Source organism: Beta vulgaris, chromosome 8 (genome assembly GCF_026745355.1).
Source record: "Beta vulgaris subsp. vulgaris cultivar EL10 chromosome 8, EL10.2, whole genome shotgun sequence".
NCBI lineage: Eukaryota > Viridiplantae > Streptophyta > Magnoliopsida > Caryophyllales > Amaranthaceae > Beta > Beta vulgaris.
The window spans coordinates 39,142,234-39,209,004 of NC_079209.1; the positions used below are offsets into that span (position 1 = coordinate 39,142,234).

Sequence of the window (66,771 nt, forward strand, 5' to 3'; positions counted from 1 at the left end):
CTCCTTTGGTAATTGAGACATTAATTGCAAGGTTGTTTTCATCTTTTCAAAAATCACCATCAACGTTTTCACCATAAAAGAGGAAAAAAAATTAAGAAACAAAAGTGCAAAATACTCTTTTCTTATTAAATGCATAGATATAATACCTTATGTTATTGATTTCGCTTTGCAATTTATTGTGTTCATCTTTATGTACGAAAATTGTGCAAAAAAATAAAGAATTTGATGATATAGGTTAGAGAGATGTTCGAGGAATTGAGGAGAAGAAAAAGTCTTTGAAAATTTATTTGGGAAATAAAAGTATAAATTTAAGAAATAGATTTTATGTTTTTCAGTGTTTATTGAAAATTTAAAAATCTATACAAATATATTAAAAGGCGTGCGAAAACAAGAAATTGTGCTACGTGACACTCTCCCTAGGGAGTTTTAGTTCATGTAATTCATATACAATAAAAAAATTAAGAAATTGCATAGTATAAGGTTTGATCCCGAGACCTCAAGTACATATACTATAGTTTTAACCACTAGGCTAAGTTGTATTATCATAAAGTATTATTTTAATAAATGAATTTTTTTCTTACACGTAGCATAACCCGAGCCTAATAACTAGTGTTTATTGATTTTGCGATTTATTTAATGAACGTGCATTTTATGTTATTTTGGGTTGTATTTTGACTAGAGCTGGCCACGGGCCGTGCTGGGCCTGAACGCGGGCCAGGCCCGCGGGCTGGAGTGTGATACGGGCCGGGCCAGGCCCGCAGCCCACCAATCTTGTGCTGTGCCGTGCCGGGCTGAAAATGTGGGAAGCTTGTCCATGGCACGGCACGCCCCACGTGCCTGGCGGGCCGGGCTCGTGCTCACCGCGGGCCAGGTCCTAAAATCACAGCTTTTCAAAAAAAAAAAAATCTCGTGCTCGCAGGCCTTGTGCGTCATTATTAATGGCCAATTTAATGTGTCATATTGCTGCTGCCTACTGCTATGTTGTCTACTTCACTACTTGTCTAGCATTGTTAGATTTGTTGTTGCATGTTGATTTAAAGTTGATGAATATTTTCAGCTTTTTATGAAGTGACTAAGTTTTAGGCTCGTCGATTTAATGGAAAAGTAGATATTCAAATTATGGTTGATAATAGAGCTCTCTACTAGTACCACTTTGACACTTTATTTCTCTCTCTCTTTCTTTTTTTAGACCTCTACTTTTTAGTTTTTCAATCAGAAGAATGAATGATGAGATGAGAGTGATGAGTTATTTGGAAAAAATAATGAAGTTTTGGTGTATTTATAGGGAATGGAAAAAAATTAGCCGTTGCAAAATTAGCTGTTGTGAAATGAACGTTGCAAAATCTGCAAAATCTTAACTCTTGTGAAAATTAGCCGTTGCAAAATGCAGTATTGTGCATTTGTGCATCTGTGCATTTGTGTAGTTATTATGTGTTGCATAGTGTACCTAGTGTCTTGTCATTGTCACAATGTCAAGTCACATCACAATTTGCATCAAATGAAAAGCAAAAGGAGGCAACATGTTTCAACGACACTCTTAGCAACTTCAGCGAAATTGATTTTTCGTGGGCCTAGCCCACGGGCTCAGCCCACGTGCCCAGCCACGCGCCAGCCCACGGGCCTGAACGGGCCAATTTCACGGGCTCGTGCCGGGCCTAGGCTGAATTCGAAATTCCTCAAACGTGCACGGCCCACGGCCCATGTTATAGACAGCGGGCCGGGCCGGACCGGGCCCATAGCGGACTCGGGCCGGGCTCGGACAGCCCGGCCCGTGGCCACCTCTAATTTTGACCCATATTTACCATCCTCATGGTAGAAACAACTAGGTCAACCACCTACCAACGGTTAAAGTTGCGGGTTAGGAAGTGAGAAAAGTTTACATTGGTTAGTTTGGGGGGGGGGGGACTCGATTTGAGTGACCAGTCTATCGTCTCTAGTCTTTAGTAGTCCTGGTTTGACATCATTATTCATAAGCAATTTAGCATACACTGCATACTTATACCAATCAGCGGCCATGGCTGCTCCTGTTCAAGCGGAAGAAGAATATCTCGACGTTCTTACCAAAACTGGCCAGAAAACCGGCCTTCGCAAACTCAGGTCTATTACTGTCCTCCCTTTCTTTTCTTCCTTACTTTTTACCACTTTTTTCTTTTTGCTGTCTGTAATCAATTAGTATGACGGTAATAAACTGATTTTACAAATTGAAAATCTGATCTTTTTTCTCCAAATTCAACTGAAATCCACTTGATTTATCAGGTCGCATTTAGGCGAGCAACTTCTTTTATGTTTCATTAATTTTATAATAATCATGAATTTGTAATAATGCTGCATTTTGTATGATCACTTTGCTTGTGTGCCTTTTTGACTTTCATATAGACTGTTTGATGAATGTTTTATAATGACACAAATTTGTAAAATTTGAGAAGTTCTTTTTGGTGCAAAGTAAAATTTGACAAGTTAATTATAGTTTATTTTTGGATTACTAATGAGTTGTTTAGAGAATGGCTTACTGAAGATGACTGTTGCTTGTACTGAATGATCCGTCTTCCTTAAGTATTTCTCTAAACAACCATCTGGCTTCACAACATAGTTATCGTTCATCATTCCGTAAGGTTTTGTACTTTGAGGCAGTGGTTTAGTGCTAAATATTTGAAAAAAGATTGATCCTTTTTGATGTAGAAATGTTGGTGTTTATATTGCTTCGGTATTCAGTTTCATAGTTATGTGTAGGGAGCATGTTCATAGAGATGGGGATTACCATCGAGCTGTTCACGTGTGGATTTATTCTGAAAGCACACATGAGCTGCTACTTCAGAAACGTGCCGACTGTAAAGATTCATGGCCAGGCCAGTGGGATATCTCCAGTGCAGGTCATATATCTGCTGGTGACTCTTCCCTTATAACAGCCAGGTAAGAAATGGCAACTAAATCTGTTGTGACTTCCATCACTGTGATTTAAATCTCATTTTGGGTCTACAAGGAACTTTATTTCATATTTTAAATTTTGTTTTGGGTATTATTATCTCCTCCCTTTTTTTTTATTTGCCTGGCGATTGTGGCCCCATGCTGTAAAACTTGATTGAAGGCTACAGTACTCCAATCAAACTTGGAAAATTATCAAAAAGTGTTTTGTTATCATTAGCATGTAGCAGTAGTTGTCAAGATTTTACAATGTTCTGGGAGATGAAGTGAAGCTTCCATAGTTGAGACAATGTTCAATTTGATCATAGAGCCAAAAGAGGTTGCGAATGAAGCAAACACATAAATCCTTTGCCAATCTTACTGCATGTCTTCATTGCAATTCTTTGGAGCACTTTTAGAGCTTTGAAACATGAGACCCCTAAGTTTCCGAATTGAATTGATTTGGTGTAGGACTAAATGCTAATTAACATCTTTTTATGTATGATGTGAGTTGGTGTGACGATTTATACAACTCTTCAATTCGTAGTTAACAGTTGATGCCCTAAATAATAACGACCTTGCCTTATTAAGCTTATTCAAAATACAAACTAATACTAGTACTGGTTACCAATATTTGAATAAAAATTAGGAATTTCTAAATTTCTAGATTTAATTTGAAGGTAGAGGCCTCCTTTATACATTTCAAATGCTCTTGTACAGGTGATATTTGAAGGCGATTGGGGATCAAAAATGTATTTTCTTTCAGCTTGTTTTCTATTGTGTGCGGTTAATGAAAATCCTAGAATATGGTGCATTCAGACTTCAGAGCGTGGTCTTCTCTTCATTCCTTTTTTTTTATTAAACTTTGGTAGTGTATATGTTCATTTGTATGATCTTAAAGATATGGGAGTGTTTGTAAAGAGGATTCTCATGACATGTTCCAGTCATATGATCTATGAGACTAGGGTGTACATATGGGAGTTATATGAGGTTTAGATCGAGTATTTGTAGCTAAAGTGATTTTGCCATTGCCTATAGGATTTAATCAATATGTTACACTCCTTTCACAACATTGAAAACTAGTTCCTTTTTGCTAAAATCCATCAGTCTAGAATGAATCCTCGATTTTGCTTCAAAAGATTCTAAAGGGGAGAAATTATCAACAATTTAGCATCTCCTTTGATGCAAAAAGGAAACATAAAGTAAATTTAAACACCCAAACCAGATATAAGTGTCTCAAATATAGTAAAGGAGTGGCAATTATCAGAGGATGCGAAATACTTTTATACATAGAGCTACCTCGTTGATGAAACTAAATTTGGCTTAGAAGTAAAGGTTGAGTTACTAAAAATAAGAATATTTTCTCATACGATCAAGTCATCAAATCAAACTATAAACGAGTTCTAGTAATTTAAATTGGAGAAATGCAAATATTAGTTGAGAGCAAAATGCTTCAAACATACTGTGAAAACCTATCTAAATCCCCTAAAAAGACATCTATAAACCTACATATTTCCGTCAAATACATTCAAATCTAATGAAATCATATACCTGATCAAGACTCTTATCTAAATTCAATCGAAGTACTTTAATATTGGAACATACAATAATAGAGCGCTTTTTTGATAACTTTGAGTTTACTAAAAGGTTTAGGATATCCATCATTCAGGGTAAAGGCAGGTTTCTATCTCTCTCATATAGTTGTCTTACTTATATTACTTGAGACCCTTTAATGTTTGTTTATTTCCTTTTCTTTTAATTTATTCCTTAGAACCAATTGAAAAGTTTCTAAAAGGTCATATGGGTAGAAAAGTATACTCACACTTCGTGGGTTGAGTAACTTACCTATAGTCTTGCTTGTTTTGAATAGACGATAATTTTAGGAAAAATTGTCAAGAATAAGTCAACCTTTGCGTTGACCGCTTTTAACAAGTCAACCTTCATTTATTCCAGTAGCAAGTAAAGCTTGTACATGAATTAGCTTTTAACAAGTTTTTTTACTTATGACCTGAACAACCCCTACAATTTTGTTCAGTTTTAACAGATGTGTATTCTAGAACTCATTAAATTGTTCTCTAGAACATATTTGCACTGCTTGAATTTTGTAAAAGTTCCGTGAGAAACTTAAAACTGAACAAAATTGTAGGGGTTGTTCAGGTCATAAGTAAAAAAACTCGTTAAAAGCTAATTCATGTACAAGCTTTACTTGCTACTGGAATAAATGAAGGCTGACTTGTCAAAAGCGGTCAACGCAAAGGTTGACTTATTCTTGACAATTTTTCCATAATTTTATCAAATATATATCATCTAGTTCTTTTTCTAAATTCATATTGGTGAGGATGATAAGTTGGAGACAGTTTTGAGGGAATTTATTTTGGTTTGCTTGGGTAGGAGTACAAGAGATCATCGGGTGAATTTCGGCCTTCTGATTGACTTGAAGGGAGAGTAAAAGAGTGCAAGTATATAATTTTTGCCAGGAAAACAGTGTTAATAAATAGCAATATGCTTTATCTTTAGTAGCAAACACAGACTTCATATGAATATGTGGTGGGTTTTGTTTGTTTGGTTTCTCTATTCTAGTATAAGATTTGTATTTTTATTATAACGGGGGGAGGGGGCATGTGGTATTGTAATTAGACTTTGAACGAGTCTCAAGCAAGTAATACTCTTTTTCTTCCTCATCGCCTCTGGACTGTGCTCACCCTCCGATCTTGGGATTTTTGTTCCGAAATGGCTTACTCTTGCTTGGAACATAAATTTAGGCTAGGTAAGAAATCTCCAGATATCGAGATGTACAATTCTTACCCTGATCAATTGTGCTAGAAGATAGAGGCTCATCAGCAAAAATCCTCTTGGGTAGTGGAAATTTTACAATGCTGAGATTATATTTCCCCCCATAGAAGCCAAAGTTTGGACCATCGCATTCTCAATTGTGGCATCGCTGACAAATAATTCATTTATAATTAGAAGCATTGTTCTGTGCAAAGAAAGGAATAGAGAAGCTCTGAGACTGATTTTCCAAGAATTTTTATGTGTCTTAATAACTATTAGTGAATTGCCGTTTTGTTTGATATGGCCTAGAATTCCTCCTTCTCAGTTTTGATGTGCCATAGGGGAGACACTCATAAGCATTATCTGGAAGAAACAATCATGGATACCATTTCACCAGAACCCAAACTCTCTTAGTCTTCCCCACTGCCCAAATGCTCCTTCCTTTTCTTCGCTTGATTACCTAAGAAAGAAAAAGGTTTTGTTGATTATATGTAAGGATAAAGCAAGAAATAATTAAAATAACAGGATATCCCTTGGCATAAATTTGCCTTGAATACACATATTGATTAAGAAAGCAAAATAAGTTTCCAGTGGTAGAACTTTTGTCGAACACTGTGGACAAACTTGTTAGGTGCTTATTTGTAGAAGATGGTTGTGTGGAATCTCCAATGTTAGTAAATTGCATAATGAAGATCTAGGTAGGATACATCTTTGAGTTGGTGCAAATTATTGATTTAACAAACAGGAATCCCATCATTTAAATATTTATAATGGAGAATACGGTGTCCATCTCATCGTAATTCATGTATTTAACATTTACTCTAAATTCTTGCAGAAGGGAACTTCAAGAAGAGCTAGGTGTCAACCTTCCAGAGGATGCGTTTGAATTGTTATTCGTTTTTCTCCAAGAGTGGTTCGTTTGATGGTTTTACTCTGATAGTTGTCTTGACCTTCTGATAATATTTTTGCCCGTGCTTTCTTTTGCGTCATTGATCTATACTTATTTACATTGGATAGAGTTTAATTACTTGAAGTATGATCTTGTCATTTTGATGGCAGTTTGCAGTGTCTATAATGTGAATTCATGTGGTTAAAAGTTTGTAATTCCTTATTTGCCTCCATTGAAGCTCTCTGGATTTGAGATATGCTTGTTGAAGTTCAAATGAAAGAGTATCTCTGGTTGAAGTTCAAATTGGATGAGTATTTATTAACTAATTGAAGCAGAAATATTGATCTTGTTTGCCAATCTGATTAAAGAAGTATACATCATGTTCCTAAAGATCGTTTTGTCACTAAGATTAAGGTTGATCTTTTGGGATGATTCACAAAACGATGGTGGAGGTATTTTTATTATCAGTAACTTGCAGAGACCATTTGAAGGTCTAAGGCTACTAGTAAAGGCCTTTCTTTTTTCCTCCGGAAGCTGCAAGGAAGATTCCTATAAATGAGGTACTCTCCTGAAGGATAGAGATTTTACTGCTTGAAGCTAAGCAATCTTTAGGAACATGATGAAGAAAACACCATCTTGTCCTACTTTTCCGTTTCTGGGCTCTCTCTTTGTAGCATTTCGGTTTCTCTCTGATGGGGGTTTGCTGATTCAAACGGGCAAGGGTAAGGATGATTTGAAATTTGAGATGAAAGATGAAAGGATAGGGGATAAACACACCCAATAGATGGATACATGCTCTTCCATGATATGAAATAATTCATATTGCCTGCAAAAATGGGTCTGTGACTTTCGTCGCCATTGTGACCGCATCTGAGATTTTACACTCTGTCTAGGAGGATACTTTTTGGATTATAACCCCTCTATCTTGCTGTCAATTAGATGATTTTATTACCCTAAAGGAAGGAAAAAGTGTGCAACCAGATTAATTAACACACCTAGACAACACAATTGGCAGATTAATTCTGCTTCTATCTATATCAGTTTTTACATACTCCTTCCTTCTAGGAAAGGTGAAGAATGCAGATCTTCATTTAAAGCTATGACAAAAGCAAATAGTGTCTATCAGCCTTTTTACATCTAACAACAATGCGAAATAAATTTCCCCTGAAGTTGGATTCAATGGACTAACTATGACCAGTGAATGATGCCGAATATAATAAAGTACCTCGGCAAAGAACATCAAATACTTTTCTAGAATATTTCAAACTTATCCTAATTGCAACCTAGCATTCAGAAGCTATTTGGGTGTGCACCCTGTATTCTTGAGCTGGAGTATATCTTTACCCAAAGAGCAGTGAGAAGGAGCAAGAAAAGAACAGATGTTTGACTGTTTCTGCAGCTCCATTACAAACAGCAGCAGGTGGTATCACATGTTATTCCCCCAGTTCTCAGTCGATCGGAGTAGGCATCCTATGATGAAGAGCCAGCCAAAGAATGAAAATGCTCCTATAATAGCCAAATTGTGACATACTATCCTTCTATAATTTATCTTGGTGTGAGTTCCAGACAGAGATGGATACACTTTCTGGATAGAATATCCTGAGACATGATGGATAATGTTCTGAATCAGGTCTTTACTTTATGCTATAATAAGCATTGACTCATTTCACCCATAGTGCAACTTTTCTTGTAAGCCAAAGCCCATAAGAACTTTGTAAGTGCATCATTATCTCATTATGGCAACTTTTTTGCTCTAGGTATGGCCTGAGTCCATATACTTCTTTTGTTTCAACCGAACACTAAGAGAATGACTGAACAGTTGGATCTTATGAATCATATGTTGTTTATTCAATTTTATTTTCATTTCTGTTGGTCTGGACTCTGGTCTCTATCATTTGTCTAACGACTTGATCGTTTTAATGCAGCGTCATAAATGATGGAAAATATATCAATAATGAGTTTAATGATGTGTATGTGGTGACCACTCTAGCACCTATTCCTCTGGAGGCATTTTCTCTTCAGGTGAAAATTCACATTAGGGTTTCATAATTTCAACTTTTCATCAATTGTCTGAGCTATTTAAATCCAAATCTTGTTAGTTCAATTGCAGGTTTATTTTCCCTTCCTCCGAAATTGGCCATTTCTGTGAATGGTCAAAGTTGGTGAACTTTGCTCAATATTTAGTCTGAAAACTGTGCTTATCTAAAATGTGCAACAATATTTGTCGAATTTGTCTTTTAAAGTAATTTTAGGACATCTGTTTTTTCTTTCTCTATTAATTAGTAACTATTCGAAAATGCAAAATACAAATGGTTAAATGGGACTATATACCTTGCTTTAGACAGTCCATTACTCACTAGAGAATTATCTTATGAGAAGTGTGATTGCTTAATGAGACAGGCTTCTTCTGATGTATGTAGCTCTTAAAAATACTACAACTAAAACTGCTATCTTCTATAATAGAAGTTCTATTAATTTATCTTAGATGTATCACTTCAGAACATTTTAAGACTGATATGACTAGAACACTTCATAGCTGACGAAATTAGTCCTTCTGATACTTCTGTTCAAATTTGCTACATAATGGCTTATATCTATAAATGATAATATGATATTGCATTACATCTTTTTTTAGGAATCAGAAGTATCAGCTGTTAAATATATTCCATTTGAGGAATACAAGAGTTTGCTGGGAAATGATGATCCTGATTATGTCCCTTGTGATGTAAATGGGCAATATGGCCAGCTCTTTAACTTAATTGATGAAAGGTATTTTCACTTTCCGCCAACCGTCTGTAAATTCTTTTTTTTTTTTTTTTTTGTAAATTCTGGTTGTCTTTGCTTTGTAATTCTACTATCGGAAGTTGCTGTAATATGAAAATAAAGTACATCACATGTGATTCTTTTTACCCCCAATCACTATCATATTTTCTCATCCACTAACCAGGGGCCGATACAAGGTTTTAATCCTGGGGGCCCCGAAATGAATTGACCCAATAGTATACAAGAATTTAAAAAAAATCTAAAAATGCATAAAAATTACCTATAAATATTGATTTTATTTAAATCACAATCTAACTGTTCTCAGATAAACATCATACTCTTTTTAAAGTTTATTAAATTGTATCATTATCTTACATTTAATTCACAAATTTTGAAATAACATTTAACTTAAAGTTTATAATTTACACAAACATCATTAATTTGGAATTCCTATTACATTATTGTGTTTGCGGACAAAGTAAGTATTCGACTTGCGTAAAAAAAAATCAATTAAACAATAAATGTATTAAAAATGCAATTAACTATTTAGGCAAAGCAATAAAAAATTGAATCAAAGTAACAAAATAAATAGCAAAAAACCAAAAATTGCTTTTGGTAAAAACAAAAAAGAAAACTTCGAATATAAAAAAGTAAAGAAACTGACCTGATAAAGCAGCAATGAGTACTGACTAACTGACTGGCAACTGGCGTGGCAGTCAGGCAGTGTGTGAAGTATGTTGCGGGCCTGCCTGCTGCCGTTTGCACATTTGATGTCGCTTTCAATATTTTTTTTCTTCTTTCTCTTTCTCTAGTAAGACACCAGTAAGTCAGTAACTTTCTCTATTTTTAGGTTTTGGGATTTGGAAATGCAAGAGTTTTAGTATGCTATACGCTGCACTCCCTAGTCCATGGAGTTTCGGCCTTTTCTTTTAACAATTTTCTTTTCTAAAATCGAATTTTTTTTAAAAAAAATATTGTGGGGGCCCGTGCTACTCAGAACCCCACGTCGGTCCCCCCGCCACTAACCCCTTGTCACTGCTAAAAAAATCAGACTTGGCTGTTTCTCTATTATGCGGATTTTAGTATCTCTGCCTCTCCGATACAGATATCTAATGGGAGTAAATTAAGACCTTTCTTTTTAGTTGTTTTTAGTTCATTTTTGAGTTCTTCATTAGCTTTTTTCTAGCTGCGTATATTCGTGTGTTTGGGGTTTAGTTCTTGGCTGGCTATATTGGCTATACGGTTATATTGATGTGAGGGTGGAATATTGGGGGAGTTTTGCATGGATGAAGGTGCATAGTGGCAGTACTTGACACACTGCGCGTGTTGTGAGCTCAACATGTGACACTGTGTAGTAAAATACCTTGAGCTTGGCATACAAGGCAACAACTAGTCTTATCTGTAATTCTTTTAGGATAAGTCATATATTATTATTCTAGTAGGATTTCGACACGGTTTTACGAATCCTAAAGGATTGTCTCTTACATGTGGAAAAAGGAAGTCCTTTAATAGGAGCCTAGTTTAGTAAGGACATTATATCATACGCTATCTAGGATTCTTCTTAAATAATTTAAGATTTCAGAATGCTGTTTAAAGGGTCTTATGATGTTATTTTCATAAAAGGGTGATTAAGAATTTGAGTTAAAGTCTTCTGATAAGACTTGAGTGTGTGAATCCAATGACGTGTACTATACTTGCATTTTAAGTTAGTGTTTATTAATCCATTGGATTAACGTGCTCATCTGGTTGACTTAACTTAAGCCTGCTTTGTTGATCCGTTTGATTAAATAAGGTCCCAAAATTCAGTGGTTCTGATTGACTATCCTGAATCATTCAGACTAGATGGGTAGCTATCGAAAAAATAATAATATCCTGAATCATTCATTATCTCGACTCACGAGCTTAAATATCAGATAATCGTTGCACTGCATGGTTAGCTTGGTGTGTGGCCTCATGTAGATTTCGCCAAAAGAAAGGTAAAACGGAGAAGGAAATAAAAAATGATCATTATGCTTGTATCTGATTTCACCACAAAGCAATGAAAAATAGTGAAGGAAATCAACAACAATCATTATGCTTCTATTTTACTATCTTCTGTTCATGTACTTCATTTTTCTGGCTATGTTTCTGTGCAGTTTTGTTAATTTAACTGTACTCAGATGTGTAAACAACAGAATATTCTTATGGTGTTGAATTGTTTATGTAATTGCCAATATAACTTTTATTTTACATCGAAGGTACAAAGTGAACATGGAGGAGCGGAGTTTAGCTCTTCAAAGGCAACTCAACCGCTATGCCTCGATTCCCCTCAGTGCAGAGGTTGTATTTTCCCTTCTCAATCTAATAGCATATTCAGCCATGAAATATTTTGTGATATTTTTGCTTAGTTTCCCTTTGATATCTTATGAAGTAAGAAATTTTCATTGAAATAGAAGCAACAGTGTGAAGTGACTGCCAGAAATTTTCTAACTAAGAATGGATCCCAATGAATGCTCCAAACTATAAGATAATGCTCTGAATGAAATATACCATTTGTTTCTGGCGTTTGAAGTATAATCAGTAACTAAACACAGGGCTGGGAAATTTTTTATATAAGTATTCCTTTGCGGAGTAATTACTACCCGAACGCCTGCTTTCTAAGCCTCTAAGGCCCTGTTCAGGCTGTAACTGGTACCATCCACAGTCAATGGCTTGTTATAAAATGGAAATGAAGGTGCCTTTTTGCCTGTCTAACAAAACATCCCACCCAAATGCATGAGGATGAGACCTGTCATATGACCTCCTTCTCCTGTCTTTTTGACAGAAGAAGGTAAAGGCTGCCTGCCTGCCATACTCAATTAGGAGTTCTCTTATTTTGAAAAGGAAAAAGAAGTGGTATCTCCTCTTTGAACTTCATTGAATGAAGCTACCTTTAATCATTTAAATCATTTTTCTGAACCCTACTAATTTAAGCTTAAAAGTCTTGTAAGTCCTCTATGTCCTTACCTACAGACAATGAAGCAACTGTGAAGATGGAGAGGATGAAAATATATTTTTGTATTTGTTGAGGAGTAGGGAGAAAAGAGAGGTCATTTAATAAGTGGAACACCAAGCACGAATAAACTGCAACTTTGAAGTTCCAATTATCAAGCAAAAGTTGCAATAAAAATTTGAAAGCAAAAACCCATTGAAAGCACTAAAGCAAACTAAATTTCCATTACAGATTCCAAACATACCCTTGAGTCTTGACAGCAAAAATCTCTCATACTTAATCTCTGAGAACAATTAAGCATTTTGGAATGAGAAGCACTGAATCATACAATTTAATGTTCTGCCTTGCAAGTTTCTTTCACTTTGGAAGGTTATAAGTTTCTAACTTATGAACTCAAAAACTACAGCTGATTAGCAGAGAGAGCTTATCCTTTGCCATTGCTATCAAATATTGATCTCAATTTATTTGATTTTAGTCCATTGGTTCCTGTCATCTTTTGTCCTTGCTGACACGTTGAAATCAATACTTGTTAGTCATACATGAAGACTTGAAGGTTGAATCACCTAATATGACTAATATCTATTTTGAGAACTTATTAAGATATTCAAAACTAATTAACCTGTTACTTAAGTTAGAAAAGTTGTGTCTAAACCCATAGAAAGTTACAAGATTTGATCTGATTTGATTTATGTAAAACATCCAAAACTGCATTTGTGAATTGGGTTCTAGGTTTAAACTTTTCTAGTTTACTTTTTGCAATATTAAACTTCACATGTAGGACTTTTTGGGCTTGATTAACATATAAGACATAATCTTATGGGGATCACATACTCAAGCCATGAATTATTTAGCAATGAATTCAAGTCGTAAAATTCAATAAGTTTGACAAATACATGCACTGAAATGTTACTCACTCATATTGCTAAATTTCAAGCTAAGATATTTATACATGATCATATCAAGCATAACAACAACAACAACAAAGCCTTAGTCCCAAATTGATTTGGGGTCAGTTAACATGAATCGTTATAGGAAATCGTTTATGTGACCAAAGAATCAATAAAGAGCGGGGAGTTAAAAAAAACTAAACAAGGAAGAGGGTGAAAGTGGAATTAATAAAAGTAAAACAAGGAGAAAAAGTTTAAATAAAAATAATATAAGCGGTAAGAAATATAAGAAAAGTTAAAAAAGAAAAATATAAGGTTAAATAAATAAATGAAATACATTTGAAGATATCATATTGAATTTCCTTAAAAAAAAAAGAAAAGGAAATATTATATACAAGAGAGCCAAGAAAGGACGGAGAGAGAAAATGCAACTTTAAAGGTAAAACAAATGAAAATTTTATAGAAGACGAAAGACCTTAAGAAAGGGAATATGTAAAGAATGTTCAATCCAAAAGGTTTACAAAACGCAAGAAGAGGGGTTAAAAGGAAAAATATATAAAGTCAACATAAGTCATCAACATATATTCTCTCCCTCCATTTTGGCTATCCAATGCCATATTTACCTCAATCCCAAGTAGACATATATCATTCTTAATCATCTTCATCCAAATCTCCGACATCTGTCATATATACTTCACACCAAAACTTTTTGGTCGACATCCTTCACACCCTTAATCCTTCCTATGTCTTACGTCTTTCTGCCTCTCATTCGAGCAAGTCCATAGGTGTCCTTTTCCCTTATTTTGTATCCAATCTTGCATAAAGGTCTTGATTCACCTTAGCTCTAGCCTCTCTTATGGCCTTCTATGCTTCCCTTTTAGCCTCCTTATATCAAGCATAAACCAAATAAAAATTTTTGAAGGTGAAAATTGAAGTGTATACTTCAGTGTTTAGTCTTTTATTCCTCTTTTCACTATTTCGTTGGAGCTTTTAAGACGATGACCATATGAATGAGCAATACCAATGTCCAAAGCTTATTGCAAGGAATTAAGTAAAACCCTATAGAGAAGAAAAGAGAGTCGTTGTAAGAGGCTAGCCCATGGAATTAAATCTCTCCCGTTATGTTATGTTACCGAACAACCATTCTGTAACGGATTTTGGATTTGCCATTAAGCAAAATCCCGTTAGAGAACACCATAATAAAAATCACATACTTCTCGCCGCGTTGTCCGTTCCGTAACGCTAACTCCTCGCGTCGAAATGTTTTTTTCCCGGTTACATCCATTCTTTTCAAACATTGGCCAAAATTATTTAATGAATTAATTATATAGCTAATGAAACATCATATTGTGATAGATTTGATTATATTATGTTGTAATAATGCTTTGTAAACTAAATCAATGCAAATAAGGTTAGAACATATTAATGTGAATTTTTTTTGAAATTTCACGCCTCGTTGGCCGCGATTTGTTCTATTCATCAGTTACAAGCCGCTTCCGCGACAACACAAACGTTACCGTTATCGCGACCGCAACCACGATTTTTTTTTCCTTGGGCTACCCCCAAATAAAGGTTGAAAGTGGTATACGGCATTGGGGATAAGGCTAGGGGTTAAATTTGGTGGCTCAAATGGAGATCAACAACTAAATATTGTGTGATAGTAGAGTAATATTATGATTGAAGGGGATTTTTTTTATAAACTTGCCATTAGATTAGTGATAATAAGGTGGGTTTGAATTTGACAGAGATGTTTATGTTGATATAGATGTGTGGATTTGACTTAAAGATATTTAGAGCAAGGTAAGTTATTGTGGTAAGATAGGAACATTTGGCTATGTTGGTTTAAGCATGTGCAATGATTACCAGAAGTTGCAAGGGTGTGAAGATATGACCTCGATGCTATAAGAAGCTGAGGAGGCTATATATGATCTCGATGGAAGGAGTGAAAACTGATTAATGATATAAACATATCGGGTTTGCAGGAGCATATTGTAGCACATTAATGTTCTCACTAGGGATGCAATGTCATTGGACTAGGTGGTGGTGACTTGTAAGGTACACGGGTACTAAATGATATACTTGTAACAACATAGAGAGTTTTCTATGCTATTGCCTATTGTGCTATATGTGATTTTCTTGTGCATAAGTTTGAGAAGAATATGCTAAAGCTGACCAACATTTTTGAATTTATTTGTGATGCAGCTTGGTGGGCTTAGTGCTGCTGATAAAGAAGCTCTTGAATTGGTTCTTAAAGCTGCAATGATAATCGATGATATATTTCACCAGCAGGTTCAATTTATTTGACACATGCAAATACAAATATTCCTCAAATTCTGTCGGTTATTATCGTCTTTATTACGTCAATCTTGTTATTGTTGATTAAGTGGAATTGGAATGCACTACTCTTAAAACTTGGAAAAATGGACCAGAACAATCCCAACTATTGTCTATCCACTTTTTATTATCCCAACTATTAGGTGCCACAACCAAAAATACCCCAATTACCTGCTATGACCTATCGAGCCAGTAAACAGTAGCACGTGGTACATGTGTCACATTCTTTTCTGTCTCCTCTGCTTTTCAACCCAAAATACAATCTTTCACTCTCATTTTAACTTCCTCAGCTTTCCATTCATGGAAACAAACTCTGAGAGGCACAAGAATAGAGGCAACAATCAAACAACAACAATCAGCAGCAAATGAACAAAAGCAGCAGCAGCAGAAGAAAGAACGAAGGAGTAGCAGTACCAAATCGTGGCCTTGAGCCACGGTAAGGCAGCGCCCAGTGCGGAGGAAAGAGAATTGGAGCATGAAAACCAGCTCGCCGGAGTGCAGGCTTACAGCGGGAAAGGTCGGTGTTTTGACAACCAAAAATGCTAGCATTAGCAAGTGGTCAAAAGCACCGGTTTGCGGCGGCAGTTCAGACGAAACAGAGGAGAAATAGGGGAAATATAGTGCAAAATAGAAGCAGCAACGTAGCAAGAAGAGCATACGCGGTGGCTATGGTGAATTCCGGCAAGCATAAATGAGTGGAAGTGGCAACCCTCAAGGTGTCAGCCCCCTTGGGGTTGCTCAAACAGAGGAGCGAGAGAAATTAAGTGAAAGGGAATTGGGTTTTTGCTCCTTTATTGAAGAATGTAAAAATAGCAAGGGAGATTAATTGAGTTTTGATGATTAACCGAATTGGAGCAATTATGTGCCATTTACAGTGAAACCATGAAGATGAAAAAGGATTAAGATTTTGGTTTTGAGGAAGAAGACACGGGGAGGAGGAGAGAGAAAGAGCAAATTCTTTTAGCACAAAATATTTAATTTAAATAGAACTTGATACTTGAAATTCCAAAATTAACCGGAGATATAGGTAATAAGTCATATTGGGGTATTTTTAGTTGTGGTACGCAATCGTTGGGATTTTTAAAAACAACCCATAGCTGGGATTATTAAAAGCGGATGGGCAATAGCTGGGATTATTGTGATCCATTTTTTCTAAAAGATTTGTTTTGTTTTATTCTTCTCTAACTTGAGCATTCTCTATTGGCGAGTCTCATTTGGACGACAAATAATACACAAAGGAAAATTAATTTTACTAATTGCTCATAATACTTGTGCTATTCTAAGTGTGGAGTGTGATTCTCTATAATTGGAAGTCTTAACCCACACATCTGCAAGAATGTTTACCACATTCTAAAACATATTGGGGCAGTTGCTATATGTTTCTTGACTCAGTTGGATTCCTTGGACTCGGAGCTCTTAACCATGAACAGTTTGTCTCCCATTTTTTCTGTGGAAAATACTGGTTCAATCTCTGTTTTGATGAACTCCATGTCTAAGGTTCTAGCATGAAAATTCAGAAGGGCCTGATTTCTGTTTACTATTAGTTCTAATCATCTGCTAAGTAGCACAAGTCAACTGTGGGCTATCAGCCTATTATTTTTCTTATAGTGCAAATGTTTTGTATATTCTACCATATTTGCTGAGAGGCTTGTCCTTTGAACTTATTTATACAGGTTTGTGTCAGCAATCCAGCTTTGAGAGATTGGTTGAAGGAGCATGCTGTTACCTCTCCCTTGAACAAGTTGAAATGGAAGTATTTTTCTATTAACAAAAGTCCATGGTAAACATCTGTACTCATGGAATCCTCTAGAAGAAACTAATCTCTTTCTATGGTTTAACGTGCGTTATATAATCAGTTTAGTAAATCAGTATCATATTGGTAAAGCTTAGAAATTGGGAATTTCCCACATAACTCAATTAAATCCATTGATTTTATATCAATCAACTGAGAGAAACGTACCAATTAAGTCCTATATTAGAGCTTAAAACTAACTTGTAGAATGAGAAAATCATATATTATAATCTGAAGTAATAATAGAAAAACTCCCTCCGTCCCTTAATAGATTTTCCATTTCTAGTTTGGGCACTATTCATAGGTAAAGAAAATCCTCAAAAAGAATTTTCAATATATAAGATAAAACCTAGTCATGTGGGTTCTTTTTTGATTCGTCTTAATAGAAGTTGCTTACTCTCCTAGTAGCGAAGGAAAAGGGCAGGGCTCTTTTTTCGTAGTAATAGTGGGCGGGTCTCATGAGATCTATGCCGGCCGCAAAAATCAAACGAAGGTCGAAGGACTTTCGATTGATTAAGCGGCATAGTGGCGCCCTCGACTGGCGGCATTCCCCGACCTGGCAGCACATGGGTGGGCCGTGCCTGAATTCAGACCAGACCAGACTTTTCTTTGTTTGAGCTATTCCCAACTACAAACATTTGGAAAATCAAACTTTTATAATTTTTACCAGTATGCAATTAAAGAATATTAACGATACAAAACATGCATTGGCAAATGTGTCTTGGAGAAATGGGAAATCTATTAAGGGTCGGAGGGAGTAAATATTTTAAAAAGTATATATATATATATAAAAGTATACTTTTATAGGCATATTATAACTGCCAAAGGAAGATTGAGATAAAGAAATGTCTCCTAGGCCCACTATCCATCATTCTATGGTATGTTGGGTGTGGGACATAAATTCTGTTGTTCTCTCACTCTTGAAAAATTAATTTCATCTTCAATTAATTGAAAGACAAAGACCAATTACTAGTTATTGTAGAATAAGAATGAGAAGAGGGTTAGCATGGCATCTTACTTCGTCATTGAGAGGGAATAACGCAAGATCCATGCCCATGTTTCATAAGAATGTTCTTGATTTAGGACAATAAAAATATAATACGCACACATCCAAGGCTTGCTTCTCCTTCTCATGAATTTTTCGCTTGCTAACTTATGCTAGTTGAACGTGACTTTGTTCATGATGCAGTGGTATGTTCATTATGTTACCTGCCACAGGTTACACACTTTTATCTATATGACAATCCAATCATCTGAGGAGATATGTTAATGCTGTATGTCAATTATTGTTTGCTTACAGGTCTTCCCTAGATGAAAACCGGCCATTTTTGACTACTGCTGATTCTGCAGTCAAATTGCATCCCCATGCAACAAAACCAGTGCCTGATTGGAAGGGCCTTGAGTACAAATCTGCGTTTTCTCTAGTGAAACCACCTGGTGCAAATTTCTATCCTTCAGATATGGACAAACTGGTACATAATTTTCTTTTGGTCTACGTTCATAGTGCATATATGACCAAGTTTTTGAGAATATACTGTCGGCGTATCTAGATTGTCGAATTTATATGAAGGAAATCAATATTATGCATGTAGATAGCAACTTGAACTTTTTTGTAGGGCGAAAAGAATACCAACTTAATGTGGTATGATACACCATGGAAGATTGAGTATTATGGACAGCGTGCGTTCATAATTTTGTCGGCCTTCTGTTTAATTTTCAAATGTGTTATAACTAAGAAGAAAAGGGATTTTCTAAGGGCATGCTTGGATTGGGGGCAATGAATTAAGCACGGTAATAGGTGACAATATAAATTAAACAAGGTGGTGGATAGAATCAGGTAAGTGTGAGGAGTAGGGCTGGCAAACAGGTTGGCTACGGACGTGTCGGGTTAGTGTTCATGTCCGTAATAAAGGTATTGAAAATCGCTAACTGGAACTTCACCCATTTATTAAACGAGTTGAAAACCCATCCATATGAACTATCGTATATATTAACCGGGTTACTGAATCTAATTAAATTAATTAACAAAATCAAAATCAGCGATGCTCCAAAAGAATAATGCGTGTTTTTTAAGAAAATAATTTTGGTATGTCTTTAAAATTTGTAATGTTTATGGGATATTTTATATATAAATGAGTTAAATGCGTTTTTTAGGTCAAAAATGGTGTCCTCAATCCATAGTTCGAAAATGTGGTTTCTGTTACAATCGCGGTAATGGTCACGGTGATTCGAGAACGGGAATGATGTGGTAGCCGTACCACCTATATTGGCTCAGACCATGAGTCGTTGATAGGACCTCCTAGGAGTGGCATAGGCTCTAGGGTCAATCAATCAACACTTTCATAATTTATACTTCTCCTAACACAACCCACTAACTAGTAGTAAGGGCGAGTAAGGGTGCAACCCAAGGGAAGGTTGGTAATAAACTTAAGTTGAACTACTTGTCGATGAATTTTGGCATGGACTTGGTTGCAAGGGTTGTGATTAAGCTAGATTAAGTCAACTAGAAAACTATGGAAATGCAATTAGTGAAATGCAATTAATAAAAGATAGGCCTTGGGGGTGGTGACAGCACTCTACATTGCTACAAGTTAATCAATTAGGAGTTGAGTTGTTGGTCCATGAATGTAATGCTAGTGAACTGTCTCCAATAACTAATCACTTTATCAAGCTATTATAACTATGTCAAGTTGAATAACTCCTATTTTCATGGTAATTACTCACATCAACATGCATGAAAGCATCAAGTTCACAATTCTTGACTCATAAACTTAATCTCTTAGTGAATTCAAGTCAATTGAGTCTACTGAGCTACACATCCTAATTTCATCTCTCAATTTTTCATTAGGGGAGCTTAGAAGAGTTTTAATGGTAATCAAGCATGAACAACCACAATAAATTACACTAGAGCTCAATTCCACAAATATAAACTCAACAACAAACACCAATCAATTACTCATAGTCACAAAGAGGGTTTTTTACCCCCCAAGACATAAATGAAACTGCTCACTACTCATGGTGAATGAGAAAACATCAATAGAAATCTAATCCATCAACATGCATGTAGAAATAGCTAAGAAAATTGGTAAAACTAAGAAGTAATCAAAGATGCAACTCAACAAGCATCAAATTCAAAGATAAAGTACATAAACTTGAAACAATGAAAAAATACTGAAAATGCCTCTACGGATTGATTAATAAAGCATAAACATGAGATCTTACAAGAGATTGAAGTTGTCACTCCTCTCTCTAAAAGTGGAGAACTAAGAACTAAGCTAAGTTAAGCTAACACTAAAAGTTTGAAACTAAGATGATACATGTCTCCAAATCCGTTCTCTTTTGTTTTTAACTGGCTCGCTAATAAATTAGAATTAAAAAAGGGACGGAGAAAACAAGGCGCCTACCGCGTCTGCTCCAAGCTGGTGAAAATTTTCACTCTTCATTTCCTTCTGGAAATCTGGAGCGTTGGATCCAGGGCAGGAGCATGGGATCCTTATTGGGCCAACAACTAGGGAGAGTAGAATCGAGCACGAAATGCTCCTTCACTAGGTAACGCACAACTCCAAGACTCCACAACTCTTAGAAACCCGTAGATTAGGGTATAAAAACTACGAGGAAACACAACACAACAACACCAAGGCTCAAGACACCATAAAATGAACACCAGACTTACAATAAGGAGCATTGGAACGCAAAAACGATTCAAGAACGCCAAAACAAGGAAATTGAGGTAAAAACTAACAAAAATAACTCAATCTACAAGGCACCTAGAACCCTACAATGAATGAGCTTATCAATTATCCCTTGAACCCACCTGAAACGCGTTTTTCTACACCTGTACAATACGGGTAGTATTGGTTCGGTAGATTTGAAAACCTTTAAAATACGATACCATGCGACCTTGTTTTGACACCATGCCTCAATCTAACTCATTTAATAAATGGGTTACTTACGTTGAAAGTCTCAATCCAAGGCCTCTATATTAAGATTAGGTTGTCGGGTCGGGCGTCTTTTGCCTCCTCCCTTGCACCATCCGTACATCTCATCAGTTACCACCTATTCAATCCTTTTATTTACGAATTATTATATGTGACATGCCAGTGCGTGACATCATTAGTCGACGGTGTAATGCAGGCCATTCACAATACGTAAGTGGGGTTATTGATAAGAATTATTAAAGTCACAATATGGTTAGTATCAAATGCATCATGGGGTTATCAATGAAGCTTTAAAGGAGTTAGGCTACTCACAATGTCTAAACGAGGTTACCGATAATTTCGCACCATCATTTGAGTGTGCGCGTCACTCAGGAGACAAGAAGATCATCGAAGGTGAATAGAGTGCCATGTCATTTCAAGCATGCTTTATATTGTGACGAGAGAAATCAAGTAGAAGTAGAAAACCTCTTTATGGTAGTCAGAGAAAAAAGACGCGGTCGCGATTGCTTTCACGGGAACGGCCGCGTTGTCGTGGGAGCGGCTTGTAGTGGGGAAATAGAACGTTTCGCGACCAACGCGGCTTGAACTTTTTTTTTTTCAAAATTCACATTAATATGTTTCAACCTTATTTGCTTTGTTTTAGTTTATGAAGCATTATTACAACATAATATAATCAAATCTATCATAATATCATGTTTCATTAGCTATAGAATCAAATCGTAAAATACTTTTGGCCAATATTTAAAAAGAACGGATGTAACGGGAATAAAGGTGTTCTAACGCGGCGAGTTCGCGTTACACAACAGACAACGCGGCGAGAAGTATGTGATTTTTATTATGGCGTGTCGTAACGGGATTTTGCGGAACGGCAAATTCAAAATCCGTTACACAACGTCTATTCTGTAATGGAACGGGAGAGTTTTAATTTCATGATGGTAGTACGAAATGGAAGCAAGTTAAATTAGTTTATCACATAAAACGCCATGACCATCTAGTGTCTCTAATTTCTCACAGTATCTGTCTCTCTTTAATTCTCGAAGAATAGCTAAGCAAGCCAATTTAGGAAGAAGTTTCATCCGCTTATGCCTTCCAAATCTGGTATAATCATACAACTGTCCCTGGGATGCAGCAAAACAGTGGCAGAGCAGGGTCTGTGACACTGAATAACCTTAAACTGCTCATACCAAAGTAATGTAGTCACCTATAAATGCAGTGTCTTAAAACTCCATCAATGCTAAATAAAGATATCAGGGTTTCAGCTCAGTTAAACCAACTTGCAACTGTTATTATTTTTGAGATTATATAAACCGGCCAGCCTCGCATTTCCTGATAGAAATTGCCTATGAAAAATAGGATATACGTGGAAGGTTGCATAGGTGGTTACAGAAAGGATGTATGTAGCGAGTTGCTCCACATTAGTTTCTTTTTTTTTCGCTTCTAATAATAGAGATAGAAGGTAAGCCAGACATAACATTTTTCATCGTTTCATTCCTGAAAGACCCATCTTTCTTTTTCCCTTTATAAGGTGGACCCTTACGATGTGTCCATACCCGGATTTTATCTTATCGATGCAAGTATCGGAGCATGGTTCCCAGCATCATAGATCACATGACATCATAATTAACTTGCAACGAAAAGGCCTCATGTGGGTAAGCCTATTGAACACCTGTTATTCCAAACAGCCTACTCCATCCATTCCATCTTATCATGCAAACAGAGATTGTTGATGGTTCACCATTTCACAACTTGGTAAGCTCAAGAATATAAAAACACGTATTTGGTCGTCAAATTCATAGAATTTATCAGCATCGGTGTATCCAAACACACTATCCATGCAGAATCCTTGAATTTTGGTACCTTTGACTACAAAAATAGGTGTTGTAAGGACAAGGTGTTGCATGTGGTAGTTTATGTAGATGATGTAGATAGTGTTACCAGCAAAAGGCCTGAAAAACAGTTGCTTTGTAGCGGAAACAATTTGTAACGATGAATGGAATGCATCTCGGCGTGCAATATTTCCAAAAAGTTTCATGGATGGGTTTTAAACTCATTTTGCGTTTTTCTATATATAAGCTATGTTGATCGGACTCTTCATTTCACCTCAAGTACCCGTGTCGGATCCTCGACACTCGGACATGGGTGGGACACTTGGACACTTTGTTTTGGGCTAAAAAATAGAAAAAATTCCAAAATATAGCCGAGTCGGACCCTTGGACACGTACCCGTGTCGGACATGGGTACCCGAGTCTGAGCAACATAGTATATAAGTATGTTTTTCAACATTATATGACCAATCCCATCATAATAGGAGTGGGTATCAATTTGATGAATGGATATTTTTTTTTAAAAAAAAAGTAACACTTCAAGAAATCAAGGTGCAACAGACTCTCTGCTCCTAGTCAATAACAACAGCAGCAATATCAGAGACTTATCCCAATAACGTGGGATCAACTGCATGAGTCAAGTCCCTTTTATGCTTTCAGTCTCAGAGATCTAATTTCTTCATAATATGTTTCATTAAATACATGATTAACTGTAAAAAAAACTACATAATTATTTGATAAATACATTTTGGACAACTTGAACAAATATCGGAGATATCGGAAAAAAAAGGTTACAATGCAGGGAATCATTGTTATGTACGGATGACGGGGTGAGAAGGACATAATTTTGTCCCGCTGTTGTGTAACAGGGTCTTTGGAATGGAAAATCCAAAAAAACTGTAACAGCTCAGCTGTTTGGTAATCAAACGGCTGAGTTTTAATTTCACGGAGAGCAATGTCTGTCTACTGTCTAGGTTAAGTTGATTAGATGCTCAGTTTCCTTGTTTGTCTCTGTTTTAATATTCATTAGAAAGCTTTGGTTACATTGGTTTACTAAATTCTGAGTGAAAGGGTAAATGTCAACACACTTTCTCCACAGGAATTTGAATTGTGGAATAATAATCTATCCGAGGATAAAAGACAAGAAGCAATGGGCTTCTTTAATGTTATCAAAAGACGCAACGGAGTCAATTTAGATGCCCCAACTGATGTGAGGGATACTGACCACTCTGTCCATGATCTTTACTGCGTCCCGTTTTGTCAAGAGTACATGTCTTACCTCATGGAAGCTTCAGAATTGCTGCATAAAGCAGGGGAACTGACTAGCTTTCCAAGGTAAAGTATTGTCCCTCTATGCTGTTATTTTTTAATGTATAAATTTCATTACGTGTGCTGCCTATAGATCCTCTTATTTGTGTTTCTTGGTTGTAGCTTGAAGAAGTTGCTGCATAGTAAGGCTGATGCATTCCTTTCCAATGATTATTATGACTCTGACATAGCCTGGATGGAATTGGTCTGTGATCTTTATCCTTGTATAGTCTTGATGGAATTGTTCTGTGATCTTCCTTGGAAGTGATGATTACAATATGATAAAAAAAAGAATAATTCCCTCCCTTTATCTGTCTGCTATAAGTAACGAAATTTTAAGTATGATTGAGTAATGTCATGGCTACTTTTGTTTGGTAGTGAACTCTGTTTGCACATATTGCTTTGTGGCATCAGGTGAGTTGCGGTGCAAACCTGATTGGTTGTCAATTTGATTTTCACTTTAACAAATCAAATTATTCCAGTATGGGTCCTGTTTGCTTCTTTTTCATGCCTCGTGTTTGACTTTCTTCTTCTGTTTTTGTACTACTTGGTCATGGTGGGAATCCAAAGAAGCATTAGAGGCTGGATCTTACTACTTTATGCTCAAAGAAAAGAAGTCCTGAGAAAAGCGAAGAAAAGAAATGGATAGAGTTGGATCAGAGATCCACTTAACTCAAGTAGAAAGACTCATAAAATTTGAAAGGGAGATTCAAGGTGAAAACCTATGAGCTAAGCCCAAATAGAAGACAAAAAAACCAGCCACACTTGACCATGCTGGAAAAGACAAGTGACCGTTAAAAGTTCCATTCAGTTACAAATTAGAGCTAGAAATTAGAGAAAAATTTGTGTATTTCAAGCAGAAATTTTTATTTATTGATGCTGGACTGCTGGAGTCTGGACATATATCTGCTTTCTTTGAAGATTACTTCAGAACTGTTAATGTGCTCACATCCTCACCTAATTTAGTGAGAATTGGTGAAATTGGAATCTTCCTTTGAGATTCCCTTGGATATTCAGAATGCTGGATAATTTTATTTAAGTAGTGGTTCCTAATATCAATGGCTCAGTGGAGTAACAGACTACAGGCAGCATTAACTCTTTTTGTGAGGTAGACTAGTGCTAATACTGAGATGTGATATTGACCTGATTTCTGAGTTTGCTCTTGATATGCACGATGAGTCCAAGGTTGCGAGCAGCAGTAACCTGTTGTTATTTTAGAGTTAAATGATACTCATAGTGAGAGGTTCTAGGACTAGCAGCTTCTGGTCTTTGTTGATAAGCAAAAAGTATTCAGATAGATGAGACTGACGTCCAAAAGCAACCTTGGACTCAAATAGATAGATGAGGTTCTAAGATTCAAAATTCCTGAATGCGGAAGGCTGTTTCCAAAAGGCTATGTTACTTGGACTTGGCTAGCAGTGTCGGACACGGGTATGTGTCCAAGCATAGGCACGACTATTGTATCGAAATTTTACGAATTTTCGGTGTAAAGTGAAGTGTCTATGTGTCTTTACCTTGTCAGAGTGTTGAATGTCTGACTCTGACATGAGTACTTGGGTGACATAAATTGTCGGAGTACCCTGTTGGAAAGCTTTATAATGATGAACAACGGGTGAAGAAAATGAGAGCCTTTCATCTTTTGAGAAACTCTTAGCATCGATTTTTTATATAACAAGATTTTGAAGACTATCAAATGACTTTTGATCACATCCCTATTCCTTCTGTTAGGAGAGTTTAATTTTTTTCATCTGAATAAGGGAGATCAAAGACGACTGTCCCTAGTGTGTTCTAGCAAGAAGATGGAATGGAGCTGAACGTGAAATCTGATGCTAGTTATGAGGGTCGTGGCTCTCCTTGGTTGAAATTAATGTTGTGCTCCAGTTTTAGGCTTTTTAATCACATCCCTCTGCCTTCTGATAGGATAGTTGATTTTGTTCATCTGTATAAGGGAGATTTTCTCCTAACGAGTTAGTATGACAATGTTATTTGCTACTCGTAATGGAGAAATAATAACAAGCATCTCTCAACTTTACACCATCCGAATTCTTCTACCTTATGTTTTCTCTCGTCTTTGTTTCTTCTCTTTATTAATACTATTGTTTTTTTTTTTTTAACTTTATCCAATTTTTTTATAATTGTTTTATTTTATGCTATTTAAAGCTTTGGACTTTTGACTTTTCTATCTTCTCTTTTTGCTAAGCTGAAAATAATCTAAAGATCAAATGAGTATCATATCTAAAAAAAGGTAGTGTCCTCGTACCCGTGTTCAATTTTTTTGGGTTTGCCGTATCGGACACTGATCCGTACCCGTATCCACACTCGTACCCGTGTCCATGTAACATAGCTGAAGGTTCATGTTAGCTGACCCCAAGTCATTTTGGCTAAGACTTTTTTGTTGTTCTCAACATGTCCACATATGAAGCATTTACTTATTTAATTATTTGTGTATGTATGAATCACATAGATTGAATTATGGAGTGAATATGACCAAAATTCCTATTTTTTAGTAACTTATTTTCCCCTATATTGTAGGACTCAAAGTTGGATGTCACCATTGGTCCTTACGAGACCTATGAAGATATGCTTTTTGGATACAAGGTAGGCTCCCCAGCTGCGTGGAGTAGAAAGGTGTAATGAAGCTTGCTGATTATCCTTCTCCGTATTTCAGGCTACATTTGAGGCATTCATTGGAATCCGAGATGACGATGCTACAGCAAAAGTTAAACTATTTGGCGATCATTTATTGGTAAATTGTTGATTTATTTTTAAGTGATGTGGTGACAACTACTTTATACAGCGTTGCCAATTTCTGATTTTGAATAAGGAAAAACAAAAAAAAAAACAATAATTATAATACTTAGATCTTTTTTCTATCAGTTGACCTTATTAGATCTTTAGTCAATTTTATAATTCATAGACTTTTTTAGTCGAACTGTTATATTTTATTCTTAAAAATGTATTTTAAATAACTTAAATGGAAATAAAAGTGGAATTTGTTTTATTTTCCTACTCCTTAGGCTTTGATAATTTTCATCTACTTAATAATAAAATAGATAATAAGTTAAAATTTGTCAAAAAGGGCCTTTTACACTTATCTTTTGGCGAGAAACAATCTTTTAAATATTTTTGAGCAAGTTAAAACCTTAAAGTAAGATTTTTTTTGTGGCGTTGACCACTTTTTTTTTTTCAATGCTATACTTCCTCTGTTCTTTTTCTATTACAATAATGGATTTGGACACGGTTTTTAAGAAAATGAAAAAGGTGGGTAGTTTAGCATAAAGGTATCCCTTTAATTTACTTAGAGTAGGAGATAAATAAACCCTTAATAAAGTAAAAGCAACTTTATGTGATAATTTGAGTAATTAATGATGGTTTTAGTAAGATAAGTAAGAGCAATATTGTTAACTATAGTTGCTTTTTTTTTATACCAAAAACGGAATTGTTGCAATAGATGTGAAACTAACCAAAGTGGTAACTGTTGCAATAAGGGACAAATCTAGTCCTACGAAACAAGGTGGAGGGGGGGGGGGGGGATTAGACACTGACGCCTGCCAGTTGGGCACGAAGGAAGAAAGGAGGGGTATTTTGATATATATTTAAATGAGAATCTCTCTTTGCGATGAAACCGACTCTCGCTGCTTTTTTTTTTAATTGTAAATTACTACCTTTACGTCGAAGAGTGACCGTGTTTTACTCAATTTATTATTATTCTGGTCCAATCGACCCGTGGTAATAACCATTGTTACATGGAAAGCAGAACGTTCCGGAACGGAAACGGGAACGCGGAACGCAGGCTCTAGGTTAAACCAGATGGACTCCTAGACCACAAACCACGTACCACGTTCTGGGACGTCCCCTGGAATGTGGAATGTGGCCACATACCATGTTCCCGGTATCAATGGTAATAACGAATGCCATTTCTTCTTTGACGAAATGGTGGTCAATTGTAGGTCACAATAGGTTATTGTCTGACTGAAAGGAGTGATTAACCTGAAACATGCTGTGAATGGTATTAGTTAATTTCAAAAAAATCTAAAGGTAGTATCTTGCAAAGTGTCATATAAACGGCAGCGAGCAATGATTTTTCCTTAATTCAATAATGGTATTACCAAATGCGTTCATCCCTTTAGCCCTACTCCTTTTAAGAAATGAAAAAAAGCAACTAATTGCTTTTACACCTTTTTCTGTTTACTTCGATCAGGTTTTGGAGCAGAATCTTCCCATGAATGACGCATTCAAATCTAAAGATGTCACAGCTGCTCCCATCCGTGTCACCCAGCTTCTTTATAATGCTGGGGTATGTCCTTCAATTTTGAAAATATATATCACTTATCAGTTGGCTATGTGATTTATGTGTACCCATTTCTTTCAGCCCCCCATTGTTTCCTTTCTGTTTGTTAGGTGGTTACAAGTTATTTCACTCTTGTAAAGTTGTGATTGCTATAAGATGTTCCTGATCTTTAAGTCTTGAATATATCATCATGCGTGTGGTCTGTCTCTTTTGATTTATATGCGTTTCAAAATGAAGAAAGAATTACTTAACATGCAGCATGTATGATAATCTCCTCGCCGATGCCATTGCCTCTACTTTAGATATGAAGTATGAACACCACGTAAGTTTGATGGTGGTTATATGAGCATAATTGGTATTCTGAGTAGTTGTCTAGTGTAAAGAAAGAATAACTTAACCTGTAATTCCTTACTCTACTCAAACAAGGGAGAGATGATTCATGAACCTCACATATCTCTGGCTGAGGTTATGTGAGCATATGTGGTGTAATTGTTGAGCGTCCAATGTGCTATCAATTTCGAATTGGAGCTCATCCATTTCATAAATTATGCATGGTGAGGAAAAGGTTTTCAGGTAATTCATTTTGGAACTCGCTTTGTCCTGCACAACCCGTACGATGATTGTAGCAGCAATTTAATATTAGAGCCTTAAATACAAATGAATGGGAATCTGGTACTTGAATAAAGATCTCATTTCCGTGAATCCTTCACATGAACCCTTTATCTCAATGCACTTTAGCTCTGTATAAAATGTTCCTAGAGATTGAATCCCTTCTTGTTCTTCTTAGCACTGTCAGCCCAGACGTCTGTGATGTAATTTAACTTCTTCAACATCTCCACTAATTTTAATTCCATGCAACGCAACACTAGCCATGCCAAGTTGAGAGAGAGAGAGAAATGAGAGATGAAAAGAACAATAAAAACTATTTACAAATCAAGGCTTAAAATAAAGTAATGTAAGGCAGCAAGAAGAAAAAAAAGAGGAGAAAATTCTAATTCTTTTGAAGTTAGAGTTTAGTTTATGAGGGAGAATTTTTATTTTGGGGTTGGTATCTTCTCGCTTCTTGTCTTTTATTGTGGCTTAGAATTTGCCTTTTATTTCCGGCATTGTTGTATGGCACGGAATGGTGGGCAGTGAAACATCATCACTTACATAAGATGAATGTGGCGGAGATGCGTATATTACGTAGGATGTGTGGGCATACAAGAATGGATCGATTGAGGAATGAGATTATTAGGAAGAAAGTAGAAGCTACTCCGATTGAGTTTAAGATGATGGAGAATTGTTTAAGATGGGTTGGAATGTAAGGCGGAGACCAAGTGATGCCCCGGTTAGAAGCTGGAAGGGTGGCAAAGCGATAGGGTGGTAAGGGGTTGGAGAAGACCTAAGAAAACTTGGATGAAGGTGATTGATAATGATATGAGTCTACTTGGGATTGAGGAAAATATGGCATTCGATACGGGAGAGAGAGAATATATGCTGATGACTTGACTTGTCTTTATATATCTTCCCTTTTGACCCCTCTCAGTTTACTTCTTGTGCTTTGCAAACCTTTTGCATTGAACTTTCTTTACATATTTCCTTTCTTAAGATTTTCACTTTTCACTAACCTTTTCATTGTTTTCCCTACAAAGCTGTTTTTTCTCTCCCCGTCTTTTCTTGGCTCTCAAATGTATCTATCTCATATTTTTCTTTCCCCTTGTGTTTTCCTTCTTGTTTTACTTTTATTAATTTCACCTTCGCCCTCTATCTTGTTTATTGTTTTGCTCTTTTTTTGTTTCATTGGTCACTGTGACAATTTCCTATGATGATTCATGTTAGCCGAACCCTAATCATTTTGGGACTAAGGCTTTGTTGTTGTTGTTGTTGTTGCTGTTGTCAAAAACATCAGTTGATCTATAGTAAGTATTACAATATTTAATCTAAGGGTTTATAGTCTTTGCATGCTTTATGTGTATTATTTGTTTCTATTCAATTCAAGGAAGATAATGCCCAAGTCATTAACCAAATGAAGTATTTACGTGGCGATTGTGTGAAGACAATTCCTTTCAAATATAATAGAAAAGAGGACCTGATGTGTTGGTTAGCTATGTCCAAATTATCGCCTATCATCCCTAATCTTATCCTCAGTTAGTGCCACTCCAACGCTCCAATGAGTTTTCTCATTCCGAACTATTTCTCTTCTCTTATGACTAGACATCCACCTCAACATATGCATTTCTACCTCATTTACCTTCTCAACGCGATCTTTTTTGGAAGCTTAAATTCTGACCTATAAAGCAAGTTGGCTGAGAATCAATCTTATAAAACCTTCCTGTTACTTTTATAGTCATGTTGTGATTACATAGTATTTTAAATGCTTGTTTGCCATTTTAGTCTAACAATCCCATACAAGTTACTTTTATTATGGATGATAGGTGCCAAATATATAAAGCACACACTAGTAATTAATTCTCCTTCCCATCTATATCAAATAAGAAAAATTGGACATGTTGCTTTTCTTGCCATTTCCGTGTATGAAAATAAATGGCATTATGGGAAGAAAAATCATAATATATTATTTTATCTTCTGTGATCCATGTCATATATAAGATATTGGTTCAATTAGGCGAATATTGACCTATGTTACATGGACTTGGCTACTTAGTGTTAGACATGTATCATTTATGTGTCCAAATGTCATTTTAGGCTATTTTATGTGAATCTGTCATACTTGAGGTTCAAAATGAAGTATCAGCTGGCCATAACTATGTCAAAGTGTGGGATCCGACACATGTAAATGAAGAGTCTATATAAACATTGTTTTTGGTCACTGTTATTTAAAGTCAGTGTAAAAGTAATTTTTTTTTCTTATTTTAGCATTAGAAATGCTTTCATTTGTTATCTTTTGATCATTTTCCAATGTTTAATGAAGGGGGTCAGTATTTAAATTTTGTTCTTGAAGGCTGCAAAAGATTAACATTGTTTGTAAAGGGTTCTAACTTGTAACTTTGTAAGTGCTTTTAGGATAACATGTGCAAGGTAAGCATGAGTAAATTCTTATCAGCATTAATATTTGATACAATAATCTAATATTGCTCTGATAAAGATGGTTTCGTTCTCCCTCTATTACTATGTAAACGTTACTCTTGTAAAATTTACTATTTAAACTTCAAAGTCTACCTGATTACCTTGTCATACATTACAACACCAACTTATTTTGGTAAGACTATCTTCTGATAATTTTTACTAATGTATTGAATATTAGTGATAAGACAATAAATTTGTCAATGGTTGATCTGAAAGACCACAAAAGTCTTATTGGATAATCGGGGGGAACACACATTATCTGATCTTGTCAGAATCTATGATTCGACTCTTTATTTTACCTCAAGTACTAATCTCAGGTTTTCAACATTTATGGTATGACACTTAGACACTTCATTTTGGACAAAAAACTCAATTTATTAGATAGTCTTGTCCAACACTTGGACACATACCCATGCCAGACAATTCTAACCATAGACCAGAATCATATTGAGGATGTTGTTCTTGGATATATGATTAATCTTTATTGGAGGAGCATCGTTCTGAGACGTTAGTGGTACTTCAGGATGTGAAAGGACCTCAAACTGTTGCATTCAATTTACCAAATGATGAACGCATCGTGAGAGATCGTGGTACTTCGATGGTTATGCTTAAAAATGTTTCTGAGGCAAAGTAAGTCTTCAAACCTGATGCTTTTCTTCTCCTTAACTGCAATTTATGTGTGTATTGCTGCTGGCATGCTATTTGCACATTATTTGTTGTTATGCTTTGAAGTATCTAGTGCTACTGATTGGAGCAGGTTCAAGCATATTCTTCTTCCAATATCTGAGGCATGTATATCGAAGGAGCAACAGGAGCTTGTTGACTTTGAATCATTTTTCACTCATACAATTTGCCATGAATGCTGCCACGGAATTGGTCCCCATAGCATAGTGCTTTCAGATGGTCGGAAGTCAACTGTGAGATTGGTAAGTCTAAGGTTTTCCATTCTATGTACCCTGTCATGTACAAATAGTTGCATACTTACCTCTTCTGGGATGTCCCAAATCGAAACTACACACTGCTCTAGGTTAAAATCTAATGGGTATTAATTATCAAATTATTATTGGACCACTTTGGTTCTATGCAACATGGCGCACCTTCATGGGAATCTTTCACAAAATCTTGTAAAATATGTACTCTTAATCATTTTGCCAAAAGTGAATTATGCAATTGATTTTGGGACACAAGGAATAATAATTTGGAAGAGAAGGAATAATAATTTTGGTACAGAGAGAGACACTATGTTTCTTTGATCAAAACAGTATCTTGTTAGGAGCATCAACAAAGGATAATATAGAACACTATCATTGAGAAAGCAAGGTAAAAATGTTTGACGGGCTGTTGCAGAATAATGACAGTTTGCCACACTTGCTCTATAATATAACTATGTCAGACGAGTACTTTGAGTACACTCAAAGATTCTAGAAATGGAAGTTAACCAAACGTTATATCAGCATTTACTCCCATCATGGAATGTGGAGTCAAACACTAGTGCTATGACACCTTTGATGACAAATGTCTGGTAGTTGCTTTGCCGATGAAAGTCTTTATTTTCTTTTTCTAACTGGAAATGAGAAACCTGGCTGGCTTCGTAATATAAAGACAACCTAGCTCATCCTTACAAATGATAGTAGATAAAAGCATATCGCAAGAATTGAACTGAACAAGGAGTGAAGGGTAATTGTGCCCATAATTTGCTATAATTGCGTCCATGTTTGCGTCCCTGAGGCAATGGGGAAAAGACAACGAGGAAAAGGACTGAAGGTCCATTAAATAATCATCAAAAGTAATTATAATCTTCCAGGGGTTTTGTTACGGATTTTACTTCTTAACTAAAATCTGTATTTTTTAGCTTCTACCTCTTTCTTTGACACAATAAACTGAGCGACGCTTCTGTTTATAGTCTAGGAGAAGCCTAACAGTCAATAATTTAATCAATTCTGTTCACTCTCGTAAACATGTATTAACCATGGCATTTGCTGACTATGGAACCAAACAATTTTAATCTGGATAATGGTTTGGAATACACAAAAGGTTCTGGTCCAAAGTAGAATTAATTTGATCTGTTTTTTTCCCTTTTAATGTGAATCACCATGCGATCAAATTCCAGTTGCTCTCTCCATACGTCAATACAATACAATAGTATAGAGAGGGTGTGAAGAATTGTCAATTCTGGAGCCATAGAATAAATTTTGGGCACGGCCACGGCCCTAGTGTGTAGCGATAGCCATTTCTGAGCCAAAGTTGCAGTGTTACTGCGTGATTTGGGAACTTCAATGTCATATTATAGTAAGATACTGTTTTTTTAGGATATATCTGAGATATTTTACAGCACCTTATGTTAGTTACAATAAATGAGAGGTTGAAAACATTCTTAGTGACTGAATTATGAGTGGAGTGTTCCTATTATGATATTCAGGGGGTAATATAATATGTAGTAGTGGCATATTCATCAATGGCCTATAATATACCTTGCACAAAAACATAGATAAACATAATGGTGAGTTGAACTTTTTTTATACATAATGGCCTTTATTAGATTCGCTTTTGAGAGCTTTGTCATGTAAATCTTTAGAAAGCACGTTGGGCCAAGTGCCAACCCCCTCCTAGCTTCCGTCTCCCTTCCTATTGTTTACTCTCATTCAGAAGGCCAAAATACCTGTCAAGGTTACATATGTTGCTTGAACTGCTTCTCTAAACAAAATTAGCACCAACCACCTCTTGAGCAGAGTTCCCAAAAGGGAACTGCTTCCAATATTTGTGTTTTATGCATTAGTTGTTGGAAGATATGAGCATTTTTCGTGTACTGTCTATATTATTGGCAGACTTGCTCAAATTTAGTAGTTCAACAAGCACAATTTGGAAGTAGCGTTTTTGAGAGATTCTGATTGATTCAACTTTCTGATTCACTTCTTGTGCAGTCTTTTCTAATTTGTCAATGAAAAACAGAACTAGAAAAAGCTATGTTACCCAGACTCAGTTACGTACCAAGGTTTTGACTCGGCCGTTCTTTGAAAAAATTTCCATCATTTGGCCCACAATGAATTGTCTTGGTGGCGATATTGCTCACTGATGTCGGATTGTTCAGGATTTTTGAGGTCAATATAGAGTATGACGGCAAAGAAAAACCTAGAAATTAATATATCGTGTGTACCTGTGTCCTATATAGCCAAGTTTTGGTGTTCAGACTCATTGTGTGTGTGTACTTTGAGTAAAGCACCCTAATCAAATGCGGAAGGAAAGGAAGGATGATTGTATATCCAGTGAAGGACGCTCTTCTGATGCTATAATATTGTAGACTTGACAAGTGATAAGGGAGCTTTGGATCTATGCATTTGTTCAGTCCATGTTTTCTTCAACACAATGTGTACATCACTGCTCCTTAAAGACAATACGCTCACAATCTTTCAATAGTCTTAATACAAAGTGTGATGTAGGATTTCATGTGGTAAATCTATGAACTGATTAGAAAGAAAATAAGAGATTGAGAATATTCAAGAAATTCAGTTGAGGTTTTGAAATGTTTTACGATTTCTTTTAGCTTCTCACAATGTTCAGGCAAAAATCTATAACACGTTAAGAATATAAGGCTAATGTACAACATAAAATTTCGTAGTCATAACTAAAATGACTCGTCAGTTTGATTTACTAACTCTTTCTGACCAACCTTCTTTTCACAGAGAGATCTTGCATGATGAGTATATAAGCTTTGTAGTATTTTTGTCAATGCCATTGGTGGAGGCTATGTGAAAGAAACTCTCCAAAGAGCCTAAAAATGTGTTATGATTCCTTTTTCCTGTGAAGGGACTTTAATGCTCTTACATAGTGCTGATTCCCTTTATAGTTAATATAATAATTCATCCTGGAGATTGTCATGCAAGAGTTGCTTGTGAGAACTTGATAGAATTTTAAACCATTTCCATGTTATGCAGGAACTCCAAGAACTACACTCGGCCTTAGAAGAAGCAAAAGCTGATATAGTCGGCCTATGGGCTCTAAATTTTTTCATCAATCAGGTCAGTGATCATTAGTTTTACCTTTGGAGCTTGTTAGGTTTCTTAATAATCATATTATTCAACGGTCTTTGTTACCAAAAATCATTTCATGGTATTAATATTTTCATCCTCCCCCCTATCCTGTGTTCCATATGATTCTGACTTGGTTGTATATTTTGAAAAAGCAGAACTATATATGAAGGAAAAAAGCTACTGCCTTTGTTCCTTATTGTTTTCCTCATTTTCTTTTGTGGGTTCAATATTTTAAAACTTTGACCATTAATTCACATTGATAATATAAACGGAGAAAAAGCATGATCATGTGTGATCTTGTTGCATTCCTTCGAACTTGTAGTTTGCAAATTACTACTAATACTTTTTTTGGAATTTCTCGATGGTACCATCCAAATATTGACTTTTGCCAATGGTGCACAATTTTTAATTGGCTTCCTAGTGGTACCATTATAGTATTGACTCGTTGAGTGCTGTGATCAAACCAATAGACAAATGTTAGATAATCACCCCCTCCCCTGCTTCTCTTCCATGTTGCTGTTTTGAGCTCTACTGCACTAGTTTATCCCTAAATATATATTCATCTGCTGGATTGCTACTCCCCATATTGGTTTCTGTTGACCCATGATTTATTTACTTGGATTTCGTTCGTTTGGAGGAAAGTTACTGACATGATAATCACAATTCTGCTGTCTTGTAATGGGGAAACAGAACGTTTCGCGGCCGACGTGACGTGAATTTTTTTTATAAAATTCACATTAATGTGTTATGACCTTATTTGCATTGTTTTAGTTTATTAAGCATTATTACAACATGACGTAATCAAATCTATGAGAATATCATGTTTCATCAGCTATATAGTTAAATCATAAAATATTTTGGCCAATGTTTGAAAAGAACGGATGTAACGGGGATAAAAGCATTCTAACACGGCAAATTCGCATTACGGAACGGACAACGCGGCGAGAAGTATGTGATTTTTATTATGGCGTTCCGTAACGGGATTCCACCAGAATGGCAAATCCAAAATCCGTTGCAAAACGGCCGTTCTGTAACAGAACGGGAGAGTTTTAATTCCATGCCTCAAACTCTAGCATGGCGTCAGGTAGTGACTAGGAGTTCATTGTATTCAAATATGAAACTTATTAGTGGTGTCTTGTATCTCCTCCCAGGTTTTTTACAGTTAGGTCACGACGATGGTGTTTTGCCGGACAATTCCCGATCCATAGCAGTGTCACTTGATTTTTTGTGTTCTGCTTGAAGTGCAATGTTGCAACCCTGTTTTCTCATGAAAGCTTGGAGCCATATTCTTATTGTGAAAATCAGTAGAAGTAACAAAAACATCACATCATTTTTCTAAACTTTCCATCTATCTGATACCGTTTTTTAGTAAAATATAATCATTTTCCTTATTCTTCATTGTTAATAAGGTTGATAAAGGAAAATTTGGTTAATTGTTTTCACTCGTTCTTTACCCTATAAAGAAATTGAATAAAAAGAACAATTTCGTTTCCATTGTAATCTTTTAAAGATTGAAATGTCCCTCAAACATAAGTACATAAATTTGAAACCTTTAAAATGCAGTTAATCCAACTGTGAAATAAACTATTATTGCGAAAATTGGGGAATACACCCAACTATATCAGTAAGAATTTCATCTTTAGACACCTGTCTCTGCTCTACATACTCCTATAAAACCAGATAGTGCTCTATGGCAAAAAGAAGCATCTAGATGAATTTGCAGAGATCCCAAGGGTGTGGCTGTCCAATGGAGTCTGTTTGGGGCTTGAGTTTTCCTAGCGCATGGCTTGTAAGTGTGCCATTCAGTAGCAAATCATAGGATATCTTTGGCAGTTCTAGAAGATATTTTGTCTGCTTTTGTGTGGATCTGGACATTTCTTCTCTTCCAAATGGACCAAGTGGCAAACGTAAACAAGGTGATCCAAGTTAGTAAAGATATCTTAGCGTCGACATTCCTGAATTTGTCTGGAAGCCATTGTTCATAAAACCAATCAACTGATCAGTTGACCAGGGAGAGGAGTGTGAGGTATCCTTAACTTCTATGGATCTTGGGTAATGTATAAGGAGATTTTTCTATATCCTCAACTGCACCTGGGAAGTAGCAACACTGAGTTGAAGGTACACAGTCTCTTGAGCAGGTTAAGATTAGTGGGGTTTCTATCCGACATGTGACATGACCACCCAGAGAAACATATTCAATTCCTGGATGATGATGCATCTTAATTTCTCATAGATGCTGGCCCCTTCCTAGGTGGCCTGATAAAGCTTGACTGCTTAAGCTGGAGAACTGTCAAACTTGCCATTATATGTATACTCACTTACTCAGACACCAAGAGGCTCTCCTCATCCCCCAATTTATGTCTTCTTGCTGCTGTTTGAGCTGAGATGGGCGATCTATGGAGAGCAGATGTCCGGCTCCTGTTCTGAGAAGAAATGCTAGAATCTGCATTTGGTTTTTGCATTAATCTCTTTCTAACTAAGAAATGATCATGTTCTTATCTTTAACCTCCAATGGGAATGCCGGCAGGGAGAGTGAGTAGGTCCCGAAAGATGAGGGTAAGATTGTATGTTTGGTAATTTCAGGATTCCAGATGTAAATAAGTTGGCAGATAGTTCAGACTTCAAACCAAAATTTGATTAGATTCCAAGTAAACGTCTTCTTGTGTCTGTGAACTCTATTGTATGTGCTTTCAAAAGTATGCTGTTGGAAATTGATGTGAGTTTAACAATCAGAAATTGAATGCATACTAAACGTTTTTCTCATTCATCTTAAAGTATGCATGGTTTTTTGTCTCAAAATTTTTTCTGATGTCCTTGTTTCTTTTTACTGCCTCTGTTGTGCTAGGATCTACTTCCGCCGAGTCTGGCCAAATCTATGTATGTTTCCTTCCTTGCGGGATGCTTTCGCTCTGTACGTTTTGGGTTGGATGAAGCTCATGGGTAAGCAAGCTACGCCATGCATTTATATCACTCAGCTTTTCTATTCTTGATTTATGTTGGCCTCTTTTTCAGAAAGGGACAAGCATTGCAGTTCAATTGGTTATTTGAGAAACAAGCATTTATTATGCATCCTGATGGAAGATTTAGTGTTGATTTTGATAAGGTTTGGCATTGACATTTAATATTTTTTCTGTTCTTCATTTTGCTTTGCTGACAAGATCTTTTACATACTTTTCTTTTGATTTTTTTTTTTCTGATTTAAAGGTTAGAGATGCAGTAGAAAGTTTGAGTACACAGATCCTAACCATACAAGCTACGGGTGACAAAAATGCTGCGAATTTGCTCCTGCAGAAGTACTGTATAATAACCAATCCGTTGCAACTTGCATTAGACAAGTTAGAAAGTATCGAGGTATGTCCTTTCAATATTTTGTCTACGGGGTCCTTTATTGATGATTGATGTTAAACTGGGAACATATTTTTTTGTTTGAATTGTCTATACGCATCCAATGCCTAAGAATGCTGGGTACAGAAAAACCAAAATGGTAACCTCGAACTTTTCGAGTTTCCCATTGGTGGCCTTAAGTTTTTTTATTCTCATTGGTAACTCTCAATTATGATTTTATTTCCAAATGTGACCTTATAGAGTAAAAAACTGTTATTTTCGTTAACTTTTCATTAGAACTAATCTCTAGGCACACAAATCAAGGTGCTTCCGGTCAATTTTTGTCAATTTTTTGACGTCAAATTTGAAACTTAAGGGACGAAATGGCACTCAATTCTTTAACCGGACAATTTTTAGGCACGGAAACCAATTTAGACTTTAAATTTGATCCTTAAAGGCTAAAATGAGCCCCAAAACTTTACCTGAGCAATATTTGTGGCTACGTAAACCTAGACAATTTTCAAACGCGCGAACCGAGATATTTATTCTAATGAAAAGTTAACAAAACTAATGATTTTTTACTCTATGGTCATATTTGGGAATAAAACAATAATTGAAGGTTACTAGTGGAAATAAAAAAACTTAGGGTCACCAATGGGAAACTCGAAAAGTTCGAGTCATCATTGAGAATTTCGAAAAAAAAAATTACACTTGATAGTACTACCGAGGCACTTTCCATTTTCCTTTGCAGCATTTCTTCTTTGACTTAATTCTACACTTGATGATCCAATTAAAAACTAAGAACATCATGAATAAATTACAAAAGAATTTCATTAAAATGTTAACTATTATATCTTCTAGTAGTTGTATGTAAAAATCATGTAGCCAATGGGTAATTCATCCACTTAGAGATAGATATTGATGCTTAGTGGAACCCAACTAAGCAGCTAAATTAATTTTTTCAATTGTTGATCTATAGTGGGTGGCTTACCTATTGCGTAAATGTCATTCTCCATTGTATGTCACTAAGAATGTCACGTGCTCACTATTTTGTGTTAGTAGGTCATATTTGTCCCATGAGCATATATATATATATATATATATATATATACTTCCTCCGTTTCTTAATAAGTGCAACATATAGAAAGTGGGGGAATACCAAGGAATGTAGAGAGAGAAAGTTGGGATCACAATAAAGTAGAGTAATTCAAGTGATGAAACAAAAAAGTTGTGGTCCTCTCTTGCTTTTTGGTGGCATATTTGTAATAATATTGAACTTTTTTTACCATTTTGAGCTTGATTGCACTTATTGTGACTATTCCAAATAAGGGAAATGTTGCACTTATTAAGAAACGGAGGTAGTATATTTTAAGGTAAGATGAAGTCCCTTGCAAGGGGAAATTGGAGATCCCTCCTTGCAAGGGGTGAGGCTCGACCCTGTGACCTCTGGGATCGGAGGTGATGTCAATACCACTAGGCTATCGCCCGCTGCTCTACCCATGAGCATATATGATTGTTAAGATAGATTTAGGATTTATCTATATAGAAGTATTTATCTAGACATATCCAGTTAGAAGTGTCTGTTTAGAAATAATATTTAATAGTATTATATTTAGTTTTGGGAAAAAGTTCGAATTATTATTAACCCAAAGGGATATTTATAGTACATCATATCAGACCTAACTTAAATAGAACTAGGCAAATATATCCTAAACTAAATATACAATCTAACTTGCATGAACCTGATTCATGTTAATATTAGTGTCCACTAGCCAAAAGCACGTATCATTACTAAACAATCCACTGTATCATGCGGAAACCTACTATATTATGCAGAAATCCACTATATCATTTAGACACATAGTATATAATGCATACACTCACTATATCATTCAGACACACACTATATAATGCATACACTCACTATATCATGTATAAACCAAATCATGCTATATGTTAGAACACGTGTCACGATATATATACTAGACAACTTAGATTTTTTGTATGTTAAAATATTTGAATTAGTTTCTCCATTATATTGCATATAATTTCACTATATGTTTTCCGTTAATAAAATCTACTATGTTGTATATATGTGCACTATATCTTTGTAGAACTCACTATATAAAGTTAATATCACTTACCAACCCGGTGCATATTAAGTCACTAACTAGTGTGCACTGGGTCCATTTAATTTTTTTTACTAAATATAATACTAGTAAATACTATCTCTAAATACACACTTCTAGCTAGATATATCTAGATAAATACTTCTAGATAATACCTCTTGACAATGACCTATCTCTTCAACTTTGCTAGCTGGGGCTTGGGTAAATTGTGACGACTTGGTATAAACTATAAAAGAAAATAAATTATAAGTCTTTGTATTCGGTAGTATTGTGATTACTGTTTTGAAAAATGATTCGGTGATAGTCTTTAAAATTTAAATATATTGGCAACAACATTTTATTCAACATTTTTGCGTAAATGTCATTTTGTCAATAAAGATAGATTTTTTTTTTTAGCTCTAAGTTAAGTAGTAACTTACAATGAAAGTTCTCATAATTAAAAGGTAGTGATTTGTAAATTTTTTTTTTTTTTTTTTGATTGGGAAATTAAGTCAGCCCAAGGGCTAATCCCTACCAAGGCTACTAGCCTTGTAGGAACTACCAGCACATTGGCTGTTAATGCATGCAAAACATGCTAAGTAAATACCCCAACATAATGCTAGGGGTAAGGATCGAACCCCTAACCTCATATATCAGAGGGGAGTGCTCTACCACATGAGCTAGCTCCTCATCCTTAGTTACTTGTAAATTATGTTATACCGAAAATAGCTATCGACATATCTAATCTTTTAAATTTAGGCTATTCACTTTTTTTACCCTTTCTTCCCCTACTTATCAGTTCCCATTTGCATTTGAATTTTCATTGCAGGTACCGGTTGACATTACTCCTACATTTACGGTTGCTGAAGAAATATTGCATGTAAAACGTTGAAAGTTGAAGTTCCAACACATTTTTTTATACGTAGTCGAAGTTCCAACACTTATATATTGTTGCGAAACTTTAAGTACTAGTCGTTACTAATGTGCGAACAAATAATATTATCCTTACTGTCCGTTTGATAATCATTAATATATTGCAGTAATGGGAATGAATTTTAAGTGTAATGTTATTAGATTAGCACCCTTAAAATCTCCATGGGGAGGCATTTTTTCTTTATAGACAAGCAATCTCATCGCTAAACTTGTATTTTTGTCTCTAAGGGGAAGTAATTTTCATTACCATTCATTACCACCTACAAGGTGGTATTGGATGGGAATGCAAATTCAAGAAGAAAAGTAGACACTTTAGGATAAATTAGCATTACTATGAGAATGGACAATGATATTCTTCATAAATTTACAAATAAATTCATTTCTATTACCATCGTTTATAACCAACTATCAAACAGACTATTAATACCCGATTATATGGGGATCGTTATACTTGGCAAAGTCTATATATATATATATATATATATATATATATGGAGTAATATGACCGAGTGACCTTGAAAAGTCTGGTAGTACCTTGTTGATATCAGATGAGATTGTGATGTTGTCGGCTGTAGGTAGTCATTTGAATTACATCTTAAATTGAATGATTGGTTAAGTTGTTGCTCTTGTAAAAATAATAACTCAATCTTGGATTTTTTTTTTCTAAAGTAATCTATCTTCGTAGAAGTTGTAAATTTTATTAGCTAACACCCTTGTGCTACACTATATTAGCTAATTTTATTTGCATGGTTGCCAACTTGTCAAGTGCAACTTTTACTTAACGTAACTTGCTCAAATACCCAAAACAATTCCTCTTCATCCTATTTCTCTCTCTCTCTTAACCCCGCTTCCTCTTCATCTTCCTCTTCCTTTGTTCGAGATTCATTGTAGATTAGCAATTTAGCAACTAGTAATTTTGATCCATTTATTTTACCCATTTCATTTAATAAAACCTAAATGTCTAGAAGGGATTATTCCCTGCAACTTTGTTCTGAAATCGTTAAAAAAATTCCGAGCCATTTCGCAATAATTGAACCCAATTGGAGGAAGGGGTATGAAGCCAACTTCGTGCAACCATTTTACCCGATTTTTTCGAGCCTTGTGTGGAGCCTAGGGGTGGGGATGAGCCAAGCCTGCTCGCGAACTATTCGAGTTCAGTTCGGTCAAAGTTTGACTCGAGTTCGGGCTCGACTCGAGTTCGGATTCGACTCGATATATAAACGAGCCAAGCCCTAGCTGACTATGAGTATGGCTCGGCTTGAAAGCTCGTGAGCATGATCGAAAACTTCTTACTTAGGTAATATTTATGCAAATTATTAAGTGTCCCACATCGATTTCAAAGACAAACAACACCCTTATTTTCTCTTACTTATTGTTTGCCATGTCCAACTTTTCTTGATGAAGGCTATTTATACTTTGACAACAATTGACAATTTATAGATTGCACCAATATTATAAGCTTCTAACAAATAACTTAAACAATATCTAATTAATATAAAACTATTACGATCCACTAAGGTAGCTGGAAAGTTTGTTTCGGAATAGGTGGTGGTCATATTTTACAAACTGAAGTAGTTTACAAATCCTCCAAGCCAAGGCTGGTAGCTGGATGATTTTGCTTTTTAACTTCCATATGTCCCACATCGAAGAAATAACAAGTGTATTGGGAATTTAACATTATAAATATGAGTGTATCGACAGATGTTTAGATATTTTTAGATGCTGGGCCTAACTTAGTTGTCGGGACTGACTCTTCAGCATCTAAATCTTTAATGAATAAAAGATTTGAGTAGACAAGACTAAGTTGGGCTGTAAAATTTTAAAGAGCTCGAGCCGAGTCTTGTTTTGGAAACTCGAGCTCGAGCCGAACATAACACTATTCAGCTCGCTTGGCTCATTCCCACCCCTAGTGGAGCCACTTCTAGATAGAAGATTATCTAAATTTTGTTGCTCAATTAAAAACATCATTTTAAAGTAATTCCATGTTATTTTAATCATGTCATCTTGGAGCCAAGGTTGAAAAATACTTTATCATTGGTCACAGTCAAAATCAGTATTCAATCTGTCAACTGCATAGGTAAAATCTTAAAACTACAATTTGTTGCTCAACAAAATGGCTTTAAAGCATTTTTTTAGGGGAGGTTTTACCATAGCAATTTTTTTTTTTTTTTTTTGATTGGGAAATTAAGTCAGCCCAAGGGCTAACCCCTACCAAGGCTACTAGCCTTGTAGGAACTACCAGCACATTGACTGGTAAAGCATGCAAAGCATGCTAAGGAAATACCCCAACATAATGCTGGGGGTAAGGATCGAACCCCTGACCTCAAGGATCAGAGGGGAGTGCTCTACCACATGAACTAGCTTTTCATCCTTGTTTTACCATAGCAGTTGAGAATCCGCGGTTTTCTTTTGACAACGAAAAACGTGCATTAAAGTTAAGAAAGGAATTACAGCCTAATTCTAATACAATCACACATAACACAAGCAAACAGAACTAAAGGAGTTTCATTTGTTCTTACAGAATCTCAGAAACAAAAATGAACAATTACAAGTCCAGTCCAACGTCAACTTGCCACAAGCGAATGTAGGTAAGAATAGGTTGAATGTCTTGAAGAAGACCCGATATGCAAGGGAATATGTTGCAAGAAAAAATGAGACGATCTACAGAAATGGATCGTCGCAACTCATGTAGTATACGTCGATGTCTTCTAGACAATAAATCTTAAGGCCCTTGAACGAAAATAACTTCTTGTGATTCTACTGATTGAAGTAACAAGGAAGTCACGTCCTTTGGTGACTTTTGACCCTTATTTGAGGGTTTTCAGAGTTTAGTCTCACAAGACTGAAACTCAAAATGCGTGAAGGTCGAAACTTTCCCCAAAATAAATTAGAAGGCCTTCCAAAAGATGTATTTTTGAACTATAATGACTCCAAAAGTCATCACATGAACAGGGGCAACTTCCAACTAAAAAATTCACACGAACTATGGATCATATGATCCAACCTGGCAATCTCTAAACTAGAAGATTGAACCACAACACTCTTAAAATGACAATCTCCTCTCATCAAACCCCACACACGAACCTTTACAGAGGCATAATTGGAAGTGGATAAACCTAAACTATATCTAAAACAAATAATGTAAATGCAGCAATACTAACAACCAACAGTCGCATAAAACAACACCGGGAACAACATCGTCCTACCTTCAAAAACTTCACAAAGCCTTCATGCACCTAACAAATGCTTCCTTCACAACTCAACCAAACTGACAACGAACACAAGTGGGGAAACTAAGACTAACCACTTCAACACTAGAATAGGGGAGCGAGGAAGGGGAGACTAGAACCTTAAATCCCTCGAGAATCGAGAACCAGAGGGATGGGGAGGGGATACCTAAACCTAGAAACAACCTAAAACTAAACTAGGTGTAATCCCCTGTAAATTTATGAATTTCATAAATATATTTTATCATATTATATATATATATATATATATATATATATATAATATATATATATATATATATATATATATATATATATGTTTATATTTTAAATATAATTTAGTTTAAAATAATTTATTTATTTAAAAGGAGAAAATAACATATGTATATGTAATTGAGAAATAAAAAATGCTCAATATGTATTCTTCAACAAAGGACTAAAATAGAAACAAGTATTGAAAATGACAGGTGAAGAAGTGGAGAGATAAGACAAAAAAAGAATGAAAGTTACAAAGTCCTGTATATATGGTAACACTAGTCTCATATGCACGCGATGCAAAACATATTAACATTACATTGAGAAATTGGATGGTATAAGCCTATTTCTTTGATATATTTGAATTACGAACATATTTTTAAATAATGATGAGATGGATTATCTCAACTAACACAAATGACCACTATGAGCCTTTAAATAAATAAAATGATAAATTATCCTAATCGACACATAAGACAATTATAAAAGGCAAAAAATGAAAAGATGAGATTGTTCCCCTTGTTTTTGGTATGTTTATGTTAATATATGTTCTTTGAAATTGTGATTGCAATTGGAAGTTTAGTTAGAAAGAAACTTTGTAAGTTATTACTTTTTAATTGTTTGAAAATTGCTTTAGTTAGATTAGATTAATTTTCAATCAAAAATATCTCTTTTTAAGCATATTTTTTTGGAAAATAGATTATGTGTACATTACATCTTATTATAAGTTAGGTAATCCTAAGTTTCCTTATTACTTATTACACAAAAATATAGATTAAGAAGGAATTGAATATTTTATAATTAATATTTTTTTATAAGTGAAGGGTATAAAAGTAATCTTACAGGAGGACATTGTAGCTCACCCCTTGGCTTATATAATACTAGCCTTCATATGCACGCGATGCGTGCGTTAATTTCAAAATTTGTTATTCTATTAGATACTCCATTCGTACTTTATTTATGATTAAACTTAAATGTGAAAAATTCAACAGTTAGATGAATTTAGATATTATTAATTCGCTAATGTAAATAAAAAGGTTGTGAGTGATTGTTAACATTAATTTTTTGTGTATGAATATTGAAAAGAAAGAACAAAAATAATGAGTTGGTTTAACTGAATTAAAGAGTATCAAAGGTAGTGAATGTTCAGACTTTTCATGTACACGTTATGTATGTCATCTTTTTTTATAAGGTACAAATATTTTGTCCATTTAATTTTTGATTGAAATATTCGATGCATATACCATTTTAAACTTGTTTTAAATGGCAAGTTGGAATGAGAATTTTTAAATGATTTGCTTGTAATTTTTTTCATTTCATTAATTAGATCATTAAGGGTATTTTAGTCACTTTAAAAGAGGACAGCACACCTCCTCCCTTGGCTTATATAATATAGATAGATAAGGGGAAAACCAAAAAAAAAAAAATAATAGGGGATAATTAAGTGCTTCATTAAACGAAAAAAAAAAAAGAGAAAATACCAAATTTAAACTGAATATCAGTTAATTGAAAAAACAAAATACAAGATAGTCCGAATGTGTTATTTGCATAGAAGAATAGTCACCTAGAGAAAATATAGCCTTAGTCAGGTGGGCACTTTCGGCTACAAGGCCAAAATTTTGATCCTTGATTATTAAACTTACATTCCAGTACAGACCAGTGACCACGTTTGAAGCTGCAACATGAGACTGCTGCATGTACTGATGTACACAATCTACTAAAAATCGGACTAAAGCAGCACATCAACTCATCAATTAGCTATAAAAGCTGATGGGCACAACTACATCTATAACTATAAGCAAAAAAAAGTGGTCAATTCTTTATTAGGTTTGGATTGTAACTACAATAGAGATTGACATAAGGAAGTCTGGTCTTTCACATACTCTTTTAAATCTTGCATGTCGAGTCTACTTCACAATATTCAATTCTTTTAGCCATGCTGTGTGAAGGGGGCAGGGATCTGGTTTGCCTTCAGATATTGCCTTCTCGGAGAGTGAATAGAACCACCCATTTCTCCATTTAAACTGCAAAAGTAAACAAGGAAAATAAGAGAAGACATATATTATAGTCTGCTTTACCCTCGTGATGAGGGTCTCCTAATGTCTTTTCTCCTTGTCGTATTTACGTGACACATGCAAAAAGTGGAGGAATACCAAGGTCTCTTAATGTCTTGTCTCCTTCCTAAGTAATTCTTAATTTTGATTTAAAGCTAGTCACATATTGGATAGCGATCTAGCCGATCTCTGAAGTTCATGCAGCAGAGAACTTTATACTTTGCCTACTTTGGGATGGACGGACAGTTAAATGCCGCAGACAATTGATAAAAGACACAAATTTTACCTCTTTCACTGCAGTGGGGAAGTGTGCAACAGCACGTGAATAAGCACATAATCTCTCTTCTATTCCTTCTTCAAAAACAAAGCCCTTTTCAGCAGCAGCTGCTGACGCAAGTTCAGCAATGAGGTCTGAGACCTGGAACATGTCATTAGTTAAGATTTTCAACATGGAAAATAAACTATGATCCATAAACTTATACTTTCAGAAGATGGAATATTTTCTAATGTACATGTCAAAAGAACAGCAAACACAAGTACACCAGATATTCTCTCAGTGATGACTATAAGATTTTATATGACGGTCCTAAAAAGACAAGTTTGCATTAAGAAGTAGAAAGAAATCAGAAAATGATTCTTTAAAACATGGCTTTATGTTTTTTGTAAACTTTTGCAACTTGAGATCTGTCCTCAGAAGATAAACCTAGGTCATCCTAGAAAATCATCAATGCATGGATGAAGTACCTACTGTTTAATCTGTAAGCATCCTCATTGGACCACAGACATCGATATGGATCAACTCGAGTTTCTCTTGTGGAATATACTTGATCCATGACTTGCTTCTTACACAATGAGGAGAATTTCCTTTATCTTGGTTTCCTTTTGGATTGTGCTTATGATCATCTAGGATGACCACTCTTCTATATTAATTCTTAAATTCTGTTACCCTAACTCATTTAGGGCATTTCTGCAGCCCTTTCATCTGTGCATGTCTGTTCATGTGCTTGAAAAAATCCACAATGTTCTGTGCAGTAGTTATTGAAAACACAGGAATCTTTAATATTAGTGACAACAAAGTTTTAATTTTTATCAAGATTAAAACTTCTGATGCCACTTTAGCTTATGATTAAAATTACAAAAAAGTTGGAATCATGAAATTTAGCATTCATGAAGTCCATGTGAATACTACTACAAGCCCTAGTCCCAAAATGATCCATGTGAATACATATGTGGGAGGAAAAAGACTTTTGACATTCACACTATGATGAATGAAATTATCGTAAAAACAGGTATAATTTCCTCAAAACATAAGCATAACTGCATCAGGAAGCACAAGAAAAAACAAAGTTTTTTGAGTAATAACTCTCATTCTCAGCAACAAAGATAATTGTCTAGTATCTAACTCCTGAGAATTACAAGAAGACGTTTAATTGACTCCAGAAATAGGCGCTCGGTCATATTAGGGAGCATTTAATGCATTTCCTTACAACAAAGCAATTTCTAAGTTAATCTGCCTATCTTAACAGCTAATTCATACTATTAGCCATACCTCAGACCGGTATTCCTTCTCTACGGCACCCACTGTGGCTCCAGGATGACGGGCTCCAACAAGCATGAATGCTGCAATCCAAATCAGTTTCTCTAACATCTGCTTCTGAAATGCTTCCTTATCAAGTACCTGCTCCGTGATCAACAATCAATAGAAAACATATTATTCAAAGTTCCTTTTTATCATTCAACAACGACACTGATATACCAGGGTCCTTTGCAATTGCAAATAATAAAACAGAACATAGTTCTAAGTACACACATGACACTGGAACCCAAACTAGTTACCTTACAAGAAAGGCCTCCAACAAGCAATCTTTCCGCTATAGCAGAACCCCATTTGCCAAATGCTGCTGTCAGACCTTCTGGATTAGTGTCTGTCTTACCATCAATTGGTGGCTCTCCAAGCTTTGACACCGCAAAATATGCCAAAACTTGGTCAGGATCACCAAGACCTTTCTCGCGAAACCAGGGTTCCAGCATCCCATTCTGGAAAAAGACCAAATCTGCCAGATTGTGAGCGGAATATTCCCATCATGAACATGATCAAAGAGATAATTTTCAAATGACCATGATACATGTAAATCTATATTAGATGCAAAATCACCTAATTGTACATACAATGTAAGACATACTTGACGACACAAGAGCCTAAAGATTCTTGTCTTTGACATTTCGGCTATTGCCGACAATTTGAACATAAAACATTTTTCTACAAATCAAGGCAAAACTACGTAGAGAAGGGAACAAGTATTTATCTTGATAACATTTTAAATCAACAAATATTTTTTATGGTATATCTAAAGTAATTATGGAGTTCTTTTTGTCAACAGGATTATAGTTTTAAGGTTTTTACATAATTTACATAGCCCTGATCCTGCATAAATTCTTCCCATTATCAATTGGTTTCTAAATTCTGCCCCATTTAGGTTCAATATTGTCACTTAGAAACTTACTTTCCCATGTCCCCTAAAAGTTGGCAACATCGGCATCATAATATACCAGAAGAAAATCATCCACAACAGAACAGTTTCTAAATTTGGTAATTGCGAATCGGCAATTTGGCTTCATGCCAACAAAACATCAGGCCAAATTCACTCCAGAAAATACTGTTTGACTACAATATCAACTTCTAATATCACCTATTCGAAAAAAAGGCTAATCATTAATTCTTAAAATCCAACTTTCTCTAATACTACCTTCGTTCTCAAGGTTACACTTTGGCTTTTGACACTATATACAAATTTTAATTTGACTATCATTTGTGATTTATGAGTAAGGAATAATAGAGTCACGTGGAGTATTCGTCTCGATGTGTACTTTTAGAATATCAACGTTTTATAATTTTTATAAATACAAAATTAGAGATATTAGTGCTCAAAGTATTGGCATGCATGAGAAGAATAAGCGTAACCTTTATTTAGGAACGGAGTAATTCAACATCATAAAGCACAAAATCCAAGTGCAAATTGAACCCAAGTTATCAAAAAAGGATACAACAACAATAACAACTACAACAAAACCTTAGTCCCAAAATGTTGGACCATTTATAGCTAAATGTGTTCGTAAGTTATATACATGATGTTTATTATACTTGGTGTTGTGGAGTTTTAGTATAATATGAATGAAGAGGATTTAAATGTGTCTTTTGGTGTAAAGCGACACTTTCAGACATTTTCTCTAACTATCTCCTACACTATGAATAGAGATGGGTCATATGTATTGTGAATATGAGAGAAATCAGTATTCCTTTATACTTGCTTTGATAATGGAGTTGTGTTTTCTTATTAAGGGGCTCTACAGTCTTTTTACATCCACTGCTGATGATGACTAGTGCTGATGACTCACCTCTGTAGTAGTCTGTACTCTGTGATAATTAATTATTCCCTGATTGTACTATCTGTACTGATGTCAGTTAATTATTATAGCAATCATTCCAGTACTATTAGTCTATATATATTGTAATAAGGTGACAGCTCTAAGGTTAAGCTTTTGAATGAAATAGAAAACATTCTCTCTAAAATTCTGTGCCCAAGGATTTCCTCTGCAATGGAGAATTCCTCATACTGAGTAACAAAGTTATCATGGTATCAGAGCTGCCATTGCAGTGAGAGAAATCTGCTCAAAAAAAAAAATATATTCCCTTCTCTCTTTTCTTTCTTTCTTCATCTGATATTCTAATCTTCTTACCTCTCTCTTCTTTTCTCTTCTGACCTCCAATCTTCTATCTCTAAACCAAAAAAAAAAAAAAATATGGCAGCAACTGGAGGAAGAATAACCTTCCAAGATATGCTGAATCCATTGTTTCTGCACCCCTCTGATAGTGCAAGTACTATCCAAGTGGAAAAATTACAGGGCTCAGTAGACTACAAGGCATGGAGGAGATCAATGGAGATCAATTTTTCCTCAAAACGAAAACTGGGATTTGTGGATGGCACAGTCACAAGATCCGCAGATGATGAAACAAAAGCTGAACTCTGGGATACCTGCAACAATATGGTAATAGCCTGGATTACTCAAAATGTTTCTCCTTCTGTTAAAAAATCTATCATGTACATGACATCTGCTAGGGAAATATGGTTAAACCTAGAGAAACGCTTCTCTCTCACTAATGGATCTAGGAAATATAAGCTGAATAGAGAGTTATATGAAATCAAACAACACTCTTCACCTGTTAATGAACATTATACAGCTATGAAAGCTATTTGGGAAGAGTTGGATGCTATGAACACTCTGTCAGTCATTTTGAATCCTAGTGAACAAGTTCAAGCTCTATTAAGGGCTATTGAACAGCAGAGAGAAGAAGCTAAACTGTTTCAGTTCTTAAATGGAATTGATGAGGTTTATAATCCTCAAAGGAGTCAACTGTTGCTCCTAGAACCTCTTCCTTCTGTTGAAACTGCAGCAGCTGCTTTGCAGCAAGAGGAGGCTCAAAGAGAGGTGCTTAACCTCAATAGAAGTGATAATGATATTTCTGCTATGTATAGCAAAGCTTCAGAAAAAATTCTAACCTGTCATGTTTGTGGAAAGAAAGGTCACAGAGGAGATAAATGTTGGTTTGCTATAGGTTTCCCTAAAAACCATCCTAGACACAACCCTAACCAAAATCCTACATCCTTCAAACCAAAAACCTACAACCAACCTTCCACCTCCAGATGGCCTCCAAACCCTAGATATACCACACCAAAACTTGCTGCAACTGCTCTCACAAATACAAACCCTACCCCAGACACTACATCTGGTGTTCTGTTTACACCTCAACAGCTAGCCCAACTTGCTACACTGATGCCTAAGCTGATGTCTTCAGCCATGGGTTCTGAAACAGATGAAGAATTGGATGGGCATTTCTCTGGCATGCTCTCATGTCATACTGTTACTAGCTGTAATGAAGAGTGGATCATAGACACTGGTGCCTCGGATCACATGACTCCACACTTGTGCAATCTGAGTCACCCCACTGCTGTAACTACTCTATCCAACATCAACTTGCCCACTGGAGCAACAACTGCTGTGTCACACACTGGTATTGTCTACCTTGAAACAGGTTTGATCCTAAACAATGTCCTGTGTGTTCCAAACTTTAAACATAACCTATTGTCTGTGCAAAAGCTTCTCACTGATAACAAGTGTCAAGTTGAATTCTTTCCCACCTATTGTGTCATCATTGACAGCACTACAAAGGAAGTGAGGGGGGTAGGCCAAGCTAAACATGGCTTATATTACCTTGTGAATCACTTGTCCAACATGGTACCTGATAAAAGTAGTGTCAATGTTGTGGTCAACACCACTGAAACAAACCAAACTCTAGACACATCCAATACCTTAGCTCTTTGGCACCATAGGCTGGGTCATGCCTCTGTCACCAAGCTCAAACACATACCCTGTGTCAAACCCTACCTTAACCAGTCTCACAAAATCTGTATTACATGCCCTATGTCCAAATTCACAAAACTTCCCTACCCTTTAAGCCCTTCCCATGCCTCTGCTCCTTTTGATCTCATACATATGGACCTTTGGGGGCCCTATAGGGTGTGCTCTAAAGGGAAATACAGATATTTCATGACTATTGTGGATGATCATACCAGACACACTTGGGTCTACTTACTGCAATACAAATCTGACTCTCTTCACACCTTGGAAATCTTCCTGAACTATGTTCAAACTCACTTTACTACTCTCATTAAACACCTAAGATCTGACAATGCATTGGAATTTGATGATGCTCCTTGTCAATCTTTCTTTGCTAAACATGGCATCACTCATCAAACCTCCTGTGTCAAAACCCCACAACAAAATGCTCGTGTAGAAAGAAAGCACAGGCATGTTCTAGAGATAGCTAGAGCATTTAGATTTCAGTCTGGCCTGCCTTTGCAATATTGGGGTGAATGTGTGATGACAGCTGTGCACATTATCAACAGGCTACCTACACCTATCCTACATCATAAAACCCCATTTGAGTGTTTATTTCAAAAACCTCCTGTTTATGAACACTTGAAAGTGTTTGGTTGTCTAGCCTTTGCATCTAATCCTGCTTTTCCATCAGACAAATTTGCTGTGAGAGGTGTTCCTTGTGTCTTCTTGGGTTACCCCTCCCTACAAAAAGGATATAGACTCCTCAATTTACTGACTATGCAATCATTTGTCTCTAGAAATGTTCGCTTCCATGAACACATATTCCCTTTTCAATCTACTTCACATCATTCTTACATGACACCTCTGCCATCTGTAACCACTCAAAACCAACCTACTTCAACCTATGATGATTTTTTTTTGACCCTACTGATTTCACTCCTACACCTACTTCCACTCCTCCTCCATCTCCAAGAGTTATTCACTCTTCCCCTACCACAACAACTCATTCTTCCCCAAGTCCATCAAATCTTCCACCTCCTCCTATCAAAAGATCCACCAGGACACACATACCTCCCTCTTGGCTTCATGATTATGTTGCTCACTCATCCACCTCCCACATAGCTAACACCTATACTGCTCCACAATTTCACTGTTTCCTTGCTTCATTAACCAATACACCTGATCCTGTGTCCTTTAAAGAAGCTGTCGCTCACCCTCACTGGGTCACAGCTATGAATCATGAGCTGGCAGCATTAGAGGCTAATGACACATGGGATGTTGTTCCTCTTCCACCCAGCAAAACATCTATTGGCTCCAAATGGTTATTCAAAACCAAATTTAACCCAGATGGCACCATTGAGAGATACAAAGCTCGCTTGGTCATCCTAGGTTGCAGACAGCAATATGGAGTTGACTACTCAGAGACCTTTGCCCCTGTGGCAAAAATGACCACAGTGAGAACTCTGCTAGCTGTAGCTGCAATATATAACTGGCACACCTTACAAATGGATGTCAGTAATGCATTCCTCCATGGGGACCTCACTGAAACTGTCTATATGTCTCTCCCTAAAGGCTACACTGAACTTGGCAGCAGAATTACAGTGCAGCACCTTCCTTCCAACCTCACTAAATCTCACCCAGTCCAAGTGTGTAAGCTCAAGAAGGCTCTATATGGCCTCAAACAGGCCCCAAGGCAGTGGTTCAGCAAACTCTCTCAAACCTTACTGAGTCTAGGTTTTAACCAATCCAAAAGTGATTACAGTCTTTTTACAAAAATCACTCCCACCAGCATTACTTTAATCCTGATCTATGTTGATGATCTCCTGTTGTGTGGCTCTCAGTTGTCTACATTAACCGACCTTCAACACCTTCTCTCTCAATCATTCAAAATGAAAGATCTAGGTCCAGTTAGATACTTTCTTGGGCTTGAAATTGATAGGTCAGATGCTGGTTTCTTCATTTCACAAAACAAATACACAACAGACATCTTGCAAGAATATGGTATGCTCAATGCTAAGCCTCCTCAGCTTCCTATGGAGTCTCACCTCAAACTCACAGCTGCCAAGGGTGATGAACTACCTAATCCCACTCCATATCAAAGGTTGCTAGGCAAGCTTATTTACCTCACTATAACAAGGCCTGATATATGTTTCACAGTTCAATTGCTAGCTCAGTTCATGCAACATCCAACTTCAGTGCATATGCAAGCTGCTAAGAGATTGCTCAGGTATCTAGCTGGCAATCCTAGGCAAGGTATTTTACTAGCTACCAATGCTGCAGCACAATTGAAGGCCTACTGTGACAGTGACTGGGCTAGCTGTCCAGTCACTAGGAGATCCACTACAGGCTACTGCATATTTCTTGGTTCATCACCAGTATCTTGGAAAACAAAGAAGCAGGCTGTGGTTGCTAGATCCTCTGCTGAAGCAGAGTACAGGGCTATGGCACTCACTACCTATGAAGTAACTTGGCTGTCTGCTCTCTTAAAGGATCTAGGAATTAAAGATCTACCTCCTACACTTCTTCACTGTGACAACAAAGCTGCCCTCTCCATAGCTGCCAACCCAGTTCTTCATGAAAAAACAAAGCATGTTGAACTAGACTGCCACTATGTAAGGGATCAATTCAAGTCTGGCATGATCAAAACTATCCATGTGCCTTCATCTGAGCAAATTGCAGACATAATGACTAAGGTTCTACCTGTCAAACTTCACAATCAACACCTTACCAAGTTGGGAGCTACACCTGGTTTCACTCACCAACTTGAGGGGGAGTATTAAGGGGCTCTACAGTCTTTTTACATCCACTGCTGATGATGACTAGTGCTGATGACTCACCTCTGTAGTCTGTACTCTGTGATAATTAATTATTCCCTGATTGTACTATCTGTACTGATGTCAGTTAATTATTACAGCAATCATTACAGTACTATTAGTCTATATATATTGTAATAAGGTGACAGCTCTAAGGTTAAGCTTTTGAATGAAATAGAAAACATTCTCTCTAAAATTCTGTGCCCAAGGATTTCCTCTGCAATGGAGAATTCCTCATACTGAGTAACAAAGTTATCATTTCTCTAAACAAAATCAAACTACAAACTCTTGTTGGAATTTTTTCTCGCCAACAACCAAAATTCAATTATTTCTTTCTTCGTATCTCATAAGTATTACCGTGATAGTCGTTCTCAATTGGTCGATAAATAACTTTTAGGAAATCGTATTAGTATGTGCTTAGGAGATTATTCAATTACTCACTATTATATCCATACACATATCTAACACACAATGTTTGGGGTCGGCTAACATGAAATGTCGGAAAAAAATGTTACAGTGACAAATAAAACATTAAACTCAAAGTGAGAATGAAGAAAAGTTACCGCTCCAACGAGCTTGAGGAGTGACTTGAAGAACAGCCTCAAGATCATCATTTCTAGTACAAACCAAAATAGGTCCAGGAAAATCAAGTGGCACAGATTCACCTCTTTTAATCAACAAATCATCACCATTACCCATGTCTTCAAGTGCTTTCCCAACTCTTCCACCCCCAACAATAATGGCAGGAACAACTTTAGTCTTAGTAGTATCAGCAGCAGCCATAGCCGAGCTAGCTGATTTTACTCTCACAGAATGGGAAAATCTAGCACTATAATGGGATTGCTCAAAAAATGACGGGTTTCTAAAAATTGGGTGTGAAATTTGGCGGTAGAATGTTGCAGTAGTGGAAGGGGAAGAAAGAGTGAATAAGTTGGCCATTGAAATTTATTAGAGTGGTGTTAATGGCATAGAGAAGGATGGCAAGTTAGCCACTGTTGATTCTTGGGCCAGTATTTCAGAATTTGTATTTTTTTGTGGTTTGTTCCACGTAGATCAAGAATGTGGATATTGACCACCCATTTTCAGGCCCTAATCCATTATCTAAAGAAAAGAAACTTATGGTGGTTCTTTCTATGTCGCTCCCTTTTTCTAATACTTGCATCATGTGTATTAGGCATAAATATATTAACTTATATGTTGCATCAAGTGTAGGGAAATTCAACTAGGGTGTTAATGAGCTCGGCATGTTCGCAAACATTTTGGACTTAGCTCACTCAAAGCTCAATCAAAACTCTGCTCGTGGTGGCTCGACTCGAGTTCGAACTCGGCTCGAGAATTTAACGAGACGAGCTGAGCTAGGCAAAACTCGGCTCGAGAGCTCGTGACTGTGTTCGATTCTACTTTTATATAGAAAAATGATATATTTATATATATATATATATATTAACCTATATATTGCACAATAATAAGTTAATAATTTCTTTGTTTAAATGGTTATTTCACTATATATCCTTGACAATTTTTTTTGCCCCATATATCCTTTCAACTTTTACAATTCACCATATACCCTCTACTTTTCAGAAAATACATCCACTTATCCTTTTAACTGACGGTGTTAGACTTTCGTTAGTCATTAGGCCCTAATCCTCCCCTAACCCTAATTAAGTAACCTAAATCAAACCCTAATCCTAACCCTATTCCTAATCTAATACACTAATCTTAATCCCAACTGATGCGAAATTGTTCTCCTCTCACTTGTGTGTTTAGAAGACCCAATAACACAATGCGGCAGAAAACGAACGGACAATGGACAAAGACTTTTAGTCTAAAGAAAAGCTCTTAAAACTAAAAGAATTGTTTGATAAACACAACTCAATGAAGAATGGTGTTTAGGATAGAGTGAATTACAAATTATGATAATTGCTTAAGTTTTCACAAGCTTTACTCACTTATGATTGCTTAAGGGTTCTAAAACAAGTTAAAGGCTTCACTCACCTTAAACGTGATTTAGGAGGGATCTGAGAGTATTTTAATTAGCTTCACTCACTAATTATCCTAACTCTCTCTCAAATTAAGATCTACTCACTTAACTTAAGGGTTTTGAAATTAAGTTTACTCCTTAACCACAAGAAGATATTTTGGATATAACCCTCCAAATTTATTTCAATAAGCACAAAGCTCAACTTTCAACATTCCAATCTCCCTTTCATTAATGCTTGAGTTACATATATATAGTAATGGACTAAAATACTTAATACAAAAGAAATTAAGTCTAAAATACACTAAGGAGATTAAACAAAGCAAGAAATAACAAAATCTCTCATAAACTAGCTGAAATCAGCATACTCTAGTTTCCTAGCTTTCTACACCTATTGGATGCTTTAAAATGGTTGCAAGCCAATGAAAAGAAAACCTACACTTGAAGTAGCTTCCATTTATGTGTGAATCATCCTCATTGGAGTATAATATACTGCTGCCTAAATCAGAAGAAAAGAGGGGTAGAAAAACGTTGCATAGCAGCCCTCTTTTCTTTCCTCCATTCATGGTCTTTCCTTCTTGCTTAGGAGAGGTTGTAATTGGACCCTTTGCTGCAGACATCTTAGTAAGCATGGATAAGCAGCATGCTTCACCGACTAGCTTCATTAGATCATCTGTTACATCACAAAAACACTAATGAAAACATTAGCTTCATTCTAACACAAAAATGACTGATTTTTCTTTCTTTGGTGTTAAGTAATTTCGAAGCATGTTTAGTGTGAGTTAAACATGTTTAAGACGAAACTAACACTAATTAATATCAAGCACCTAAAGCACACACCTCATAAACACCCATGGACAGCTGCTAGCTTACTTAGCTTCTCTTCGTTCATTTGTTATAATCAGTGAAATGACGTCTCAAATGAAAGGCTACTATTAATTCGTTTCTTCATGAAATCTCACCAAATTTGGTAGGATTAAAATTCATGATGTTAGCAATCCAACAAAAAAAAGAATCACTAGAATATGATTAATAGATTGCTCATAATAGCAAAAACAATTTCACTGCGCTAGAGTCTCCGAATGAACGTGCACGTCTTCACTTCTACTCTCCTTTATGCAACCTTTAGAGATCATTGCTCTTACAGATATATCATTTGGTTGCCTTCCACCATTTAAGCCCTTAATTCCCTTCTTAATCCACAATATTAACCATATCCATAGATTAAAGAGACATACGGACATCTTCGGACTAATAAGGCCTTTCCATTTTGCATCACTAACCCTAACCACCCCTCCCCCACCCTTTACCCCCAGTGCCCTATCACCTCCTCACCACCACCACCTTCCCTTCTCCCACATCCCCCATCCCCCACCACCCCTGAAGCCCTCTCTCCTACCTCCTCCATTCCCCCACATCCCCCCTCACCTTGAAAATCGAACTCACAAATTACAACCCACTTCCCCTCTCCCTTTCCCCCGCAACCGTCGCGTAATCCTGTAATCCCCCTTAAATTTATGGATTTTATAAATATATTTTAGTATGTATATATTTATATTTAAATATAATTAATTAGTTTAAAATAAGTTATTTCTTTAAAAGGTTGTGTAACACCCCGATAGTTCTCTCTTTTAAGAAATACTTTTTCAATATAAAACATAGAGAATTACCAAAGCATTATCGCCTGTGTGATAACGTATCGGTTTATTTAGAATTTTGCAGCGGAAAACATATAACTAAGCTTCATACTTTATTATAATAAATAAATAAGTAAATGAGTACTTAAAATCAAACATTCTATGAATGTCTACTCATATAAAACTTAATATATATAATATGTTTCTGCTAATGCAGAAAATATAATATACTAGATTATACAAGCCCTCCATTTCCAGATTCCTAATAATGCAACATCTGCGAACCTGTAAACGTCAATGCTATAAAGAATTTGCTCACCAAAATGGGTCATCACATGATCAATAAGGCAAAGCCATGATCAACAATCACAAATAAAGCACGTAATCAGCAAAGCTGAGTACTACATTGTAATACATAAACATTCCTAACATGATACTGATAAATAGCACGCAGGGATAAATAATAATATAACAATATAACATTTTGCAGATAACTTCTACTGAACTAAACTCTAAACATCTTTTTATTACTTTAATGGAATAGTTATTGGACTTGAGTTGTCTTATCTACTCTTGCTTTCACCTAGGAAGACGAAATATAGAAGCTACTTCGTATATCAGAATGACCTGCGATATCGAGGAACCTTTGAAAAATAATAGAAATGGTGATCAATCCATCTCCCAGAAAAGCCATGGCATGCTCACCATGTACCCCAACTCCTAAATGTCCAACTCTACACGTGCACCAGTCTAAAGTCTATAATTACCCTCATTACACTTTACGTTCTTTACAAATTATTACTTGTTAATATACACACACAAGTAACACAGAAATATCAAGTCAACCATTCACAGTTGAACTTCTCTTTTATCTTAGGATTTAATAAGTGACCATACAACTTACGATCCAAGATTACTTTCCTTTAAACTCAATCTTTCTTACTTTGTTGAACCTAGCCAACAATCAATCATACGTTTCAAAGGAATAACTTGTCAACTTATCAGATAAGGCCCGCAATCCTTATAAAGTAGTGAAAATAATATAAGGGAACATATAAATAAACATGATTCAAATCTCAATAATATATTAATTTCCCCATGTGAATTAATAAATAAAGTTCTCATCCACATGCTTGCATCAATACTTCCATACAAACATGACAATCTTTAACTCATAATCAATCTCATAATTAACATGCTTGCACACAGGCATAAAACATGTAAAATCGAATCATACTAGAAATCACATATGAACTTATAAAGTTCCTATACATGATACTACAACTTTTCCTTCTTAAATCATGATATTATATCACATAGCACATAGGTATGTACATACCTTGTGTAAACTAGTCGATAGGCCACCTTTAGTTTCTTAAAAGTCACCTATTGAGTATTCTCCGCCTAGAATAACCAATATAAACTAAAATCAATACTCTAAATAAAATACAGCAACTTTAAAATATTTAAAATTCCCTTTAAACATATTCAAAAGTTGTTTTTACTATCAAAACTTCAATTACTTTTAATTGCTAGCATAGTACTACCATACTAGTAATTAAAATCCTTAAAACTCCATTATTAAAGCCTTTTCTAAAATTTCAGCAACTTACAAAATTATAAAATCCTCTTTAAACATATGTAAACATGCTTAAATTCCTGATTTAAAACAATCTCATAGTTTATAACAGGATACTATTATTTTCTAATAATTAACACCCTAAATATCCATGTTTTGATGATTAAAACTTCAATCTAATAATAATAAACAAATCTAAAATTTTATTCTTTTAATATATAATATATATGAATCAAGATTATTTATTAAAACAGTAAATTAAAGTCAATAATCATGATTGGTATTAAAATAAAGCATAAAAACATAATCTTTAATGGAAACTTTAGGAAAAAGAAAAGAAATTAACCAACAAATCAAAGAACCAAGAAGAACAACAATGAAGCGCCGAAAATAGGGAGACACGGCAGTAGCAGCGGCGCAATGCTTGGTGATTGTGAAGGTGATGTGACGTTTCTTGTTGAAGAAGAAACATTACTTGAAGAAGAAGAAAGAATTTGAGAGAGAGAGAGTAAGGGTTGGCCAAAAACTTTGAATGTGAGGAGGGAGAAAATAAATCATCTTGTGCGGTAAAATAATTGGGTATTAAGGTATTTATAAAGAGACTTTCCTTTTGGGCTTAGGAAAAGGAGATTGGGCTCAAATAAAGTTTGATGATGAATATGATATATGAATTAGAACTCCTAATATCAATATAACTCTTTTTCTCTAATATATTTAGAATTTTGGGTTCCTCAAGCCCACTTAGACTTCTTTTCCACATCAACTTAGTATTTCAACCTTTTTCAAAGCATGCCTAAATAAAATAATTTTAATTTCCTTAATCCTCAAAATAATTTCCTTTTGACTTTTAAAATAGTCAAACTTCTTTAAATAAATAATTCATTTAAAACTCAATTATGTTTAAATATAAATATATATATATGAATACTAAAATATATTTATAAAATCCATAAAATTACTGGAGATTACAGGTTGACTATTTGAAAGTCAAAGGAATTATTTTAAGGATTTAAAAGAAGTTAAAATATTTTGTTAAGGCAAGGTTTTATAAATATTTAAAATACTAATTGGATTTGAAAAATGAGTTTAAATGGGCTTGAGGGATCCAAATACTAGTTAGATTAGGAAAAGAATTTTTAGCAGTGTTAGGATTTTTGATCATCAATCCTACTCATCATTAAACTATATCTAAGCCCAATTGCCTTTTCCTAAGCCCAAAAGGAAAACACATATATAAATACATTAAACCCAAATTTTTTTTCCCACATATAATTTTCTCTCTCCTCACTCCATAGACCCAAGCCGGCGCCCATAATCTCTCTTTCTCTCTCAGGTTTTTCCTTCTTTCTTTCTTTCTTCTCTTCCAAGAAACGATTTCTTTCTTTCTTCGCTGACCACCGTGCATTGTTGTTGATGCTGCCACATCCCAAGGATGTTATTAATGGAGTTTTAAGGATTTTAGTGACTAGTATAATAGTACTATGCTAGAAAATATTAGTAATTGAAGTTTTAATGATAACAACTTCTTTTAAATATTTTTAAAGGAGATTTAAAGTATTTTAAAGTTGCTGAAAATTATTTAAGTATTGATTATGAATTTTTATTGGTTGTTTTAGGCGGAGAATTCTCTTTAGGTGACTTTTAAGGTTGTTAAAGTGGCCTATCAATTTATCTACACAAGGTACGTACATACCTATGTGTTGATTGGTGTAGTATCATGATTTTAATAAGGAAAGTTATGTAGTATCATGTATAGGAACTATGTGAGTTCATATATGATTGCTACTATGTTGGATTTTGCATGTTTTATGCCTTTGTGCAAACATGTTAATAAGTATGAGATTTGATTATGAGATTAATATCATGTTTGTATGGAAGATTGATGCAAGCATGTTGGTTGGGAAATTTATTTTATTAATTCACATGGGGGAATTAATATATTTATTGGTATGAATCATGATTGAATCATGTTGTTCCCTTTTATTATTATTTCACTACTCTATGAGGATCGAGGGCCTTATTTGGTAAGTTGATATTTTATACCTTTGAAAGGTAAGTTGGTTGTTGGCTAGGTTCAACAAATAAGGAAGATTGGTTAAAGAAGGAATTAATCTTGGGTTGTAAGTTGTGTGATCACTTATTTAATCCTAAGATAAAAATAAAGTTGTGAATGTTTGATTATGTATTATTTGTGTTGCTTGTGTGTCATAACAAGTAATAAATGGTAAATCATGTAAAGTGAAACATGGATAGTAATAAACTTTAGACTGGTGCACGTTTGAAGTTGGACAATCGGGAGTTGGCATACATGGTGAGCGTGTCATGACTTTTTCTGGGTTCAGATTGATCGCCATTCCTATTTTTATTTAAAAGGTTCCTCGATATCGTAGGTCATGGGAATACTAAGTCGCGTCCGCATTTCGCTGGTTTTTAGTTATACAAATCAGTTCAGTGACTATTCCATTTAAAGTAATAAAAATGTTGTTAAAGTTTAGTTTAGTAAAAGTTATCTGTAAGTTATTATATTGTTATTTATCCCTGCTTATTATTTATTAGTATCATGCTAGGATTGTTATTTATTTATGATGTAGTACTCAGCTTTGTTTGTATGTGTCGCTGATGCCTATGGTTTAATCCTATGATGATCCATTCTTGGTGAGCATATTCTCTAGTGCATTATCATTTACAGGTGTGAAGATGATGCATCATGGAGGTTCGGGAATGGAGAGCTTGTGTAGCCTCTTGATTTATTATCGTACTTTAGTTAATACATTTTATATTTAGTTTGGTTTGAAGTTAACGTTAACGTTGTTGGTTGGTTTTAAATTTGACTTTGTTATTTATTAAATTTCAATTCTAAAGTAAGTTATATGTTTTATGCTGCAAAATTCTGAATAAGCCGATATGTTATCACATGGGCGATAATGCTTTAATAATTCTCTAATTTTTATATTTGAAAAGTATTTTTGGAAAAGAGAGAATTATCGGGCTGTTAAAAACCCCCTCTCCTCCCTCTGTAGTCGCGTACCCCTGAAACCAAGAAAAACATCGCCTGGTTTGATTTTTCAAACGAATTTTACGAATTTTGGGCATTTTTCAATTTTTTTTTTTTCATTTTATGGGAAGGGGGAAGGGTTGCAAGCAATGTTGTCAAAATCGAGATTCTAGTTTGAATCGAAAACAACCTTTAGAATCGAATCGTTAAATCGAATCGTAGAATCGTAAGATTCTACAAACATGTATAATCAAGATATTGCACTCAATCTTCATTGAATATGCTAAAATTATAAGTTAAAAGACCTAAAAATTGGAAAAAATAGTTGTTTACCCACTATATTGGCAATAACTAACAATATATCTCTTATTTTCTTTGTTAGCATGATTTAAACTTGCGAGGTTTTCGCTAGTCAACAAAAATGTATAAAATCGTCTAGAATCGCGAATCAAATCGTCTACCATATTTTGAATCGTAAAATCGTAAGATTTTAAGATTTGAATCGCGATTTTAATAACTTTGGTTGCAAGATGGTTCCAGGGAAGGGGGTTGCGAGGTGGTTGCGGAGTGAAGGGGAAGGGTTGTGCGACTATAGGGGAAGGGGAGGGGAAGGGTCTGGTGGTGTGCCGATGTGATGCGATGCAGGCAAGAACGCGGAATGATGCGGTGCGGTTAGGGACGCGATGAGGAAATGTCATTCCGAGAGGTGCTGGCTGCCGGAATTTCGAGCGCGCAAGTACTGGTGGATGTGATCGGCGAGGTTGGTGCTGGATTCAGGATTGTGGTGGGTTGCGATGGTGAGGTGAGAACTTGGGGGGATGTGGTGGTGGGCAGTGGGGGGCTAAAGTAAGGGTGGGGGAGTGGGGGGCTAGGGTACACTAGTGGAAAAAACCCGACCTGATGCGGTGAAAACTGGCCTTTCAGATGCGGTCTTGGTCCGCATCAGGTGGGATCGCAGCAGCTCTCTAATAAACTCTGATGCGGTCCAAAATCGCATCAGAAAACCATAATCTGATGCGGTTCATGGGGAAAACCGCATCAGATTATGGTCTTGGCGCCAAGGTTTTCTTCATTCTTTGGGTACAAACTGATGCGGGTTTCCCAAGAACCGCACACACACACACACACACACACACACACACATATATATATATTTAAGTTCATATGAGAACCACCCTTATGGTGAGAACCACTCATTTTTCCTCATTTTACGAAGATTTGATCATTTCATAACATTTTTGCTCATTTTTTGTTTCACTTATTTTATGGTTTTGCTCATTTAACAATTTTGTGCTCATTTATCGACGTTTTTTCTCATTTTACGTTTTGCTCATTTTACTTTTTTTTCTCGTTGAACTTTTTTATGCTCATTTTACGTTTTTCTTCTTTTACATTTTTGTACATTTCACGTTTTTGATAACTTAATGTTTTCTACTCATTTTATATTTCTGCTCATTTGTTACTTTTTTTGCTCATTTTGGGAAGTTTTTGCTCATTTTTATTAGTTCTCACGGTTCTCACCATAGGAGGGTTCTCACTAGAACCCAACCCCTATATATAATAGTTATATATATATATATATATATATATATATATATATATATATATATATATATATATATATATATATATATATATATATATATATATATATATATATATATATATATATATATATAAAGCTTGTATTGAAACCTGCCTTAATTAGAAAACATCTCACGCACGCGTCGTGTAAAGTACTCAAAATGGTATTATTATATCTAATATTTTGATAATGTACTACAAATGAAGTTATAAATAAGTACTAAATTCAAAAATAAACATATATAGTGTAAATAGCTAGTAACATGATCCTAACAAAGAAGCTCAAAGTTGCAACATCATCCTCACATGCAATGTCAGTAAGGTAGCGTGTTAGCAAATCCTGAACCTCGTTTATCTTGGAGGTGGTGAAGAATCCTCCCTTGGCTTTCCCTTGATGAACACCTTATAAAAACAAACATAAGTAAATACACATAAGAAGTCAATAATGAGACTAAGTAGGGAAGTTAATGAATGTTGAGCTTAGAAGTCAAAAAACGGCCTGAAATGGCCTTCACTTACCCAAATTGGATTTCAAAGCATGAAAAATTATTTAACTTGACTCTAGTGGTTAAGTATGTTGTTATTATAGCTATACATGTGCTAACATGTGACTAAATGCGGGAATTAAGGAAAATGAACATGAAAGGTCTTAACATTATCGCCTAAATGACCTTCATTTACCCAAATTGGGTTTCAAATTTACTCTAATGGTTATATATGTTGCTATTAGTACTATAAATGTCCTAACATGTGACTAAATGCGGGAATTAAGGAAAATGAACATGAAAGTCTAATATCTGCCTTAAATGACCTTTATTTACCCAAATTGAGTTTCAAAGCATGATAAATGGTTTTTCTTGACTCTAATGGTTATATATGTTGCTATTAGTACTACATATGTCCTAACATGTGGATAAATATGGAGAACTATGTAAATTGAACTTAAAAGGCAAAATAGGCCCGAAAAGACTTTAATTTACCCGGCCAAAATGATATTTATCTACCCAAAATGGATTGAGAGCACATGAGTGGACTTTACTTGACTCTAATGATTAAATATATTGTTATTATTATAGCTATACATGTGCTAACATGTGACTAAATGCGGAAATTAAGGA

The 66,771-nt window shown here is 35.5% G+C and overlaps 2 protein-coding genes across 3 annotated transcripts; one reads left to right on the forward strand and one right to left on the reverse strand.

Annotated features, from left to right (window-relative positions):
- Positions 1-1,915: 1,915 nt before the first annotated feature.
- On the forward strand, positions 1,916-42,263 carry LOC104901432 (nudix hydrolase 3). Its single transcript, XM_010689016.4, has 21 exons — positions 1,916-2,097; positions 2,731-2,910; positions 6,509-6,586; positions 8,488-8,584; positions 9,198-9,331; positions 11,563-11,644; positions 15,386-15,472; positions 17,191-17,297; positions 18,610-18,781; positions 24,170-24,405; positions 24,502-24,583; positions 26,911-26,976; positions 27,047-27,124; positions 28,580-28,675; positions 32,262-32,368; positions 32,496-32,664; positions 35,671-35,754; positions 38,612-38,706; positions 38,779-38,869; positions 38,971-39,117; positions 42,028-42,263. Exons 1-21 carry the CDS (start codon positions 2,015-2,017, stop codon positions 42,088-42,090), a joined length of 2,334 nt encoding a protein of 777 aa, XP_010687318.1. The 5' UTR covers positions 1,916-2,014; the 3' UTR covers positions 42,091-42,263.
- Positions 42,264-47,406: 5,143 nt separating this feature from the next.
- On the reverse strand, positions 47,407-56,889 carry LOC104901433 (hypothetical protein). 2 transcript variants are annotated; one of them, XM_019251230.3, is made up of 5 exons: positions 56,444-56,889; positions 49,504-49,704; positions 49,217-49,345; positions 47,954-48,085; positions 47,407-47,637 (listed from the first exon to the last, which is right to left on the reverse strand). In XM_019251230.3, exons 1-5 carry the CDS (start codon positions 56,492-56,494, stop codon positions 47,521-47,523), a joined length of 630 nt encoding a protein of 209 aa, XP_019106775.1. In that variant the 5' UTR covers positions 56,495-56,889; the 3' UTR covers positions 47,407-47,520. The 2 variants fall into 2 exon arrangements, with proteins under 2 accessions (XP_019106775.1, XP_010687319.1); XM_010689017.4 differs by having other exon boundaries at positions 49,504-49,721.
- Positions 56,890-66,771: the final 9,882 nt, after the last annotated feature.

What these genes read in the sequence shown, in the direction of transcription:
- LOC104901433 (XM_010689017.4), bottom strand. Translation starts at nt 56,819, where the DNA reads ATGGCCAACTTATTCACTCTTTCTTCCCCTTCCACTACTGCAACATTC. An exon ending in TCCTCAAGCTCGTTGGAGCG is followed by an intron (nt 49,722 to 56,443) that starts GTAACTTTTCTT and finishes ACAATCTGGCAG; the next exon opens with ATTTGGTCTTTTTCCAGAAT. An exon ending in TCCCCACTGCAGTGAAAGAG is followed by an intron (nt 47,638 to 47,953) that starts GTAAAATTTGTG and finishes TTACTTTTGCAG; the next exon opens with TTTAAATGGAGAAATGGGTG.
- LOC104901432 (XM_010689016.4), top strand. Translation starts at nt 2,015, where the DNA reads ATGGCTGCTCCTGTTCAAGCGGAAGAAGAATATCTCGACGTTCTTACC. An exon ending in ACCGGCCTTCGCAAACTCAG is followed by an intron (nt 2,098 to 2,730) that starts GTCTATTACTGT and finishes AGTTATGTGTAG; the next exon opens with GGAGCATGTTCATAGAGATG. An exon ending in ATATGCTTTTTGGATACAAG is followed by an intron (nt 26,977 to 27,046) that starts GTAGGCTCCCCA and finishes TCCGTATTTCAG; the next exon opens with GCTACATTTGAGGCATTCAT.